The sequence below is a fragment of the Squalius cephalus genome (assembly GCF_949319135.1).
Source record: "Squalius cephalus genome assembly, chromosome: 3".
In the NCBI taxonomy this organism is placed as follows: domain Eukaryota; kingdom Metazoa; phylum Chordata; class Actinopteri; order Cypriniformes; family Leuciscidae; genus Squalius; species Squalius cephalus.
Genome location: NC_137124.1, coordinates 12,862,092 through 12,934,180, shown reverse-complemented (window position 1 = coordinate 12,934,180; position 72,089 = coordinate 12,862,092). Strand labels below are relative to the sequence as shown.

The 72,089-nt window shown below is 36.7% G+C and overlaps 1 protein-coding gene across 2 annotated transcripts; it reads left to right on the top strand.

The window, feature by feature from the left end:
- Nucleotides 1–11,595: 11,595 nt before the first annotated feature.
- mpped2a (metallophosphoesterase domain containing 2a) lies at nucleotides 11,596–69,791 on the top strand. Of its 2 annotated transcripts, none has more exons than XM_079867822.1 (7): nucleotides 11,596–11,909; nucleotides 14,237–14,497; nucleotides 25,424–25,605; nucleotides 35,166–35,391; nucleotides 64,388–64,503; nucleotides 65,555–65,668; nucleotides 68,531–69,791. In XM_079867822.1, exons 2-7 carry the CDS (start codon nucleotides 14,370–14,372, stop codon nucleotides 68,647–68,649), a joined length of 885 nt encoding a protein of 294 aa, XP_079723948.1. In that variant the 5' UTR covers nucleotides 11,596–11,909; nucleotides 14,237–14,369; the 3' UTR covers nucleotides 68,650–69,791. The 2 variants fall into 2 exon arrangements, with proteins under 2 accessions (XP_079723948.1, XP_079723949.1); XM_079867823.1 differs by lacking the exon at nucleotides 11,596–11,909 and adding an exon at nucleotides 12,362–12,383.
- The last annotated feature ends 2,298 nt before the right edge of the window (nucleotides 69,792–72,089 follow it).

Here is a 72,089-nt window from a genome sequence, read left to right as displayed (position 1 = left end):
CTGCTGAAATTTTAGCTTTGCTATCACAGGAATAAAATACATTTTAAAATACATTAGGTCAGTTCTTTTAATAATAGTTCACAATATTGCTGTTTTTACAGTCTCTTGGTCAAATGAATGCAGCCTTCTTTTAAAAACATTAAAGGGGTGGTATAATGCCCTTTTCACAAGATGTAAAATAAGTCTTTGATGTCCCCAGAGTGTGTATGTGAAGTTTTAGCTCAAAAACCCCCACAGGTATGTTTATATAGCATGTTAAAATTGTCAATTTTTGACGGTGAGAAAAAAACGCACCGTTTTGTGTCTGTTCCTTTAAATGCAAATGAGCTGCTGCTCCCGGCACAGAGGGCGGAGCTTCAAGAGCTTGTGTCCTTTTACCTCACACAGACGTGCACTGAAAATTTCAAAAACTTTTAGCCTTTTATGTTCTAACCGGATTCAGACAATGATGGAGAGACTCAAGAAGAAGTGACAACATGTAAAAGCAACAGGACATTTCTGAATGGTTAGTTGATGATTTATGTAGCTTATGTGTAGTTATCTTTTAGTCATTGATTAGCATATTCTGTCTTGATAATCTATAAATCGTGTTCAGGGGGTGGGGTTTATGTAAATTCTAGGGTTGGTGATGTCACTAACCCGGGAGGAATGTCATGTAGTCCCTACCAACCGTTTGTTGTAGTCCTTAAAAAGCAATTTATTTAAAAGAAAATATCTCCCTTTGTTTTGAACTTTGAGCATTGTAACTTTGCAGATGTTGTTTATGCTCAAACAACATTACACACTAACTAAAGTTAAAAAAGTGAAATCAAATCTTGCTGGCCTGTGTATACAAACACACACACACACACAAACACATATGTGTTGTGTTTTCATGTTTTATGGGGACTTTCCATAGACATAATTTACATTATCGCTTTTATCCAAAGCGACTTACATTGCATTTCAAGGTACACATTTACATTCTTATCAGTTCTTGCTTTCCCTGGGAAATGAACCCATGACCAATGCTCTATACTGTTTGAGCTACAGGAAATAATGATTTTTATTCTGCACAAACTGTATATTCTATCCCCTTATACACTGACCCTAACCCCAAACCTACCCATCACAGAAAACCTTCTGCATTTTTACATTTTCAAAAAACATCTCGTAGTATATGATTTATGAGCTGTTTTCCTCATGGGGACCAAAAAAAGGACAAGGATTTCAGATATTGCCATCCTTGATTTTGTCTCCATAACGGGTTTACCCCCCCCCCCCCCCCCCCCCCCCCCCCCACACACACACACACACTATACGTATAAAGCATATAAATGTATTCATGTATCTCAGCTCCAGCAGCAGCTATTGCATGTGTTTCATTCCCTCTGAACAAAAACTCTTAAAAATATATGGATTTCCAGCAAATCCGTAAGAAAAACTACAGCCTCCCACATCAAGGTGAAAATTATACTATTGTAAGAGCCGCTGCTGAGTGAGTGATTGGAAACATGAGCTGCAGCTACATTACAAGGTAAATACTATTGTAAACTATACACACATGCATGTTGTTCTTTGCTTGTCTTTGTGATTCTTTTATGTCATCTGTATTTACTGTGGCTGTTTGAACTGACAGCATGCGAGTGTTTGTGTGTGTGAGAAAGCAAGGCAGAGCAGCGCTATAAGTCCAGATGTAACACATCAGTGAGCGGCAGAATTTGATTGTGTGCGATGGCCCTGAGGTTTTGAGACGCTACAGAGGCGTGTGCCACAGATACATGAGGTCATCAATTTAACAGACAGACTTTATTTGTCTGCTTCTCTCCCTTCCCGCTCTCAGTTTTTGCCCACGCACATAAACACATCTCCAGCAACTCATCAGCGCTCTCTCTCTTTTGCATTCATCTTTTTGTGCATGCGAGATATATGTTTTGTACTGTAAATCATAAACAGGCTTTTCATGTATTTCAGTAATCTGCTTCTCGGGTCCAGGAGAAGATCTGATTGGACCGAAGCACTGAGGAGGGTCATTCTCACTATAGGAGGTGCGTTTTCATATCTTCAGTAAATTTGTCTTAATAGATGAGATAAAATATCCACAATAATTGAAGATGAGACTCATATCGTTTAATTTATTTTCAATATGCCGAGTCGTCTTGCATAAAATGTTTCTTGAGCGGCAAATCAGCTTATTATAATGATTTCTGGAGGATCATGTGACACTGAAGACTGGAGTAATGATGCTGAAAATTCAGCTTTGCATCACAGCAATAAATTACTGCAGCACAGAAGAGACGTCTTTCAAAATCCTTTAAAAAATCGTACTGATCCTAAACTTTTGAACAGTAGTGCATTTAAAGATTTTGCAATAAACTTATATTAAACAATACTTTTGTATCGTACTGTTTCTGATTTGATTATGCCATGCTTCGTGGGACGAGGAGTTCATTCCATTATAATTTTTGATACATTAAATGCAGTATAATTCTTCTTTGGATAAAAACGAGTGCCAAATGCATAAAAAATGTAAAAATGTTGCCATTTTGTTTTCAGATGCTATGTATGGAAGGTAAGTGTGACTTTATATATTACAAGGTAACTTTATTTCTCACAATTGCAACTTTTTCTCATAATTGTGACTTTCTTATCTCACAATGTAACTATTCATTATTTATTTTAAGCTTTATCTTACCGTTAAACAAGATTCTATATACATTAACTAATAAAATGATTATTTTTTAAAGTAATAATTTAATTGGTTTGTCCTATTATTTATCCCATTATTTAACAGTGCCGTAGTGACATCATCCTCCATGAAGTGACATCATTTTGGTGTGAAAACAACACAAACGTCAGTCCTAGCAATTTTTTTATGAATTTCTTTCGCATTAGTTGGTATTTCACATTCCATCCAGCTAGGTAACATTACAGAAATCTGTATGATATCAACATTTCAAAAGAATATTACTGTCATGATTGACATTGTAATGAGCAGTGTTAATTTATTTGGTCTTGGCGGAATAAATCTGCTGCTCTATAGCAAGTACATTGACTTGCTTCTGCCGATACATTCACAGACATGAGCTGTGAGCATAAAAAACATGACATAACATAACATACATGAAATAACCCCCGTAGCAGATCAATACAGGTGGAGCTGGGGAAGGTAGAGGGTTTCTGAAAGCGCAACAGCAACCAATCAGCTGCCCTATGTAGATGTGATTGCTAACTAATTGAGTTAAGGACCTATCAGCCTGCGCTATCTAGATTTTCATGACAGAACTATGTATTTAAAAGATAGCACAATCAAGTCAACATATTTGTAAAACAATCCCTAATTTGTCAAAGGCTAATAACTTCAGCTCTTTATTTCCATCCTGTTATGCATTCAATCATTTTCTTGCCTTTATGTAAATAATCAATTTATTTAAAATGTTTCTGAAGTAAAAGAAAAACTAAATACAATATACATTTTTTTTTAGAGTTCAAATAGCAGGAATGACCCAGGAATGCTTTTACGAAAGCGCTATGAATAGCTCTCTAGCTCCAAAATATGACAGACAGAGTGGGAAAAGAAATAGAGATGAATTGGAAGCAGGCGAAGAGGGGCGGGAAATAGCTCTGCAGTGAGGAGTTGGCTAAAACATGGTAAATCATGGCCACGGGACAGCAACTAGGAATGCCATTGACAGGATATAAAACATTGCATGTACTCGACTGGCTCTCACTCATTCCACACACACACAATCACGCTGTCTGTGTTCCACATAATGAAGAGACCATCTACCATCTCCTCTCGAGATGGAATAGAGAGTTAAATGGAAGTGGGAAGAGAGGAAGGATGGGGGAAGGGAAGGAGATAGAGACAGATGCTGTGTAGTGATGGAGCAATTGGTAAATGGAAGCAGAGATATATATGACACACAGGAAGTAGTTCTGTTTCGAATTCAACACTGAATGACAACCATGACAAAATTAAATCCACATAAAGTGTAAAACTAAAGTGAAAGAGGTGTGAATCCCTTTTAGTATCATTCTGTGTGTGCAAAAGGAGTCATTCCTGAACTTGTGATTGTGATGTCCATAGTTTTTTTGGTATCTCCCAACTCTAGATGTTAACAGTGTTACCCATAATCCTGAAGAAAGCTCAAATATCAAAGGCACTGTCAGCGTGCAAAATATTATAAATATTGTAATATTGTGAAATGTTATTGTAAATTAAAATAACTTTTTTCTATTTGAATATATTTTAAAATGTAATTTATTCTTGTGATCAAAGCTGAATTTTCAGCATCATTACTCCAGTCTTCAGTGTCACATTCAGAAATCATTCTAATATGCTGATTTGCTGCTCAAGAAACATTTCATATTATTCTCAATGTTGAAAACAGTTCTGCTGCTTCATATTTTTGTGGAAACCGTGATACTTTTTTGTCAGGGTTATAGAATAGAAAGTTCAAAAGAACAGTGTTTTTTGAAATAGCAATATTTTGTAAAACTACAAATGTCTTTATTGTAATGCATCCTTGCTGAATAAAGTATTAATTACTTTTTTTATTTTTTTATTTAATGCCCCCCCAATTTTTTAACGGTTGTATATTTCAAGATTTTATTTCAAGTTTTTAAAATAGATTTTATACTGATAATTGATGACTATAAGTCATTTATATTGTACTGTTTCTATTAGATTATGCCATTCTTCATGAGATAAGTAGTTGCTGATTGATGAATTATGGTTTGGCACACTGAAAAGTGCTGTGATATAACCTTCGGAGTGAGTAGGGCACAGGGATGCTCTTCCGATTGGAATTTGCCATTTATACATTTATATTAACATTAATAATAGATGGAAAAAAAATTCCTTGAATAAAATCAGATCATTTAGATGTTTCTACACAAAGCACATTGTTTTAGGTTACCTGACAAATCATTTATAATTTAGGGGATTCACTCCGGTCGTCTCTGCCAAACCTTAGTCACCGCAGCGTTCATGTGGCCAAATAGCTCTAACGTTCATCCAAACAACTGAGAGCTCTGAGCTTTCAAGAAATTAAACAGTGCGGTTTGTTTGCTTTCATTCCAAATGAGTCTGAAATTTCATTAGAACCGAGAGCCCGAGAACATCGAGCCTCTCAATAGGCTTAACGGCACCCATGATTTCTCTTTTCTCGTTGAATATGGGGAGACTGTTAAAATATAATTAATGCGTTCTAAATCAAATTGGTTTTCATATTTGTTCCTTTCAAAATATAATGTGCAATCATAGAGTGCATGGGCCTGCAGTCTGATTTATTTGATTATTGGGAACAAATAAGACGTCAGCCTCGTGTGTTTCATTGCAGGCCTGTTGAGTGATTGAGAGGGATGAGAATGAATGTTTGACAAAGAGTGAAATAAAGACGCTACAGAGACAAACATCGCATGCCGCACACACACAATTCTCAGAGCAAAACACCATCAACAACCACAGCAGGGTGGAAAGCAATGAAACTGTGCTGCTAAAGCAAAGACTTCATGGTCCAGATATATCACACACTTCTATCTAAAGCTAAAAAATATATACATATATTCATGATTCACATGCATTATTCACATCAGAGACCATTTCATGTGGTATATCTGAGGCCATAAAGTCTAAATGCATTAGATTGCACGTGTATATATATATGGCCATCATGTAGTAAAAACACGGTTGGTTCACCACTGACTAAAATGAATGTTTCATCAGATGCCAGCATGATTACACATACTCTTTTGTCCAGATTGTCAAAGACACAGTTATATTTCAAGCCAAAATAAAAAGGAATTATATTTTGCATGAAGAAAATGAAGTCTATTGTAGGAATATTAAGATATTTTAATGTCAATTAAGTTGTTTCTTATATTTTATTTTAGTATTATATATTATATGAATGTGTTTTATCATCGCAATTAAGCAGATTCTGTTACATGTATGATCTGTGTTTCCCCCCTTCATTGTGTTTTTGGTTCAGTCCTGTGACCTCCATGATTGTTCTAATTAGTCATGTCTATCACCTGTGCATTGTCAATCACCTCATTACTTATCTCGTTAGTCTCTGTGTGTTTATACCTTGTGTTCTCCTTCAGTCTTTGCCAGTTATAGTCAATGTAAGCGTGCGTGTTTGGTGTTTTCCCTGAGAGTTTGGTTATTAAATGTTATTTCTACTTATTTCAACAGATTCTTGCCATACAAATCTATAAAAAATGTTTTATATGATTTTTTAAAAATTAAAATCAGCATAAATGCAACATGCTTCCATGATGTACTTAGCATTTAAATAGGCTACTTTTATTTAAACCAGGGTTCACCAATCTCGGTCCTGGAGGGCCGCTGTCCTGCAGAGTTTAGCTCCAACCAGCTCCAACACACCTGTTTGAAAGTTTCTAGTATGCCTAGTGAGACCTTGATTAGCTGGTTCAGGTGTGTTTAATTGGGGTTGGAGCTAAACTCTGCAGGACAGCGGCCCTCCAGGACCGAGATTGGTGAAACCCTGATTTAAACTGTATTTTTTTATATAAAGAAAATGTATTTTAGGGATTGAGGTAATATTATAAAAACATCTTTTTAAAATGCTTCTTTTTCTTTTTCTTTATGTATTTTCTGTGTTTTAAAAATGGGTACATTGGGTCAGACAGATTTTGTGAAATTCACCTCATTAGATTTTTCTCCTTGTTCTCTTTCAAAACCCAAACTTGGACTTTCTATGCCTTCAAACATGTCGAGCTGTCTTTGTTTCACATCGTAGTTGCTGTCAATATCCCATCTCTACAATAAACAACTTTTCTGTTCTTTCTTGTTTTGTCACACTTTCCGAGGCGATTGGGAGAGAGAGGGAAGATGGAGTGATTGATCCATCTCTGTGGTTTAGCATTAGCGCAGGGGAAAGATGGGACTGACAGTTCAGCATCTTTGAAGAGAATCAACTTTACTCTGGATTCAAAAAAATTTCGCACATCCATCCACTCTTGTGTGAAGAGGATAAGGTGTTTTGTTCGAATGCCACTTGCACCTTAGTGAAAGAGCAACTTCAATATCATGAGAGCTGTCTTTATAAGATGTTGGCCTACTGTTACAGAACAACAGACTTTTGAAAACCCTGTCAAAACATGACAAGGCCAATCCACGTATTGTAGAAGCAGCATTGTGATGCTGTTAGTTCTCACCCTGATCAGTGCTCCAGTTCTCCATGACTTAGGAAAGGTAATACTTGTAGCCTCCACCTTTGGACCCACAGGCGCAGAGCTGTCAAAGCCACAATGAACGAAAGACCTGGGTTAAACTTTTCAAATGGAACCTGATATTTTACAAATATAGGGCCTACACTACAGTACAAAAGTTTCGTTTTTTCAATGTTTTTGAAAGAAGTTTCTTATACTCACCAACAAGGCTGCATTTATTTGATCAAAAATATACAAAAAGCATTTTTCAGCATCATCTTCAATGTCACATGATCCTGTAGAAAAGAAACACTTATCATCAATGTTAAAAACAGCCGTGCTGCTTAATATTTTTTTAAAAACAATGATATACATATTTTTTCAGGATTATTTAATGAAAATTCAAAAGAACAGCATTTGAAGTCTTTACTGCCACTTTAGATCGATTTTATGTCGTTTCTGAATAAAAGTATTAATTTATTTTTGGTAACCTTTGGAATGGTAGTGTTAATGTACTAAAATGTTGAAAATATATCAACATGTAAATAATGTTTCATTGTTTACATGAAAGTCAAGATTATAATAATATTTATTTATGTTTAAAAAAGAAACTTTTATAATTTATACTTTTAACTTGGCATTGTGTACTATGAAGATGTAGATGTTACCCATTTGTAAAGGCTGCACTATACAATATTTTCCCAGATTGTTGCACATATTTGCAGTCTGGACAAGACAACGCTAGTTGCCGGAAGTCAGAGCCAGTCTCTGATGGATATGAAGCATGTACACAGTTCAGTGTTTGGCTGCTTACAGTCGGGCAGTCAGCCCCTGCTGGTACATAATGTAATGACACCATATTGGTTCTCTACTGATGGCCATTCAAAATTAGCTGTGTATTCTAAAGAAGTCTTTTTTTGCAGGCAACAATGCAAATATTTCATTATGGAAAAAGATAGGAAATTATAGGGAAAATGGTTCTTTAGATTATTAAATAGTTCTTCACACTAAGAAAAATTGTTCTTTTATGAACTGATCACTGAAAGGTTCTTTGGGGAACCAAAAAATGGTTCTTCTATGGCGAAACCCTCCTTTGGAACCTTTATTTTTTAAGAGTGCTGTCACTATTGAAGGGTTTTGTGTGCATTCAGACATCAGTCAATCAGTGCCATCATGATGTCATTTTGGCTCCAGAATGATTAGACATGTGACCTTTTGTGGCTCAGGTGACTGGCTCAAAAAAAAAAAAAAAATTAGGCTGCGTCCATAATCGCATACTCTCTTCAGGTACTTCATGATCGCTAAAAAAGTATGTTCTCTATAGTATGAAAGTAATATGGACGTACATTCATCATGCTGTCGTTATCATGTTACCTATACCAGCTTCAGTTGTGTCGCTTCATTGCCATTCACAAACCTTCTCCCTTGGCCTCATGGGTTAGTACAGTGTCCATTGAATGCATGCATTGCTGGAAGCAGTAGGTCATCCGGGTCATTTTTGCCTACTCTTTTATGAGTACTGTGAATTCTGGCATACTTCTTTTATCACATACTGTTTTTCGCCTACAATATAGTAGGGAAGTATGCGATTTCGGATTAACAAAGATGCAAGTTATGTGCTTCCTTGAATAGGTGAATAGGAATGTTCTCAGATAGTTTTTTTTCCCATGTATTACAGAATTGTTTAAAATTTCATGTTTTAACTTAGATTTAAAAAATGAATTCATTTGACTGAAATGAATTCAGCCAGTCATGCAGTGAAATATCATATGAAATTCAATTGTTTTATTTTTCTCTTCGTTTTTAGTTCCCTATTGTTCTGATTTCCTATTCCAAAGAGTGATATGTGTGATCGACAAAAAGCTGTGTGCCTGTTTGTCCAGGGATAGCAACTTGATAGCAATCTATCCGAGAGCCCCTTGTGCCCCTGCTGCTAGATTTGGGTTAAGTGAAAATCACCCACCTCTCGTCACACAGAATCTATCCCATGCACCCTCCCGGTTAATATGGCTTTTATTCCATTATCATTTTCATGGAGTCATTTTGCCCCTCTTTTATAGAAGGTCATAAAATATATAGTGAATTTTTTAAGCATTCTGCATAACATTTACATTTTCTATTGTATAGATGTGATCAGGGGAAGGAGACTGAATAAAACATTCATGTCAGAGGCCATTTCTTCATTGACATTTGAAGCTGTATCTATCATCTCTCTCTCTCTCTCTCTCTCCTCTCTCTCTCTCTCTCTCTCTCTCTCTCTCTCTCTCTCTCTCTCTCTCTCTCTCTCTCTCTCTCTCTCGCTCTCTCTCTCTCTCTCTCTCTCTCTCTCGTGCAGGCAGGGGAAAAAATGATGGTGCAGTGTTTAACGGCGCTCTCCGCAAATAAAATTCCCACCCTGCCTTCACATTATTGCCCGCTGGCTAGTCGATGAAAACACATTTTCCAGAGATTAGAGAAAAGTCAAATAGAAATGTTGCTTATTGTGAAAGGTTTGTCTGTATGAGTGTGTGGGTTTGTGAAAATTGAAACAATGTCAGTGAAAAATCCACATTTCAAAGATCCACCTTCTTGCAGGACACAAGTAACGGTGACGCACAGTGTCCAATGCCATCATTTCACTTAGCAATGGATTAAGTGTGATTTCGACACTGAAAGCACACAAAACTAAATTCAAAATTAAGGGCTTTCATTCTGAGTAATTACTATTTTTTAATTAACCTTGCCATGAATATTCTTTGGGGCTTAGAGACAATAAGGACCTTCTTTTGGATATGGCATTCAGATCTGAATATAGGCTGCCAGGTAAGATTGGAGTCTTATTTTCTTTTAAAATTTAATATTCAATCACTGCAAATGATTTTGCCACAATAATATTTGACATGTGTGAACTGATTTGATTGGTTTGAGTTTTCCAAGGTAGCAAGGGCAAATGATTTTCTGATGTTGAATGGGAAAAGCTTAAGATCAAGCCGACATGCTTATTGCAACAAATTATAAGGTTTATATTTACAAAGCACTAACTGAACATCTAATATATAATCTACACATTTAAAGTTTCTAAATCAAATTTTAAATAAATTGTGCCACAAAGTTTATGACCAACGGTAAGATTAAAATCCTTTATTAAAACTCTAATCCAATTTCAATGCTCTGGCATGCTAACTAAAACTAATTTTCAAATTAAATGGTCCTATGTACAGACCACTTCTAAAAAGCATCTTCATTTGACTGTCTCAACTAGAACATTTTTCAAAACAATTCCATATAAAGTTGCTAAATCAAATGTCAGATGAAATGTTCATTTATGACCTGATTTTTTATATATACATGTTTTGATTTCTTTAATTAAAACATTAAAAGTTTTTGAGAAATTCTATATGCAGTTGTTCTTTAGAGCTCTACACTAATATCTCTCTCACACACATCTAGGCCTACACACTTATTGAGTTTTAGCAGAAGTTTTTTTTTTTAATTCTATATATTATTCTTATTCTGACACCCACAAGTCCAACAAACTGAACCTGCCACTCACTAACACCTTTAATTGATATGTCATAATGCATGTCCTATAATGGTGTTATAAATTAAAGTCACCATGAAATCAAAATTGACTATTATTATTTTTATGGAATATTGCAGTGATTATCAAAAATCATTTATCCGTGCATATCATTTTATGTATTTTACATTCATGTGCCCTCATAATCTTTAATCAAAATAACTTGCAGTGACATCTCTTCTCTGATTACACGTTTACTGGCGTGGGTGCGGAACAACCTGTAACTCACATGAGTTCGACCAATAGCAAACCACAACCATCTAATCAATTCCCCATGAAAAAAAATCAAGTCCCGCCAAACATTTTTTCTTGTTCGAAATGCCATTTCACTAGATATATCACAATAGGAAGAAAAGACTCCTATGGCAATTTCCATTTCATCCTGACTTCAGATCAGAAACAATTGTATCCAATGAAAAGAGGGTTTAATTCTCTGTTCACATTTTACCATTAACACAGAGTGTTGGGATAAGAATGGACCTGACATTACACACAAAGAGCAGTATGGAAAATGTGGCTGTAGATAATTCATCAAAAAAGTAGCCCTTTTTACCTGACTTCACCCTACAAAATAAATTAAATTAAGACCCTTTTCAGTCAGTCATAGGCTAAAAACTTTGCAAACATCACTTGATTTTGACAGAAACAAAGACCCCGACCCCACGGCTCTACCACACAGTGTAAAGCAAATCATAGTGTCTTCTTTAAAATGAAAACTAAATTAGCACTTCCTCAAGGTCCTCTCAGGTTTGCTTAAAACACTGCAATAAAATGTAACCCTCAAAACAAAGGACGCTGCAGAAAGACGCGAAAATAAGCAGCAGAAGAGGGTCTCTCCTCTCCACGTGTGAACGCATATCATGGCAGACTCTTTTGAGGGAGGGGAGGAGTAACCACACACACATACATACTCGCTCCGCCATGCTAGTACGGAGGCTATGCTCTCGTCGCTGCTCTCTGACCCCAGTGGCAGTCCTTTCTTCCTCCACTGCGGTCTAGACTCACTCCCCCTCTCCGCCTGTCAGAGCGAGGCTCGCCGCCTGCCTGCGCTGCTTTTCCCGCGTGTCTCCGTCAGCTCGCCGGAGGGTCTCCAAGGGTCGAGGGTCCTGCCCCTGCCCGGCTCCGAGTGCCACCTCTTCGGCTACCGACATCTGCATTCCCCGGCGTGCATGGAGCAACATCTTTAGAGGTGGGCGAGAGAGAAAGAGACGCTTTCAGCCTCTTCTTGTGTGTTATGCAGCTTGTAAATGTACGCTTAGACAGGGAGCGAGAAAAAAAAAAAAAGACACAAAAGGGTTAGAGGTGGCTTGTCATTGAGCGGCGGTGTCAGCGCGGCCACTCACCCGGGGAACGATCACCCTCCGCGGCGAGTGTGTTAGACACATTTACACACGAGTTTGCGTGTTTTTACTCGAAATGTCGGAGATATTGTAGTCGGGGTGATGTAGGTTCAACTTGATCTCTTTTGCTCTCTCTCTCTAAAGAGTGTAGCCTGCACTTGAGACATGATTTCCAACCTTTATTTTGATCGTTCCCTCGCATTGTTCAGCCGGAAGCAGTAGAGTTGAGCGCAAATAAATATCACGCGCGTATGTAGACGTTATTTATTAAACGCAACGGCAGGTTTTTACGCAGCTAAGCTAGTGGTTGCTAGCTAGCTGAGGTGAGGAAAGCGATTTTTTTTGCATAATATGTGGAGTAATGAGGATGATTATAGTTTTTTGCAAAATTGGGCATTTTCAAAAACCTTTTTTTTTTTTTTTACATGAAACAAATTGGTATATTACCCGTGGAGTTATTTGTAAATTAGTGTAAATAGTTTGACGTAAAATATTAAAATAACTTAATTACATATGTACGTGACAGGGAAATACTGTATTCCATACTAATTTTGTTTTTAAAAACTGAAGTTTACAGCATACCGTATAATGTAGCCTATATGATAGTAGCCTACTTATTATGAACTTATTTCTAATTATTTTGTCATTTGTACTATGTCATTTGTACAGTACTGTAGATTTAATTACAGTAAACACAATTAACTACAGTCTGTTACAGTTGAATGAAAAAGTGAAATATTTTGGCTTTTTGCAAAATAATAGGTAATAATAATATGTAGTAAAGCTACAGAAATATTGAACAGAGGACAGGAAAACAAGACTCATAAATTATACAAGACGCATAAATAATTCATAAATTAAAAAAAAGAACAAAATACATCATTCAGAATTCATTTGCATCACATATTAACAGTTAAATGCCTTCAGTCCTTTACATATTTAAAAATTTTATATTTAGTAGAATAATGTGAATGTGATTTTTGCACTTGCCTTGCTGGTACAGATAACACGGAGAGACCAGCATCACTTTTAACTCATTTCTTTAGGATGTGAGATAATGGGTTGCCTCATTAAGAGTAAGGTGTCAAAGCTAATCGTGTGCAGTAAACCAGTAGGCTATTTCATAAGAAAACTCAAAAACATTCTCTGTGGCAGGTGTTACTTAGCAAATTCAGTGATTATTACTGCTTTTAAGTATGCAGTAAAATAATGAATCTCTGTATTTTCCTATATATATATACAGTATATAAATAGGCTAAGGCTATATTTTTTTCAAAGAATAAAATACAAACTGACAGCAATGTACTACAGTTTTTTAAAGTAAACATGTTTACACATCATTTTGAGTTAGTGAATGAAAGTAGTTTTGAGAGGGTTGGATGGAGTAGTTCAGGGGTTGGTCATGGTTAACTGGCCCTCAATATGGCTAAAGAGCTGGAGATGTGAACTGCTCACCTTTCTGTTTCTCAGCGTTTTCTTTTGTTTTGGTCTCAACACTTTTGCTCTATTTAATTTATTTTTTTTTGGATCGTAAACACTGTAAGATTCATCTGTCATTAGACATTATGTTTAGGTTTTGGTCAAGTTTGTAACTGCACACATGTTGAGTTTGGATGAGTTCAACTTGATGAGTGATCATGAATTTTTCATTTGTGTGTTTGTTTTTAATAATAAGAGTGACATCATTACAGCATAACGTTCTTTCAGTTGTTTTATCATAAGTTTATAGTGGAAATATTATGAAAAATATCATAAACTATAATTAGAAATGAGATGTTTCCCTGAAAACAGATATTTAAGCAGATGTATTCTAGAAAATAGAATTGATATCCACTGTTATGAAATGTTTTCTTGTGTAACCTAAATGTGTGTTACATGTGTAAAAATATATGTCAAAAATATGACCCGACAACACCAACAAAAGTGATTTTTCAGGTAGAAAAAGCTGTTTAATGTAACAAATGCACAGTGAAGGTATTATAACATTTATTTGAAAAGTAAGTAATCCACATGTAAAGAATATAAAACACTTAAATAATAAGACAAAAGCAAATCTTTCACATAATTAAAATTTTTGTAGTTATTTGCTCTTTTCCATGTTGGTCCTTGTTTTAAAATCTTTTTTTTCTTCTGTATTGCTCATACAGCATCTTTTTCTGTCGCTTTTTCTTTACAGATAGTATCTTGTCCTCCTCATCGGCACTATCAAGGGTTCTTTTCCGTGTTTAAGTGGTGGTTCTGAAGGATGCTGACTGTGTGGGTCGCTCCAGGGTCCTGGTGAAGTGTCTCATGTGTGACGTGGAGAAAGAATGGCCCACGGAATGCCGTCACAAGGCAAAGTGACCATCTCGGTGGACGAGTACAGCTCCAACCCCACGCAGGCCTTCACCCACTACAACATTAACCAGAGCCGCTTTCAACCGCCACACGTGCATATGTGAGTAACAAGGGACAATGGCGCAGAAATGCAAATTTTCTTTATACATTCTCTTCATGTTTTTGATTCAATTTAGTTTTGTGCTCACTTTGAAGTGAAAAAAACTGTTTTCCTAATCTGTCAGGCTCGCAGTATCGCACTAGCCTTATATGTCTAACATGGTGTTTGGTCCTGAATAAGCAAACTTTGTAATCGGTTTGGACTGCATCAGACACAAGATATCTTTAATAGCATAATGGTCTACTAGGGTCAGACAGAAATAGATAGTTACTATTACAATTTTCAGGCTCTTGGTTTTAATATTGACTTCAGCTGTGGCACAGTATTACATATTTCAGGTGAAACGTACACCGAATGCTTTGTCAAATGCATTTTCATGCGCTGCATTATGTGCAATTTAAAACCAGATTGTTCACTCCACGTGTAGTGGTTTGTGGTTTGGAGGAAAAAGTCTGACATGCTGTTCGAGCATTATTCACATTCATGGTAGCATATTCATTCATCTCGGTTTTGGCTAACTCTTCTAGACTATTGAATATGGTGTTATTTGCAAAGCTTTTACATTACTCCAGTTCTCATTGTCTGTTTGATGGGACAATAACTTGGCACAATCCATTCAGCCAAAGTATAACCGAGCCGTTTTAATACAGCAAGTGTTTTTGAGCTGTAACATGATGAAGATTAAAAAGGCTGCATCATTATTTAAAGCCATTGGTGTTTGCATCACCCATAGTGTAATGTCCTCAATGCAGGCTGTGACTCCTTTCTAGTAGCAGTCCTCTCGTCCACTGCTTTCTCCTTAATCACCTCATTGCTTATAGAGCAGTGTGTTCTGGGAAAGCAAAGGCTTGTTTAGATTGGGGAGATAATGATCGTGTTTACCAGAGGCTTGCGTTGCTGAACATAAACACACAACTGCACATTCGCTTGAAGAAACGGGGGGCGATTAGAAAAGGCCCTTTTTCATCATGTTTTGGGTTTCTAGTCAACATGCACTTTGACTTGCTTTGCTTTAAAGTCCGGAAGTTGCAACCGACTTCACTTCAGTGTTGTTGTGGCGTATTTCCAAGTGAAGCGGAATATTGAATAGAGGGCAGGGTTTTACTTTAGCGCACCTCCTCTTCATCCCTCGCTCATAGCAGACTGATGGTTGGAGGGGAGTGGTTAAGGGTATTCAAGCCAAGCCGTCAAACTGACATCATCAGAGAAGGAACGCCATTGAAGAGCGGAAGCAAATTTTCAGATTTTGATTCAAGATTACCACGACACATTTTTCTGTGTGTTAACTTGCACGGATTAATTGTTCACCACAAGACTGGTAATGTGCGCTAACAAAGTAAATAGGGTCAATTTTGATTTCATGACGACTTTAAAGAGCTTCTTCAACCTGATCTTGCCCTTAATGTCTGCATGAAATGGAAATGTACCCTCGTTGTTTATTAAATGCCTGTTATAGATCTTGTTGTGAACAATTTATCAACGTGTTTTTTTTTGTTTTGGGGGGCTTTTAATGAATAATCAAAATATAATAACTGGACCTTCCAGTGAAATTGACTGGTTTTTCTCTGGTTACGTATGCCAAACTTCTTCAGTGATTTAGTCCAGTCTAGTCTCGTCTAGTTAATTTAAGTGTTGCGAGACCTGAAGTAAATGGTTATAATTTTTTTTTTTTTAACAATGTGAAATGGCATTTCGCGACCTATACCTTCTGTAACATGAAATATTTCTTAGTAAAAGGATATTAAATGTAGGACGGGATTTGGCTTTATCCATTGGGAGTTTTTTGTGGCTATAGTTTGCTGTAAATTTTAGAAGACTAGCTAGTTGGTTGAAACTTAAGCGGACTTGCTGGCGTCAGCTTAAAAGGAAAGCTGCTTCAGAGAAAGATTACAAAGTCAAATTTTTTGTTTCCTGTGGAATGTATAGATGAATCAGACCAAAAACATGTTTTAAGAAATAGGCTCAGTTTTGATTTCATGTTGACTTCATTCATGCAGCCCTTGAGTAGGTGGTTTAGCAGGGAATTTCGTGACGTACACATTAGACGGTGTGTGTTCAGATGATCGTGGCCATGACCCAGTTCTGTTCATGGCCCCTGCACATCGACAGCAATTACCCTCGTTAAGGACTCACAGAGGGACTTCAGAAGAGACGTTTTTCCTCTGTGCAGTATTCCGGCTGAGAACGAGCACGTTCGTCTGTTTTGCTTCCCTCCTCGTTCTTCTGCGCGCCCTTTTTTCCCCCTTACGTGGAGCAAATTCATAGCACCAGAAAGCATATGCTCCGGTGCTAATCATGTCACGTCGACTAGTGGAGCTTGTGTCATCTCGGGTGACTTAATTGAAAGGAAAGAAAAGGAAATGCAGTGCAATGTCTAAAGCTGACTTGGTTTCTGTTGATTTTTGTACAATATATTTTTTGAAAGGCAGCAACTCCTCTTCCTCTAATCCTTCTAGTTTTGCTTGAACTGCTTATTAAGCTAATATTACATTTTTGTGTAGATAATTTCAGCCTGTTATTTAGTTTAGAAACTTTATACTTAAGCCATTTAAGATTTGAAGATTGAATACTTTAACACAGTGTTTAGCGTTGAAATTTAAAATACTGAATAGGGATTTGATCTTATTTCTTGTGTTTATTTGCATATTTAACCACATAGCACTGAAAAGTTGCGTCACGTTTATTCACAATTACAAATATCGGATGCAGCATTTGCGCAAAACCAAATATTAAATCCTAAACTTACCTGACTAGTTTTTAGCTGCCTTTGTAAGCATTGCTGTTTCCATCTGGGAATGTAAATCCAGTTATACATTTGTCTTCATTGTCTTCCCTTTGTTCTTTTTTACTTGTTCCCTTTCTTTCTTGTTCTCTTCCTCTCTTCTTTGTGATTGAAATTGGTTGTTCACCTGCTCCGTCATTACCCCTCCTCCCCACATCCACCTTCCACCTGAAATTGGTTGTTGCTTTTTTTCTGTTTAACCCGATCTAACAGAAATAACCGAGCGCAAGCCGGCAGCTCCTGTGCCTTTATTACCCCGGCCCTCTTTAATAGGAGTGTAATTGATCTTTGGCTCCGTTGCCCTGCTCTTTAATGTGCACATGTTCAGGCCTGAACGGATGCCAGCTTAAAAATACTTGGCTGTTCAATACAGAGTAGATTGATGATGAAATAACAAAGAGAAGATGTGAAAATACAATAGTCCTGTTTTCGATAGATTCATCAGTGGGATATTGCTTAGTTCACCTGAGCTGTGAATGGGAACGTACAGTTTGAATTGAATGTGATATTAAAAAGTTTTTCCATCCAGCATGTCCAATGTCTGATTCACAAGCAAATGATTCTTTTTAGTGAAAAAAGTATAATGCAAACCAGTGTTTTGTGATTCACGAGCAAATGACTTGTGTGCTGACTCTTTTAATAAATCGTTCAAACAGTTACCGTTTGGAATCAGTGTGTCAGACTGTTTGGAATTAATTGCTTGCTGAACTAAAACTTATGATTACTTTAAATAATGTCTGTCTTAATGCAAATTTAGTGTACTTGAGGTTTGTGAATTAAATCACTGTCATTACTTGATTGTTTATATGGAAATGTGTTTATATGGAAATGTGTAGTTAAAGATAAACATTTGCTACAGTTTAAAAAAAAATCAATTTTTATTAATCTGGAGGAATTCTGGAGGAAAAAATGCAATGTTGTGAAGTTTGTTTGATACTTTAAGTCAGCAAGAGCAAAATATCCCTATCTTTTCCCCTCTTTTTCATTGTGCCGCTGATCGGTTTCCCTTAGCCTTGTAAATTCGTCAACCTATGAATAATTAAAATGCTCATAAAAGTGCGAAGCGTTTAAGATTTTCAACTCGACGTTCATTTCATCCCAGCCACAGGGAAGAAGAAGAGGGGATTCATATCGTGTTAAATGAATGCTGCACGCTTTCCTCGTTTTGTATCCGCTTTGAATTCAGTGTTGTTTGAATTACATCATTTATTTTTCTTAATGTTGGATGTTGCTTTATGATGTCTGTTTCTCTTTTCATTTGAGAAAGTCTGTCTTTGCTTTTTTCTCGTTGAAGAAAGGCATGCAGTGAATTCCTCTCTTTTTTCGAGGATATGGTGACTAGGCGTGTGAATGCACCGACATGCTGCGTGCAAGCAGTTTTTACCGCACCTGTCTTTATAGATTTATGTTAGGGACGTTTACGTTCTCTTCCTGAAGCACATGAGTGACAAACGACAGGAATCGAGTGCAGTCCGTACGCTCGTGTGCGCATCCGTGTGTGGAGCGTGTAATGGAAGTGCACGGGATTGAAAATATCGGAACTAGCGGGGCTTTGTGTGGACTGTAATTGCAGTAAGCACTCTGGCAGGCCTCCGTAATGCAGATGTCCCGCAGAATTAAATCAGAGCTCTCTCTCTCTCGTTCCATCGGTTTCTTTGAAAAAGGCCTGAACTCTTTCTGTCAGGGGGATCTGTTTTAGCTTGTGTGTGTGTGTGTGTGTGGGAGGGTCACTCAGGACTTCTCCAGGCCCTTGAAATAAGAGAACCCTTGATTAAACCCACAGCTTCTGTCCGCTGAGGCAGCCACTGCACAAGGTCATGGGGGTCAAGTGACAATTGACATTGGGCAGGTCTGGGACCTGTACGTTTTAAGTTTTTTTTTTTCTGTGTGTGTAATTTCAGCACAGGCGACCGTGCATTTCCCTTTCAGACATACAACGCTGGGGTCGGTACAGAGACAGAGAGGCTCCCGTTTATTTTTGCTAAATCGTTGGGCTGAAATGTCCCGCTCCTGTCGCAGATAAACAACGCTCCACTTGCTAGTTCGGCGTAGATGATTCATTAAGATGGTAACACTTTACAATAAGGTTCATTAGTTTTCATGTATTAACTAACATGGACTAACAATGAGCAATACATTTGTTACTTATTAGTTCATCTTTGTTTATGTGAGTTAATAAAAATCCAGCTGTTCATTGTTTGTTCATGTTAGTTCACTGTGCATTAACTAATGTTAACAAATACAACTTTTGATTTTAATAATGTATTAGTAAATGTTGAAATGAATATTAACCAAGATTAATAAATGCTGATGAAGTATTGTTCATTCTTAGTTCATGTTAACTAAGGTAGTTACCTAATGTTAACTAATGAACCGTATTGTAAAGTGTTACCGTTAAGATTAGACTCTGCTTTAGATGTCACGGTGGACTTTTGGACTTTTCCTTCAATTGGTTCCTATAAGATTGAAGGTTTTTGTTTTATAAAAGCCAGTTCAGGATTCACATTTCAGCTCTAAAGTGTAGTCTTAAGATCTAGTTTTATTCAAGTCAGAAATATTTAAAATGACTCAATCAATTGCATTAGATTGCACCAACAAGTTTACAGCTTTGATTATATAGAAATGGCTATTAACTAAACATTTTCACTTTTTACAGTGGGAATTGATGTGCCATGTTTGAAATGATCAACTCAATATTACTCTATTAGCTTTATAACTGTAAACAGACCATCAGTCTGATTATTTATTTATTGTCATTTACACTACAGTTTCAAAAGTTTGCGGTTGATTTATTTAGATGTTTTTGAAAGAATTCTCTAATGCTCACCAAGCCTGCATTTATTTGATAAAAATAGAAAAAATAAAAACAGTTATATTGTAAAATATTTTTACAATTTAAAACAACTGTTTTATTTTAATATATTGGAAAATTTAATTTATTCTGCTGATGGTAAAGCTGATTTTCAGCATCATTACTCCAGTCTTTGTCACATGATCCTTCAGAAATTATGCTAATATGCAGATTTGAAGAAACATTTTTCAGTGTTGAAAAGATTGCTTGTAATAATATTTTTATGGAAACCGTGATCAATAAAAAGTTAATAAGAACAACATTCGGAATATCTTTTGTAATATTATAGCCTAAATGTTTTTTGATTTATTGCATCATTGCTGAATAAAAGTATTAATATCTTAAAATATAATCATAATTTGAACAGTAGTGTATTGTTGTTATTAGGCTACTTATTAGGTTTAATCAAATAATATTTAAATAAGTTTAATAATATTAATAGTAAATTTTATCATACATCATGCTATTGCTAAGTTTTTATAGAAGCAATAATGGAATCTATGCATTACAGTGTTTTTTATTTATTTTGATTTTTTTCCACACTTTATGTAATGCCTAATAACATCACTTGGCTCATTGCTTTATTTTACACCTTTTTAAAAATCCATGTCAGTTGTGAATCTAAATACATTTTTTTGACAAAAGTCTGCAGATGATATCAGACTGAAAAATAAGAAACGTTGTCTTTATAGAGTAGAGGTTTGAGGGAATATGAAATGAAACTATTTTTTTTTTATATAGATTTTCAATTGGAAATGCACAGTGGTTTCTGAAAGGACTGCAAACTGTCATCTTCTAATTGAAATGTTTGTTCATGAAGGGTTTCCTCATTTATCCTCATCCTCCATCCTGTTTTTCCAGCTTCCGTCTCTCTCTTTCTCATTTTTGTGCTCTGTGTGTTACTCTGAAGTTTATTGAATTAGCGCCGACAGCTGAGAAGCACAAGATAAGATAGAACCGCTGTGTCTCTCCGTTTGAAATGGATTGCATTGCTATGTATGAGTGAAGGTGGTGGACTGCAAGTACGGTTTGATGTTTCTTCACCAATAGCAGTACAAGCCGAGCCGCACGAGCGGAAAAGCCAGTAAATATTTGGCTCCTCTTGATGATTATCATAATAATTTTTATTCTTTGGCGCTGGTTCACGGAGCTTCCTGCCCTGCTTGTCTTACACACACACACACACACACACACACACACACACACACACACACACACACACACACACACACACACACACACACACGTGGCCCTGAGTGAGGCAGATAAGCCTAAAAGTCCATTTCCTGCCACAGATCAGTGCAGTGGCGGTGCTATCCGCATCAAAGGCTTGACTGCAGGGCACTCTTTTCACAGCCCTGTGCCCCACATCTACAAAACACGGCCCTCTGAAATATTCATACTGTACACAGAGGTTTCAATCTCTCACTCCGACTCTCTCTCTCTCAGTCACTCTCTCATCAAATTCCAACATTAAAGAAGGAATCTTTCCATGGCGGGAGAGAAATGCGAAATATTTCCTTGTAGTCTGTGCAGAGCCCTGATTTACCCTTCTATGAAGAAATAGCATGTCTTCTTTTAATGGCTATCTATCTATCTATCTATCTATCTATCTATCTATCTATCTATCTATCTATCTATCTATCTATCTATCTATCTATCTATCTATCTATCTATCTGTCTGTCTGTCTGTCTGTCTGTCTGTCTGTCTGTCTGTCTGTCTGTCTGTCTGTCTGTCTGTCTGTCTGTCTGTGGCTCTATCTGTTCGTTCTACTAGGGTATTTTATTTTCAATTAGTATTTTGGCTTCCAACAAATCCGTCCGATAGATAGACGTCACTCTTTTCCCAAATTTGCGTTTTTGTTGTTTACACAGTCAAGTCAAATCAAGTCACCTTTATTTATATAGCCCTTTTTACAATACAGATTGTTTCAAAGCAGCTTTACGGTGATAACAGGAAAATAATGCAACAAAGTTTGGTTTCAGAAGAAAATAGCGTCACAGTCAAGCTTAAGTAAGTTCTGTGATGTTTCATTTTTGTTGTAAAAAAGTTATTAATTTAGTTAATTTATATATATATAGCCGCTCTGAGTAAACCGAGATGTCATCGTCCAGCTCAGTTCAGTTCTCATATAATGGTGTCAATGCAGGCAGATCAATAATATTGTTGAAAATTAAATTAAATGTTAAATGTAATGTCCCCAACTAAGCAAGCCAAAAGCCAATGGCAACAAAGGTGAAAAGAGACAGAGACGATAACGTTGTCGCTTTCAAAAACGTGCACTTTGAAACCCGTTTTCAGGCCCGCAAAACGCTGTTGTCGTGTAAATGACAAAAAGTTTTCAGTTTTTATTTAAAACGTTGTTGTGTAAACGGCCCCTGAGTTTTACATGGAAGTTGTCATCAGTTGTCACATTATTGCATCACATGAGGACTGAGGGCACGATGTTAACCGTGCTATAGAGGGAACATTTCATAACAGAAACCAGCTACTTGTTCCCTATACCTCAGTCTTGACCTGACAAACAATTGTGTCTGCTATTTGCAAATTTTAGATTATTTGTTGTAAGACAAGTCAAAGGAAGGAAGAGAGATCCACAAATAGCACGCTCATGTTCGCCCTCTGAAATAGATGAACTGTGGCTGTTTGTGAAGCTTTGATACAGTTCTATCGTTCGTTGTTCCTGAAGGTTAAAGAATCAAGTGAGCGCTGTCAAACTAAGTATCTTTGAACAGAAATCAAAACGCTTTCCTGCGCAATATGACACATGTATCCAATAAAAGAGCCGCGGTGTATCCGAAGTCTAAATGTGTGTGTTTTTTTTTCCAGCATAAGGAATTGTGTGCTTCACACATCTAAGTGTTGTTTTCACCGTACTTTTTTTGTGGATTTGAATGACAGTGTGTTTATTCGCTTCGTTTTTCTTTCAAGGTCTGTCTTGGCTTTTTCAGTGTCACACACTCGTATATTTTCTCTCACACGCACACACACATTCCAGTTCAGCTCTAATGCAATTTCAGAGGCACAGTAAGCCCCTGGTCCGAATAATCCTTTCTTTTCTCTCCCCGCCTAATGAATATTTAAACGACTGAGTGAATATTTAAAACAATGAGCAAATATTCAAAAGGCTCTGTCCGGTCATGTTTATATTTGTGGCTGTGGTGATTTTGGTTTTCATTTTAGAAAGCTAAGCACCTTGAGCAAATCTTTTGTCAGGTAACCTAAAAAAATGTTGTAACATCTAAATAAATTGGTTTATTATTTTAAAACAGTGAATCAACCCAACTACATTCGTTTTTAACAATCAGCGATGTAGTTCCACTGGTTTCATGCTGCCAAAATCAAAGTTGTGGGTTTGATTTCCAAGTAAAAGGCAGTTTTTCAATGTGCTTCAATGAATCATTCATGATTAGACTTGGAAAGTGTATTAAGGAAGTAAATGGTGTCAATTTGAATTCTATGTTTGGCGTTAAAAAGTTGATTTGCTCATGAAACAAATCCTGTGAGTCGCGTGTTCAGGTGACAGAGGACCAAAAGATACGCAGCTCTGCTTCCATTTGGAAAAGCCTTGTTGACTCTAATAGATTCATATGACCGTGTGTGTGTGTGTGTGTGTGTGTGTGTGTGTGTGTGTGTGGGCCACAGAGTTCAGCACACCAGCCGCTTCCATAACTAGATCTGTCGAGTCTTTTATATCTCTGTTGCTGGCCTGAACACCACAGACCACATTTAATCAATACGTGTGTGTGTGTGTGTGTGTGTGTGTGTGTGTGTGTGTGTGTGTGTGCAGCTGTGCGCGCGCTTGTTTTTATTTACTGCATTGTGATCAATAGCAAATATTATTTTCTGTCCGCCTGTTTCTCCCTCTCCTTTTTAAAGTGTCATGATTTTCTGTGCAGGTGGTTCATTTCAGATATGACTCGGTCAAATTTAATCACAATTCATACAGATGCACAAGCCATTGACATTGGAAAATGGGTGGTTTCTTTCTTTCTTTCTTTCTTTCTTTCTTTCTTTCTTTCTATCTATCTATCTATCTATCTATCTATCTATCTATCTATCTATCTATCTATCTATCTATCTATCTATCTATCTATCTATCTATCATAAATATATATGTATACGTGTCTGTGTGTACTTCTTTTTTTTGTCTGTTCCCTCCTTTTTTGGATGACGTGCCATTTCTCATCATGTGCTATTTTCTTTTCTTTCATTCGAGTAGATGCTCTTTTATGTGTAACATATTTGTTTTCCTTAATGGAAGTGTGTGTGTGTGTGCGTGTGTGTGTGTGTGTGTGTGTGTGTGTGTGTGTGTGTGTGTGTGTGTGTGTGTGTGTGTGTGTGTGTGTGTGTGTGTGTTGTTGCACTGGCCCACCTCCCTTCCTAAGGTTCCTTTATAGTTATATAGTCGGACAGGAGATGTAAGTGTTAATTAGAGAGCCGAGGGCTTTTTGTCGACTGACAAGCCTTTTAGTAATGAAATAATAGTGAGGGGAACAAGCGCGGCTTATTGCACGTTTCTGACTTCAATTACAGCCAAGATCCTTTTTTTTTTTTTCCATTCCTTTTGAGTTATAGAGGAGAATTTCTTCTACCCCCCACCCCCCTCATCCCCCAAAACTATCTTTGGGAAAATAAATAAAAGGATGTTCAGACAAGAGGAGAGTGATTCTCTTAAATAGACATCAAATGTGAGAATTTCTAAAGGCTGCTTCCATTTCCAGAGCTTTTGCAATAAAAGATTCTGCTCTAGTTTTAAATTTGACTACAAAAGCCGTGGATGCAAATAAGAAAATGTTTCTGAAACAGCATTCCAGTTTCAAAAATATCTGTCTGTCTGTCCGTCGATCTGTCCATCGTAGGGCTGGGCCATTAATCAAATTTTATTTTCAATTATATCTCAAAAATTATAAAAAAAAAAGAAGATTTTTTTTATATTTTTAGGGTTATACGCCATGTTTAGCAGAGTTTATCACATTGTACTTGACAATGACATTTGTCACATAAGTAAGATATATATTTATCTTCTGTGAAAGTCACACATAGATCTGTTGCAAATAACTATTTTGTCACTAAATAGATGGATTGAGTTTGGTCCTTCTCTTCAGTCACTACTTTTTTAGTATGTTCTGTCGTTTTTTAACTGCAATCACAGACTGATTTTAAGCATGTCGCTCAGCTCATGTACTTATAGCCGGCTAGCAGTTTTATACAGTTATTCGTGCTGATTTTCATGCTCATAGAATAACCTCCTTCTCTTTCTCTCTCTTTATCGCTCATTCTCTCTCTCAGGGTGGACCCCATCTCGTACGACACTCCCAAGCCGGGTGGCCACACGCGTTTTGTGTGCGTGTCAGACACACACTCCCGGACAGATGGCATCCAGATGCCTTACGGGGACGTTCTCCTGCACACAGGGGACTTCACCGAGCTGGGCCTGCCCTCAGAGGTCAAGAAGTTTAACGACTGGTTAGGTAAAGAGCTGCGATTAACCACCGTTTAACCCCCTTGCATCACATCCGACCCTCACACACGCAGGGTTTAGCGGCGTGTGAAGTGGTGGTGACAGGTTTTAGTGACTGAAGCTAATGGTCAGAAAAACTGAGTTTCTCCTTTCGCCATCTGTCAACATAACAGAAAGTGTTCAGTGAGCTGTTTGCACCATTACTGGATTTTTTTTTTCTTTCTGTTCAGTGAAGAGTTCTGGGTAATTTTGTGAGGTCTTTCTTCTGGTTTTTGTTTGTCAAATTAGGATTTTTAACTTTCAGTTTGGATTTCAATTTTTTTTTAAGCATTTCACCTGTAGTCATTGTTTACTCGTTCAAAAATTTGGTGTCAGTTTGCTCAAAAATAAATTAATACTTTTATTCAGCAAGGATGTATTAAATTGATCTAAAGTAACAGTAAATACTTTTTAAGCAAAATGCATCATGGTTTCCACCAAAATATTAAGCAGCACAACTGTTTTCAACATTGATAATAATAAGAAATGTTTCTTGAGCAGCAAATCAGCATGATTTCTGAAGGATCATGTGACACCGAAGACTGGGGTAATGTCTGCTGGAAACTTCGCTTTGCCATCACAGGAATAAATTAGGAATAAAAGTTTCGATGGCGTTTATAAACTGGTGTTTATAAGCGCAGCGCTGCTTTGTGTGTATTTAAAGAGACCGCTGCTGTTCCATAAACGCCACCTACTGCCAGAGAGTGAATCTGCATTTTTATTCAGTCCATCTGCGTTTTTTGTTTAATGCAGGTGTCTTATGCTAGCCTGGTAATCCAGACCCAAATCCGAAAGATTAAGGGTCTGGCATTGAGTAATGAAAATCGCCCAACTTGCGGGGCGGTATCAAGCGTGCATTTGAAAATCTCAATCACAACATTACATGTCATTCACATATGTCGCAGCGCTGTCTGTCATCTGTTTAGCTCGCTTCTGGCCCGCCTATATCAGATACACCGATGTGATTGGTGCAGCTCGGCTACAAGGGCATAGTTAATGAGCATCATTACTCAATGCCAGAGTGACTCGCTGAGCAAATTCGAATTGTGCTCTCGTGAGAACTCTGGATTTCCAGGGTAGTCTTATGCAGCATAATTTCACAAATCTAAAGTCAGACCATTTGGATCGTGTTTAAAATGTAGTGGTTGCATCTCATTTCAAATGGCTACAGATATTTTATTGTTTAAGGCCATTAAAAGAACGTTTCTTAAACAAAGAAAATGTTTTTAATGGTAGTGTACAGTGTACCATATACCAAATATTGGTAATCCAGAGTAATTTGATTATATATACATTTTATATATTTTATATACATTACGTATATATATATATATATATATATATATATATAGTAAAATGAAGTATATAAAAAATATATCGTAAAATGAAGACAAAATCCTTTGAAATAATTATGACTTTGAATGAGTTATGAAATATTTTGCACAAAATGGTAATATTTACAACACAACTGTATATACATTTGATTAGAAACCAAAATACATACATAAAATTCATAGCAGAAACATATATTTATATTTCATTAAAAATTCTTTAGTTGTTGTTTTTTCCCCCCAGACAGATTAGGACAGAAAGACAGCTCTGTTGATTATAATTGGTGCTCTTTTTTTTATTTATTTATTTTATTATTTTTTTATGTAGACGTGTGAGAATTTAGTATTTTCTACATGACATTCTAATTAAAGATTCATAGGAGAGCAATGGGTTCTTCATTAGCAACTAATTATGCTTATTTATGTAGGGTTAAATTCAACATGGTTTTATGTGTAGGGACAATCCTCTGAGAAAATGATGTAGAATACAGATGAAGAAATAACTGAAGATTATGAATATCACTATATAGAAAATAGTAAAGATTTTGCTATCTATAGAAAAGGTTTTTCTAACGTTTCACATTCTTATTCTACACAGATTGGTAAGAAATATGAAACATTTGGTTTTAGGAAACCTTAGCATAAGTTGCAATTTATAGGCAGTTGTATGTTAAAATAACCAGCTTGTCAATAGCAATTGCAAAAGTATGTTTCCAGTCAAAAACAAACCATGCTTTTCCATACAAATGTATGATTTGTTTTTGACAAAAAGCCTCAGATCGTAGCCAGCTTGCAGGACGTTGTGGTCACAGATGTTCTTACTGTGACACACTGCGAGACTGATAGATTTTTGATTGAAACATCAGTCCTGATCTCCATAACTCTTGTTAATATATCTGTTTGGAGGCCCTTGATGTGTGACGTGCTCTCATTATTTTGAGCTGTGGGACAGCGAGAGTATCACACACAAAAAATCTAGTAATGTAGTGTGTGTTAGCATGCATGGAGTTTGTAATTTGCATAAGTCTTGGTCTTTTTGTAGTGTACTCTATTTAAACCAAATCTTATTTTATTCTAGGAAATTTGTCTTTTAATGTGTTTTCATTTCAGTTAGAACGTCATAAAGTGGGTTGTTTGAGTTTATATTTAGCTTTAACGGAAGCTTCTTTTATATGGAATTTTGTTTACTGATGATGACTACAAGAACATTTTAAAGTGCCAAATATATAACTTTAATACTCTTTACAAGTACTGTGGTATCACCATTGTTTTTATAGACATTAGGCTATACTATGTTAAAACCATTTATTATGATTTGATGGTGAAACTATGGTATTTTATACTTATAATATATACACCAGGGTACTGAATGCTTTCTATATTTGTGTACAATTGGTGTTGTACAATGGTATACCATGGTTCATGTCCAAAAAACATGATAATATTGTGATGTTTCTTATTGACATTCGTTTGGTTCCTTGAAATGAAGTGTAGGAAGTTTCTGTGTTGTTTTGATCGTGTATGTAGTAAATCCTGCACCTCAAATCCTTTTTGATCCTGTGCTTTGGTTGAGGTGTAGATCAAAACCCATGTGATTAAATCAAACGTTTGCCGGCTCTGAAATCCAGAGCTCTATTGGCGCCAGGGAGTCCTGGGCCGAGGGTTTGGGATGTTGGCACTTGATGCAGCCATAAAGCGGTCACATTGACCCTGTGGGGCCGCTCACACCGCTGACCTTCAGACCAGCGTGCCTGGTGTATTGTCTTGTGTGTGTGTGTGTGTGTGTGTGTGTGTGTGTGTGTGTGTGTATACTGTGTATTATCCATTTGGCCTCTCGACATGAGACATGCGTCACAACTATCCAATGTTGAGAGCAACTAAATACAAGTAAAAAGTGCTACACTAAAATTGCACTTAAACTTTTAAACTTTTTTTTTTTTTACGTGATTGTACAGCTGTTTTTGCATCACATTGTATTGCGTATACTCAGACTTTTCCAGCTACACAAACCCAATTTCATACATAATTGCAATCCTGAAATGTGTCGGACAGCAAATACACTGTTGTATTCTAACAATAGGTTCAGCTCAGCTACTCTTCTGGTTAAGCAATGGTTTAAAGAGAATCTTGTTATAAAGGTAGTTAAAGTCAATATGTTTGCAACTTACATGATTTGAACGGTTTGATTCAGTGAATTGGTTCATTCAGAAATTAGATTCATAACTCATATGTGTTTGTAAAATGACGTCGTTGTACTACGTTTTTACTTAGCAATATATCTAGCAATATATTTGATCAGAAAACAATATATTTAGTTAAATACTGCATTTGCCATTGTTTTCAAAGCAATGTTTTTAGGTTTTATTAGCTACTATTTTGTATGTATTCAGATCCTCATTTTTGGGCCCCAAATCTGCTCTGCTTTTTCTATAATATAAGAATTTTGTTAAAATATGGGGAGAAATGTAGTTAGAAACTAGTAGCTTGTAGCATAGCTAACTACTTTTTACTATAGATATTTCATTAATTATAAGTAATCTTGGCAAGTTGCAATTTCAAAGTAGGTTCCCTGACACTGTATTTGTACTTGCAGAAGCTACATTTTTGGATGTCATAAGCTCTCAGTTTGTCCTTTGCTTCGTCATTCCATCCATGCATACTCTCTTGTCACACATGGTTGAAATAGTGCATCAGAAGGGATGAAACGGAGAGAGCTGTCAGCAGTCTTTCCATCCCTCCATCTATCAACGTTCTTGACGCCACTTTTTTCGTATCCGGCATGTGACACCAGTAACTTTTGAAGTGCCTGGTGGTCGGAGAATGCTCCGACTTTCTTATTATTCACGTTCCAAAGGAAACCTGACGATGAAATTATTTTTCACATCATCGCCTTTTGTTGTAAACACACATCTGGGCGCTGATAGATAATCTCATGATGGCTGAAAGCTGTCTTCTGTCAAAAACATGTTTGGATATAAGAGTTTAGTCAGTTTCAAACAAATCGTTCCCTCGAACATGACGTGATGATGGAATAGTTTATATAAGCCTTTTGACAAACTCAAAGAACGTCGCTCAGATGAGCCTGTAGTGGATCTTCGGGAAAACTAATCTTCGTGTTTTCATTATCCGAGCCAAAGCATTCCGGTTATATTTTCCGTAGTTTCGTAGTATAAATGCTTGCATTTCTTTCCAAGGTCGCTAACTTTGTTATTTAGCAGTGGGGGACAAATGATACAGTAGAGAAAAAACATAAAGGGCCTTTATAAATTAAACTTGCAAGGGGAAATTGGTGTTGTTTACATGAGACCTTTTAAGTACTGCCGGGTTTGTCATTCCTCTCTTTTTTTTCCTCTCTCTCTTTTGCATTTGCTTCATTTACCATGCATTTTCTTGAAGCGTAGCTCGCTTTTGTTTGTTTTTCTGGCAAGAAAGCCCAGCCGCTAATCGTTGTCATTGATCACGGTTTTTGTTGATAAGTGGGATCGATTCTCAGGGATCGTTCGGTGGGAATGAGGTTTCTTTGCTAAAGTTTAGTTCTGGTCAATATCTCGCCCGTGAGATCTGACCTGTGCTTCTCCGCACGGGATTCATGAATGCAAACATGGATCTCTGCTCCATAAATAAGGAGCTTTTCTAGGTCTTGACTTTGTTTGTCTGAGTTCACTGTTTTTTCTTTGATCAATGCAGGACAGCCAACAGATCCCATGTCCAATAGATCAGCTTTGTTCCTTTGTTTTGCAATGTTGTGAGGGCGGCCAAGAAAGTGTTTGCATGCTGGGATATAGGGGTAGTACACCTTATAATAACAATTCTGTTATTACTCATCCTCATGTCATTGCAAACCTTTATGACTTTTGTTGTATTGAACAGGAAAGGTTTATTTCTGAAGAATATCCTGCCCGCTCTTTATAGCAGGCTTTCCAAAGGGCACATAAGCATCATAAACATATTTTAAAGTAGTGGCCAAAATTCAAGCTGTTATTTGCTTTAAAAAAAATCTACCCCTCCAGCAGGGGTGGGAATCTTATATCACAAAATGTTTTTTTTATGATATTGATATAGTTATTTTTGCTTTAAATTTCATGAATCTCATCACCAATTTCACAAAAAGATAAGGGCCAGATTTACTAAACAGGGCAAATTAGCATGAGAGCACAACCCCCCCCCCCCCCCCCCCCCCCCAAAAAAAATAAAAACCATGGAAGAGGGAAGTTCTGTGAGTGATCTACTGACAAGGTGCAAATTAAAGAACACAGACGCAGCCGGATCATTTCCGTAATGACCAACGCAATCTACCAAGAGCAGCGCAAATTAGCATCTGGTTTAAGACATGCTTTTTTGGGGCGGTAATTAATGGCACAAATACCAGTAAATTTACCAGTGCAAACCTTAGTAAATCCCCTCCTATGATTCATTTTAATAATCTCCTCCCAAAAATCTGAAAGGGAAACTCCTACAAATGCATATGCAATAAAGTCAGCCGCGCAAATAACTGTCCATGCTTTTTCAGCACAAATGTTTGACTGCGTGTCATTGGTAAATCCTGGCCGTAGTTTTTTAAGCCAAAAGAGGGTTTGCACTGGTGCAAGCTGTTAGTAGATCTAGCCCTAATACTAGCCTAACATGAGTAAAAAATATATTTTTAAAAAAGCTCACTGAAGACAAGTAAACAGTCAGTGATAAAATGGGCTGCTGTCACTTTATGACCAATTTCACTGATCTAATATACTGATACTGATATTTTGAACCAAAATAACTGATTCAATAGAAATACTCAAAACTCAAAAGAACAATTTCTTCACAAATCAGACATTGTAAATAACAGCTTACATTTTTGCTCTGTTCATCACAAAAGTTAGCCTGGGTTTCCCCATGCTGCCTTGCGCGATTATATTCACGCTGCTAGGCAGCCTGGACACCATGGACCAGATTTTCCCCTCAAAAAGGGAACCAATCACAGAACGGGGAGGGAGCAGCAAGACGATGACGACGTCTATGTGACACACCGAAGCAGTTTGTTTATATCTATGGATCCAACATGGCATCAGGCGCGAAGTTACCTTTCGATGCAGCCTTAGATAATGTTGTAAGTAGTTTAGAAAGTTTATTTCGTCTTCTTCCTCGTCGAATTTCTGTCGCTCTACATACGTCATCTGGTATAATTGAAACGACTGGCTATGAGCTACGTACAGGCGCATTTGATAGACATTCATAGCGCCCAATAAACGGCTCTGGGCATTCGTAAACCACGCCTCAAATACGAGAAAATGAACATGTGGTTCCGAGGTCTGACGTTAGCCAGGCTACACAAAAGTAGCATATGGTTCCAGAAGACTTTTTTTATGATACTTTTATGATGCTTTTTGGAGCCTGATAGCCCCAACTCCCAGGAAATTCTTCAAAAATGTACATTTTGTGTTAAATGAAAGATGAAAAGAAGACATTCTAGTTTGGGGAAAACATGATGGCGAGGAAATCATGACAGAGTTTTCATTTTTGGGGTGTACTGTTCCTTTAATTTATGATTGATCTTTTTGTGATTTGTGCTGTTGGGCTTTCTGGTGCCATGTGCTCATTGTTTTTATTCTATTCATCAAGTCCCACATGTTTTGTTTTTATCAGCAGCAGCGAGTTTGAAAAACTTGACGAATGTGATTGCGCTTCTCCGTTTTCAACAAAATACACATGTTCCCTACCAGCCGTCGTTCAGTTTCAGATGTTTACGGTGTGCAGTTTATTTTCACTAATTTGATTTACATTCATTACGCACAGCGATTGCCAAACTGTGCCCCGCGCCGGTCCTCTGATGTAAATCAAATTCAAACATTGAGGCTAAACCCAAATCCCTTTGACTTTAAGCAGTTTCCCATACTCCACGTACCATCCCATATGTTCCTCCTCAGCTTCTTCAAAGTAATAAACAGAGTTTATACCCACAGTCCTCTTCGAAAAATACATTTTGATGGCAATAAAATGTTGTAAAAATCCCTGCGGGGACGCAGAAGATGCAGTCGGTGGGGAGGTAATTGCATTCTAGGCCTTTTTCTGCCGTAGAGAGGCTGGCACGAAGCTCGTCCGCCGGGGGTTTGTGATTCGGTTTTGTGCGACTGGAAAGCTCCATGTAAATGGATCCGTGATGGCGTTTGGCTGACTGCGGACCGCAGAGCTGAAAGATGGGCTCCTGCTATTAGATTAGACTGGGATTTATGATACATCCCAGTCTATATAGTGCTAGAGCGCATGGAAGGAGCAAGAAAGTAAATTAAACTGCTGGGAAAGTGTTTACTTTTAAATCAGTTTATCTTTTTATTTTCTTTATACTTCGGTCAAGTGTTTTGCTCCTTTCTGACGCCTCTACAGTTCCAAATTTAATTGGCTTTTATTGTTTCCCAGACACTTACAATTCAAACTGCTAGAAAGCATTTATTAAACTGTCTATTTCATAGTAGAAAGTAACATTTTAAAAAAAGGGAACAAATAATGGTCCGCAAAGAGCACCTTCAAACATATTATTTTATAGCGTTTCTGACTTTTATAATTGTTTTTGCTTTTGCATTTTCAGTCCCATTTTGCTTTGTGCTCTGTCTGAAAAGCGACTTGTTTCATCTGTATTTTGGTTGGTGAAATATTTGTTTTGTTCTTTTGAGGCATTCCATATGTGCTGTGCAATCCACTGAGAGACGGTCCATGTGTGTTTTCCTGAGTCCGAGGATTGACATATATTGAGAGCGCACTCTTTTTGTTCGAGTTTTGTACAGAACAACTTCCCCGTTTGTATTATCCTGATGTGGCTGCACAAAAGAGCTATGCTTTGAGGATGGAGGCTGAGGTGAGAAAGAGAAAGAGGAAAAGCCTTTTGAAAATGCAGCGGCCATGACTTTAATAAATGTTTAGTGCTTGCTTTTCAGGGTGGCTGTTGTGTCTGCACGCTTTTCCATAGAATGGAAAAAAAGGCCATAATGGCCTGGAAGACACATATTGGATCTGCATCTGTGATTTGAAGTATTTCTGAGATGTTTTAGCTGAAAGGTTTTTCTGAAAGTCAATATCCATTTTTTACATTTTACATTTTTATTCATTTAGCTGACGCTTTTATCCAAAGCGACTTACAATTGCTATATATGTCAGAGGTCGCACGCCTCTGGAGCAACTAGGGGTTAAGTGTCTTGCTCAGGGACACATTGGTGTCTCACAGTGGATTTGAACCCGGGTCTCTCACACCAAAGGCATGTGTCTTATCCATTGCGCCACACCACCCCGGTATATATCCAGACAAAGTTCCATTCTACAGACAGTAGCGTGAATAGAGAGGTAAAGAAAGATACTTTGGTTGTATGTTTTGTTGTAATGGCCTGTTTCCACTTGCAGAGTCCTGTTTTTCATTATCTGATTTTTCTTCAGGATCACAATTACCTAACATGAACTTCAGCGGAGCATGTTTTTTTAAATAAATTCACATCGTGTCCGAACTAGACATGAGTTTCATTGACAGGCAATCTGTCTATCAATGGTGAATGCAAACCAGTGTGCAACTTGATGCGATCTCAGCCAATAAGATGTTTAATGTAGTTATGGGGTGCAGGATTTTGGACCAATGAGATTCTCTGTGTCCATATTGTTAGCTTACACTACTATTGTTAAAATTTGAACATATATTGTATATTGTCACGGTTCTTCCAAACCAGTACTTGCAATGAATGTTATGTTAGGTCATATATAGAGCAATTCATTTTTTTTTTAATATATTCTCCCAATGTGATATTAAATGAGCATGATTTTTTTTTATATAACTTGGATAAATTAACATTAACAAACATTATAAATTTTTCTAAAATTGGTCAGATTTGCAATTACTGCAAAACATGCAAACTGCAAAAACATTACTGCACACTTCTATTACAAAATTTGATATTAATATTACTGGTGATTTGTTTACTGTGACTATTAATAATGATATATATAATCGATAAAATGAATTGATATTTGGGGAATGTGTTATATATATATATATATATATATATATATATATATATATATAATGTATATGTGTACTGTATATGTGTATATAAACATAATTGTGTAATTGCAAAAAATATATTTTTTTATTTTTTATTAATAGCAATAGTTTACTTAAAGTATGAGAATTGATTATGGGGAAAAAGAGTTACAGTTCTGATTATGACTTTTTCTGGTGTTGCAGGCAGCCTGCCATATGAGTTTAAAGTGGTGATCGCTGGGAATCATGAGCTGACCTTCGATAAGGATTTCATGACGGAGCTGGTCAAGCAGGATTACTATCGCTTTCCCTCCGTCTCCAAGTTGAAACCCGAGGACTTTGACAATGTTCAGTCTCTCCTGACAAACTGTGTTTACCTGCAGGACTCGGATGTCACTGTCAAGGGATTTCGAATATACGGCGCACCATGGTAAGCTCCTTTCTTGCATTTAAATCAAATGTAATTTTAAAATCAGAGTTGAATTTAACCAGAGTTGCAATACTGTTGGCAGTCATTTGACATTTGCTTTGTTTTCTGTATATATCATCATCATCTGATGGTTTATCATTGTTTGGCAACATATATATTTTACACATTTAGAGATTAACATAATTTGTATCAGTTATTCATTCTTTTTCCATTAGTGAGTAAATATTGTGAGTAAATTTGGAAGACTTTATGTCAGTTTTGTTTAAAAGAAAAAGTGAGGCAGTGACGACATTCACAACACATTAAACCTCTATAATATGACCTAGAATATTAGATTTAAAATATTCGATTTTTGGGGTTGGACATTATTAGTCAATATTAGTTATTGGTTAATATTATTTTTCCCGTCCATCAGCAGAAAAGATGTGCGATTTCAGGTGGTGAAAATTCTTAGATTTTGATGAAAGATTATTTATGTATATATGTGTACTTTATATTGCTAAATAAGAAGTCTCTTATACTCACCAAGGCTGAATTTTTTTTAATAAAAAATACAGTAAAAACAGTCATATTGTGAAATACTATTACAATTTAAAATGTATAGTTTAATGTGTTTTAAAAAGTATTCCTGTGAGGTAAAGCTGATTCCTTACTCCAGTCATCAGTGTCACATGATCCTTCAGAAATCATTCTAATATGCTGATTTGTTGCTTTTTTAAAGCTTTACATTTTTTTATGATTGTAAATTAATATTAAAAACAGTTGTGCTGTTTAATAGACCAGTTCTGCAGTCTATGGAAGCCACAGAATAAATGAATAAACAAAAAGGTAATTTCGAGTTTATATAATCTCAGTTATAAGCTTGAGATTCTGCCTTTTTCCCTCAGAATTGCGAGTTTATATCCCACAATTCTGACTTCTTTTTCTTATTAGAATTGTGATATAAACTTGAAATTGCAAGAAAAAAGTCAGAATTGTGAGAGAAAAATGTTACAGGTTTAAATGTTTTCTATGTATGCTTTAACTGTAGGGTTAATACATTATACCCCCCATGAACTGCATATGTGAATATTATGTAGAAGAACTATTGTTTACATCAAATTTATGCTTTAATAGTAATCGTCGCCGGTTTCATTAGTCCAGTCTGTCCGTTTAACGGCTTGCAACCATAAACGTCTGCGTTTCGCTTCAAGGGGCGTCTTCGATGACGGTATTCTGTAAAAACGAAGGCCATCGTTTTTTTTGCATTCTGATTCTGACATCCATAGGCACAACGAGACACTTTGTCCTCTTATTCAGTGGATGTCACCCGTTTTCCCCCACTTGTTACCACTGTTTTTCTGCCACCACCACAATGCGTGCAACTACAGTGGCGTGTCTATATTTTGGTTGAAACCGAGATCCATTTTTTTTTTTTTTCAGTATTCTTTGATGAATAGAAAGTTCAAAAGAACTGCATTTATTTGAAATAGAAACCTTTTGCAGCATTATAAATATCTTTACTGTCACTTTTGGTCAATTTGACGCACTCTTGCTGAATAAAACTTTCCTTCTTTTTCAAATCTTACTGAATTTCTTTTGAATGCACACAGGAACGTGTTTTAAGAAAGTAAATAAAGTAATGTAAATCTGACATTTTGAATTCATATTAACTTCAAAAGCTCTTGTGATGTCGTTTCTGTGATACTAGTAAACAAGACGGCCTGAGAAAGCACCTCTGCGTCATTCCCATACTCCATCCCTGTGTGTTTGAATTTCCTCGAATGCTCTGATCCTCTTGGAACCTGTGTGTTTTTCTAGCGCTGCTCTGGGAATTCACTATAGCTATAGCTGCACCTCTGCCCTACTTCCTGTTTCCTTCGCCTCCATCTAAAAAGATAAAATGACCCTGAACTATAATTATCCCACACAACATCTTTAATGCTTCCTGGCATTTTCTATTTTTGTGTCTTGCCCCTTACTCTTTGTTTTCCTCTGTGTTTTTCCCCCTCTTAAGAGCCATTGTAAGATTCACCTCTTGTGCGGGCTTGTTTTTGTCTATAATTAGCTGTGAAATGGAGTTAAAGAGGGCGTTATAGAGGGCATCCCGCAAAATGTAGCGAAGCGGACAGTGGGGAAGCGGAAAACAGAGGGAGGAAGTGGAGAAGGAAGGAAGGAAGCCCCCTGTGGCCCTTTAGCGTGAAAGCTGCTAAATGTCTGTTGTGACAGCGTGGGGTCTTGTGGGAAACAGGGGGGAAGGGGGCCGGCGGGTGGATACTGTGAAAACTCAGCACACACACACACATATGGCCATGAGGAGGTCAGTCTGACCGCTAGCGTGAGGTCTCACTATGAAAGCTTTGGGTGGCCCCGGTGCGGCGTGCGGCTCATCTGGCCGAGAAATTTGAGGAGCCTGCTAATTTGTATTACCATATTGTCACACCATTGAATCTGTAACATAAGTCGCTGAAGAATTTTGTGACTGCAGACCAGCCGTTCGCCCCAAGCGCTGCTGACTCATTCCCGAGAGTGAAAACGGAGAGAAAGAGGTCTAAAAGAAAAGAATGATATCTATAAAGCTAGCTTGATGGACAGATGGAGACAGTAATGACATACTTTGAAACGGTGACAGAGGAAGGGCTGGGAGAGAGCATGAGGACAGGTGTCAGAAAAGGGGGAAATGCATAGAAATCAGAAAGCACTGATGCAGGTAGACATAGCAGTGGCTGTATTGATGGGAACACATCATGTGCAGACATGCTTTGGGAATTAAATACATCTTCACACCAGGATCTTGTTCTTGAAATTGTCAGAGACGTAAAAAAAGAAGATTTTATTTTGTAGTATTGCATGAACCTAGTCTGTTAAATGTAAAGTGAAAATCAGAATGGTTTCAGTACCTTTTCCTCTCGTTTAGTTTATAGAAATACATTGTCTGCATGCTTTTACATGCTAATCACTTTCTTAAATATCCACATTACACTTTAGCATTATAATTTGAAGAAATAGTTCACAGAAATGAAAATGATGTCTGGTTTTATTTGTGAATTAGTGCCACTTTTGTTATATTTACATACCACTGTAGTATTTATCAGTATTTTTTAGGGCTGTGAAACGATTAATTGCGATTAATCGCATCCAAAATAAAAGTTTGTATTTACATAATATATGTGTGTGTGTACTGTGCATAATTATTTTGTATATATAAATACACACATGTGCATGTATATATTTAAGAAAAATTTGTTATTTATATAAAAAATATTTATATTCATTTATAATACAAATTATATATATATATATATATATATATATATATATATATATATATATATATATATATATCAGTATATATAAGCAACTATTTCTTGTGTATATTTATATATACAAAATAATTATGCACAGTACACACACATATATTATGTAAATACAAACTTTTATTTGGAAAGCAATTAATCGCATTTAATCGTTTCACAGCCCTAATATTTTTGAATATGCATTTAGCTTTATATATTTTAAGTTTTAATTTTAATTTAATTTTAGTAATTTTGTTGTGCGTGTTTGTAATTTTTATTAGTTTCAATCACCAAAAATTATTTTTTAAATGTGAATAACTTAAATGTCAGTCTGTTCGTCACACCAATCTATCATAAGGCTTCAGAAGACTTGGAATATATATTTTCCTACTATGGAAGTCAATGACTATCGTCAACTGTTTGATTACCAACATTCTTTAAAACATCTTCTTTGTGTTCAACAGAACACTGTTTTTATTTTGGTCTGTGTGGTTCCGCTCACTGCCAAATTACCCAATAGTATTTCAACACACCTAGTTTCTAGTGGGCAGAAAACGCAGCATATTGCCACCATGGAAGCCAGCAAACAAACTAGGTCAGAGATTGCAGATTATACCCGACCTAAAAAGCCTCCGCATCCATCTAAAAAGCTCTATGACCAGAGGCATATTAAAACTCATCATCTCAGCATAAGGCTCGTTGCCTTCCATTTATCAATTGCGCTCGCTCCTGTTGCTTGTTCTCAAACTGGCAACCACAACTCTCTCCAATATTTAGAATTTGGACTGCAGTACCTATTTCAACCACTAACTGTCAATATTACATACTGCACCTTTAAACAAAAGTGTACTTAGTTTTTTACGCATGGGCTGGCATATGCGTACAGTCAAATGTGTAGCCTTTTAATGAAGTATACACCATTTTGATAGCATGTGTGAACGCAGGCAGTCGACATGCTATAGAAAGTTTCTTCTTTGTTCAGTGTCTGCACTATTTTTCTCCAGAAGTTATGACCGCTAAAAATGTATCCTTTTAAACCAAAGTTGCGGCTATCTCATAACCCCCTCACACAAGCGCTTGTCAACGCGAGCCTCTGTTGTTGGTCCGTCTCTTTAGTTTAGTTTTCTTCTGTGAAACAGTGACCCGGGGCAGTGTTGCCACCTTGTGGAACAACTTATTAGTGCAAAACAATTTCAAAGCGCATGTGCGACCTGCGTGTACAAAGTATGTGCTTTTACAAAAATATAAAATTGCCACACATCCACAGGCCAGGGGCCTCATTTATAAAACTTTGCGTAGGATTTGCAACAGAAGTGGGGTACGGATGAAACATAGGACGTGCGTACGCACAGAAATATTCGGATTTATAAAACCGTGCGCACGCACGTCCTACGCAGTTTTCCCTTAATAAATCACAATCAATTCTAAATGGTGCGCAGCTTTTGCGGCTTCATGTCACGCCCATAGTTGCCCATAAATAGTCCGTGAAACGCCCAGAATTAATATTCATCGATTGCGAAATCATGGCAAACACAGAGAGGAAAACCAAGAAACGTAACTTCACTCACATCATTACGCATTGTGATGGCATCATGGCATTTTATTACCATCCATTTGATTGCATCTGACAAGCTACAGATGTGTTATGAGGATGAATTGCATAACATGCCAATATTATTGCAGAACATATTTCACTTTTCTTTTTGCAAATATGTGTTAATTTGAATTTCTGTTGTAATCTTCGTTTGATTTTGTTTGTTTTACACTGCAGATCGATCAAACGGGTATTCGCGTAGGCTGTTAATTGTAAGACTTGCTTTGTGAAGTCTTCATGTTATTATGAGAGGCAGTATTGCCATTTCTTTTACACAACGGTCTACAGTTTCACACACTTTCACGTGTTTCTTTCTCATTTCACCCGTTTTTGTGCGTACGCCTGGGTCAGACCTTGCGTGAAGGACCGCACATTTTCCCGTCAAGTTTGCTTTTTATAAATACCAATTATTGCCTAGAGAGCGGCGTACGCCTTCTTTTGTGCGTACGCAACGTTTATAAATGAGGCCCCAGAACATGCACGACCCAGTCTAATTCTTCTATCTTCAATCAGATACTTCAAAATATCTGTTTGGCATGTACCACTGTGAAACACACCTGTCTTCAGTCCAGAAAGATGTGCGTTGAGAAGTTAAAGTTAGCAGCGGTGAATGCTCTAACATTTACAACCTATGGTTTAGAGCAGGGGTGCCCAATCCTGCTCCTGCCGATCGACTGTCCTGCACAGTTCATCTCCAACCCTAATCAAACACACCTGCCTTTAATTTTCTAGTGATCCTGAAGACGTTAATTGGTTGCTTCAGGTGTGTTTGATTAGGGTTGGAGATGAACTGTGCAGGACAGTCGATCGGCAGGAGCAGGATTGGGCACCCCTGGTTTAGAGTCTTAAAAGCTGAAGCTTTTAAAGACAAAAAACTTCTGGCTTTGTCATCTTCATTTTTGAAAGTTCATGCTTCCGAAAATGTTAACGTACACTACTGTTTAAAAACGTGGCATCAGTAAGATTTGTCTTTGAAAGAAGTCTCTAATGCTTACCCAGGCTGCATTTATTTGATTAAAAATACAGTAAAAACAGTAATATAGTGAAATATTATTACAATTTAAAATAACTGGTTTCTATTTGAATATGTTTTAAAAATGTAATTTATTTTTTTGAGAGAGAATGAAAAGTATGGAAAAGTAAAAATTAAGTTACTTTTGGCTAACTAAGGACCGAATATAGATGTAATGATAAAGGTTCAAAGACTGTAAATGTGTATTCTGGCAAGCTCCTGTGTACACAGCGACTGGGAACCCAGACATCTTTCAGGAAGTGGCCTTTTGTTCAGGAACATCCTGATGCTTTTGTCTGCTCCCCGAGATCAAACCCTGGCCTGACCCCAGAGAACCACTTCCACAAACAAACCCACACAACGCGATATAACCTTTGAAATTAAAGGACTAGAAAATATGAATTGAGATAAATAGACTCAATTATAGGCATGCACATCCACTTTCATAGACCAAGGTTCTTATGTTTAGATACTGGCAACTTTGGCATGCAATTACAAACCTAAGAAATTCAAAATTCATTCAAAAGCTTTTCAGGTAGAATTGACAATTGAGTTTAATTTTTCATAAAAACTTTCGTATGTCAATAGACTACTTTCGTGATCCTTGTTGTCCTGGACTTGTAAGTTGTGAGAGTGTTAAGATGAATGTGAAGTTGGTAAGTTTTATTCATTTCCGTGAATCAGATCAAACTGTCCGATTCAATAAATCGATTGACCTTTTACACTGGTGTCCTTTTGGATATTTTTGGGTTGATGAATGCCTTTAGATGGGGCACAATGAGTGAAAGCCATATTGAGGGGTCATGGTACTCAGGTTTTAAGGAGAAGGGTGGGGGTGTCTGTCTGGCTTTTTAAAGCTTCATGCTAGCAGTAATCCCCCTCAAGGCCTGACCCGTCTGCCAGTGTTGTTGCCGAAATGGTCACGTGATACAGTTCAGATGGGGTGAGTCCTTCTGGTAGTCAATCTGGGCGCAAGACCAACGCCACTCCCCAGGGGTTTTGACATACCCTAATATTCTCTTATGTGATTCAATCCCTTCAGACTTCAGAAGAATATTTCTGGAATGTTTTTGTTGTGGGCACAATAAGTAATTGCCTGAAAGATGCAATAAAAACAGTATTTAGAACAATGTTAGTGGCTTTTACAACGTTCCTACTAATGTAACTTAAAAAATGTAATGAAATTGGCAAGTATATATATATATATATATATATATATATATATATATATATATATATATATATATATATATATATATATATATATAAATTTATTATTATTATATATTATTATATATTATTATATTATATATCATCTTTTGGCTAGTGCAGTTCAAAAGAGTAATGGTAATTAGCAAGTTGACATCCTAATTGTTTTGTTTAATAAAATTCTATAAATATTATACATTTATTTATAATATAAGTACACACACACACACACACACACACACACATACATACATACATACATACATACATACATACATATATATAATTGTATTATATATATAATAATATTATAATACAACACAAATTTATATAATTATAAATATTATATATGTGTATGTATATATATATATATATATATATATATATATATGTGTGTATGTATATATATATATATATATATATATATATATATATATATATATATTCACACATATATATAATATACTGTATATACATATATATATAGGCTATATATATTATTATATTAAAATTGTATTTTATAATACAATTATATATATAAATGTATAATTTATAATATGACACAATTTTAATATAATAAAAATGATATATTATAAATAATATTATAATATATTAAAAATGTTTAATAATTATATAATTATTTAATTGATATAGCAAGTTTACCTAAATGTATGTTTATTAATTAAATATATCAAATGTGTTCCTATATTTTAAAGGTTTTTTTTTTTCCAGTATTTAGTTTATTTATGATTTTAGTTAATACGACAGTAACCTAATATGACAAAATTGTAAAAAATACTAAAACATCATTGATCTTATGAAGCCAATTTAGTAGAAGTACTGCGACACCAAGTTTCAAAGATTGACAAAAATAGCTTAATAGAAAATCATCCAGATCTTTAATGATTTCGCTCGATCCTAACTTTACTCAAGTGTATTCAACTCTAGTCTGGACCCTGTGAGAGTTGGGCTGTGTTGGGTAAATATTTCTCTGTGGCTCAAACGGGGCTGGTGGTGCAGGCGCCAGGCTCTTCTCTCGTTTGTGTTGGCCCAGCGCCCTTAGCCCACGTCCAGTTCTGTACGATAATGTGAAAATCCCCCTCCATCCACAGGCACTTGCTCCGGCGCTCGCACGTACTCGCACACGAACACACTTATCCTCTTCCACTGTTCTTATATGCAGTGAGAGTAATCCTGAGCCGTTCATAATATCTGTCTCTCTCACCCCTTATCTGAGCATGGAGTGATTGATAGTGTGTGGAAAAAGACCTCACAGACCCAGAGAAAGAAATGATCGCTTCTCTCTACCACTTCCAGATTATTGCGTACGTTTGATAACTGCTGTAAAATATTGAATTCGAGACATCCGAAACCGTTATTTTAAGCGCACCGACATTCCTTACATATTGTAGCTTCATCGTCATTTGACAAACTGACAGCAGAGCAGGCCCTTAACCCTTGCAAGAATTTATCGTTTTGCAAACTAAATTTGCAAAACTCACCGCCAAGATGCTAGGGTGTTCTGGGTGGTTGTTTTCAGCCAAAATAAAAGCTCAGTGGTTTAAGAAACTAAGACAGCCATTAATATTATTATTGTAATTTTACAGTTGTACTGTAAAATAAAAATCAAGTCAAGATCCCACCGCTAAGTGTCTAAAACACACTGGCCCCTAGATATGACTCTGAATGCTTGTGTTATGACCTGTTTTGTCTTTCATCAGATAAAAGTCTTGAAGACTTTTATTAAAGAAAAGATTTGAGGCATACTTCATGTCCATAGCGTGAACGGTTCAGGATGAGCTACGCGTCAAGGTTCAATAGTACGGTAGCTTCTTATTCTGCCGTTCACAATTAGTGACTAGAGCAGGTTAACTGGCTTTTTGTTCAGATTTTGGACTCATTCTGAAACCTGTTCAAGTGAGAAGGTGTGAGTGTTATGTGTCCCTGGTGAACTTTGAAATGGTGGCACCAGGTGTTGGATTTAGAGCCCAAGCGCTCTACGGTTCCCCGACTGAGCCGTGGGCTTAAAGCGGGGCTCTTAATGTAGTCAGGTTACTGATACTGGGGGATTTAGGCAGTCGGACTTCATACAGACTTTATGGAGCCTACAGGCTGAGGGGGAGGGTTTCTATATGTGTGTGTGTGTGTGTGTGTGTGTGTATGGCTTTCCCAGGCCGAGTCGCTCGGTTGACTGAGTGAGTTTTAAATGGCGCATTTGTCTTCACCTTTGCCCCACGGAGTGTGACGGGACGCAGAGCTCCCCCTCAAAAACCTCCCGCAGCCCTTCTCACATATACACTCACACACTCCATTCTTCCATCATTGGCTCATCATCCGACCCCCCCTGCTCTCCACGGTTACTCCTCCGTCACATTCTCTCTTTCAGGCGAAGGGTCAGTGACAGCCGCTACTGTTCCAGATCCTCCCGACACACACACACACACACACACACACACACAGATGTTTAGACTTCTATAGTTTAATAGAAAGCTAATTGTATTTACTATTTTTTTTTAGTTTTTATTAAAAAAAGTAATACAAGTTTTATTATTTACTTTGTTGGATTCATTTCGAACTTTCAGGGAGTCCACAAAGGGAGGTTTTACAATTTTGTCCTCCAAGTACAGCTAAGTAAATATCCACACACATTTATCCTTCAGCGTATGGTCAGACATGACTGGGAAACCACAAACGACTGGGAAAGTTTAAGGAAATGACTATTTCAGAATAAAACTCTTATTTGGTATTTGTTTGTTTGTTTTCCCCCATGCATTAATTATTTATTCTTTAATAAATGGGTCTTAGTGTTTGGTTTTCTTCAGGGCTAATTAGGATTTACTGGAAAGGTTTTTTTTTTATGTTGTGCCAAATTATAATCTTTATTAATACTCTGTGTTGGTTGGTTGTTTTCCATTAGTTCTCCGGCTCTCTCACTCACTTTACACATTTCTAGAAACCAAAGAGCATGTAACGTAATACAATTGTTCTTTATCATATTCTTTATTAATTTCTTCTTTCGTAAATTCACATGTAGTTTTCACATGTATTTTTGGTCACAACAAGCCTGTTTCAAGATTAAGATTAATAATCTAAGGCCACTTTCACACAGCAGCAGAACATGGTTGTCAGTCCGAACACTATTTTAGTCCTTAATACGGTTACGTCCACACACAGTTCGGTTATTAACAGGAATGACAACCGCTTTCTCAACTCACTCCTGTAAAACTTCAGGACTCACAACCGCATTCTCGGAAAGCCCGTGCTGTGTGAATGCGACTGGACAACTAGTTGGCTTGACTCCCGTGTGAACATAGCCTACGATTAATAATTGTGTTTGTGTGTATTATTAATATATTTTAACAGGTAACACTTCATTTCGATGGTCCACTTTAGACATTCTACTAACTATAAGTAACTTTGCAACTACATGTCAACTAACAGTCATTAGAGTATTAGTAGACTGTCTGCTTAATATCTGCTAACACTTTATTGGTCTTTTATTTTTACAACTACGTCACTTATACTAACCCGAACCCTAATCTAACAGTCTACTAACACTGTACTACAGTCTACTAATACTCAACTGAGAGTTAGTTGACATGTAGTTGCAAAATTACTTTTTACTTTTACTGCAGAGGTGGACAGTAGTGAAGTATTTTTACTTTATCAGTGTTTTTCTTTGGAAAACTTTTACTACATTCCAAAGCATAATGTCGTACTTTTTACTGCACTACGTTGCATAAATAAAAGTCCATGGTCCAATTTTTTATTTTTTTTTACCTTTGATACTTAAGTACATTTAGAAAAGTAGTACTTTCTTGTACTTAAGTAAAACTCTGAATTACTTTTACTCCAATGTAATTAAGTAGTAAATGAAATTCAGTATAAAACGTAGTGCAGTAAAAAGTTACATTATGCTTTGGAATGTTGTGAAGTAAAAGTTTCCCAAAGAAAAACACTCTGATAAAGTACAGACACTCGAAAAATGTCTTGCAGTAAAAATTCTTCTCTACTGTCCACCTCTGAAATATTGTGATATAATGTAATATAAAATATGATTTGATTTATTATAATATTTAATGTTTATTTATTGATTATATCTATTTAGAGCAAGTGTGAAAAATATTTGTATATAATATGTAAAATTACACTATTTAATAAAAAAATCATGCGTGTGTGTGTGCGCACATGTTCGTTTGTGTGTGTGTGTGTTTCTTTAAATTAAAGAAACTCTTTCCTCCCTTTTTTCTTTATGTCAATCTTTTTTTGTACTTCCTCCTTTCATTGAGTGCATGAATGGGTTGAAGTCTGCTTTGCGTGTTTAAGATGCACAGTGGAAGGAGGAAAAAAAAACACTTTGCCCTCTGTTCAAGGAGGAGGTGGGGGCGGTTATGGGGGTAGAAATCACTGCGAGTACTAAAGTAGGGGGGAGGAGCGGCCCAACAGGAGAGGGAGGGTCGGAGGAGGTCGTCTGGGAAGCTTTGTGTCGTCTTTCCAGGGGCAGACACTACCTGCACTTGTCAGTGATTGCAAGGTGACCCTTGACCGGGGGGAGTGGCGTCTTGTCAACATTAATTAGCGGGCGATGTCTGGGTACGCTGCACAGACCCTCGGCCATGACCGTCAGACAGACAGACCCAGAGCGGCGGGGCGGGGTGACGGAGGGGTAACGGCCCCCTCTCGGCTTTCAATGACTCTTTTCTCCTTTCGTGTCAGAGGTCATCGTGTAGCCGCGCTCTGCTAATTGTGCCCCAAAACGTGTTTCTATGTCTCCTGCCTTCTTTCTTCAGATTTAAACCGCATAGACGTAGGAAAAAAACTGCTTGGCATCAATCTGAAAAGGTGAAGGGAAACATATGGTGAACATCGATGATCTGTGATTAGAAAGGCAGAGGTCTGTGCTGACAGGACGTCAAACGGAGCCGGTGTTTGTTTACGTGTACGCACATATGTTAAGCGCTAACCTTCCCTGCAACGGGCCACGACTTACATACCACACCGCAGCCCCCCTCAATCCATCAGTCTTGGGACCAAGCAGCCAGAGAGAGAGAGAGAGAGAGAGAGAGAATTAGCTATAATGAGAACTAGGACAGTTCATGAATCTAATTACCCGTGAAACGAGCAACATAGTTCTTCTGCTGTTGTCCAGGCCGTCGTTCGTCATACACACCAGGGATTTTACATGCACAATGCAAACACAAGATGCCATGCACTATTGGACCTCACGTGACTCTCCCGTTCATTTAGTTTATTAGATTTCAATGTTGTTTATTTTAGTATCAGAGATCCTGAGATTATTGCATGGATTTATGTTGGTGGATGTTATAATATTTTTGCAGACATATATTTATTTTTATATATTTTCTAGTTAAGGTGAAAACATGCAAAATAAAAACCCAAATGATCTCTTATGGAATCATGAATCTTACGTGTTAAATTACATTCTCATGTGAATAAACCAGATTGTCACAAATTAAAACACACGGAAATGAATTAGAGATTATATATGAAGATGAATTTGTCATTATATAAAATATTAAAATCTGATTTAAAATAAAGTGTATATATATGTATGTGTATATATACAGTATATAAACAGTATATATATATATTAGGGCTGTCAAACGATTAATCGCGATTAATCGCATCCAAAATAAAAGTTTGTGTTTACATAATATATGTGTGTGTATGGAGTATAATTATTTTCTATATATAAATACACACACATGCATATATATTTAAGAAAAATGTGTTATTTATATATAAAATATTTATATATAATATAAATTATATATAATATAAATATATATACACAGTATATACATGCAAATATTTCTTAATTATATGCATGCATGTGTGTGTATTTATATATAGAAAATAATTATACACCGTACACACACATATATTATGTAAAAACAAACTTTTATTTTGGATGCGATTAATCGCGATTAATCGTTTGACAGCCCTAATATATATATGTATGTGTATGAAGAGTTCAGATGCAAAAGCCTCTAAGTGCCATCTGAAATTTTCTTCTAGAATGATCATTTTTATAAAGCTTGTATATTTAACTTAAACTTAAATAGGTAATTTGCATTGCCATTTAAGTGAAATTATCGAACTTAAATATTCGAGCTTGATAAAAATGATCATTCTAGAAGAAAATTTCAGATGGCACTTAGAGGCTTTTGCATCTGAACTCTTCATATATATATTAATATTAATTTACTCCCTTAGTTTTTTTATATATATAATGTTTTTCGAGGATTTTTTATAATTATTCATCACAATAAGTTTTTTTTTTATCTGAATGATGTATAAGTGCAGAGCTGTTATTTTGTTGATAGCAAAATACTTTTTATATAAGACTTTTAGCAAATTATATAGACTAATGATAACATAAAAGTGTTTACAAATTAAAATTGTATATATGATTATAAGCAGATGTTTTCCAGCCTTTCGACTGTGTGAAGAAAATGTAATATTAAATCATAGAAGTTTTTAAAATTCTGAAATCTTTCTGCTTGTGTTTCACTTTGTTGTTCCTCGTGTTCATATCCACAAGACTCAGATGGGAAGAAAAAAACCTGCCAGTTTATATGACATCCTGTCCATTGTAAGTGCCTATTCTCTCTGACCCTGCCAACACCCAATATAGAAAGGTTAAGACAATAGCCTTTATCACCGTGGCTCTCTTTCTCACTCACATGGGCATTTATTCACTTACCCCCTTTTCCTGTTGATCACTAAAACCTTTGCCATAGACCCCCTTACAAGTGTGCATAAGGTGCACGGCCCAGTGGACTGTATTGTATTGTCTCCTCCCTCCCAACAGCCACTACTTCTGGCAGACTGAATGGAGATCTGTGTGAATAATGCTGCCTTCCTTCAAGTTCCTACTTATGAGTTTAGAAGCGTGATGTTAAAGTGGTTTTGGTTGGAATAAAATGTGATTTCCATATTCTTTCTTTCTTTCTCTTTTTCACTTCCTGATAAAGACTGGAAGCTTTTAGCTCTAGCTTTTAGTGGTAGTGCTAATACAGCAACATGAAGAGGGAAATATGCTCATTAGTCATTTAACTGATGCAATCTATTGTTGTGTTCAAGTCACAATCTGTACATTAGTGTTGACGTGAAGTTATTAGCAGTGGAAACTTTCTTTAAGCCAAACTTTTCCGAAGAGGATGCGTGTCATTTAAAGAATTTCGATTGAAGCAGATTGTTATTAATCAGTAAGTAGTTGTGAATGTTGAGTATTTAGCGTTTTAAAAGTATAATGATAAAGCATGTCAGAAAATATGATTCATTTAGCTGGATGTTTTATTATGAGACTTGTGCAACCAAACTACGTTTCCCATCACTCTTTGTGGCAGCACAAGAATCATTTTGCACACAGTTATGGCATCAATTGAACAACTAATGCACATCCTACGTCTATTTTACTCCAAAAACATCATAATTATGACCAGTATATTTCAAGCATGATTTCTTTATCGTCATGAAAGTCTAGATTTTCCTCTGGTATTTACGACACTCATGCATATAAATGATTGAAGACAACATGATTCTTTCTCTGGATGAACACAGTATGCAAGATAAATAATTATTAAAATCATAATGCATTGCAAATTGTATGTCATGAAGAATATACACACGTTTTAGGCAAATTTTATCTACAAAATTCATGAATGCATGAATTGTATGCTACCATTCAAGTTTGTGGTCGGCAAGATTTTTTAAAATGTTTTTGGAAAAAATGTCTCTTATGCTCATATGCTTTATTTGTTTGATCACAATACAGTAAAACAGTAATATTGTGTGAAATATTATTACAATTTAAAATAAGTTTTTTAATATATTTAAAAATGTAATTTATTCTTTCGATGGTAAAGCTGCTGATTTGGTGCTCAAGACACATTTCTTGTTATCAATGTTGAAAACAGTTGTATGGCTTTTGTATGGATTTTTGATGAAACCATGATAAAAAAAATATTCAGGATACTTTGATCAATATAAATCTTTTGTAGCATTGTAATGTCTTTACTGTGACTTCTGTTCAATTTAATGCATTCTTGCTGGAAAAAAGTATGTTTCTAAAAAAAACTAACACAAAACTTCTAAACAAGTATGTTTCTAAAAAAAAACTAACACAAAACGGTACGTACATAGTTTTTGCAGCTGATATAACTATGTGGTCGCTCTGTTTGTCTCTTTGAGAATTTAAAAATGCACTTTGTTGGTGTTATAAATAATGCTCCATTTATATTACAAAAGCACTTGCAATTAAGCTAGTAGGACGAACATGGTCTCTTTTGTCTCTTGTCTTGTTCTCTCAGTCTTTGATTTGACTCTCAGCCCTGTGAACGTCCTCAGAAAAAATATTCTAGGCTGTTCTTCAATAGTGTAGGTTTGTTCGCTTTTCATTTGTGGGTTTTTGAATCAGCTCTAAACTGTAACTCACATTGGTATGTGTAAGTATGTACAGTACACAAGCTCAAGTTGATAAAGAGAAGCAGATGCCAAGACGCTAATTGGTACAGCCTGTGAGCCGCTCTCTTTCTCATCTTCCTCTGTAATCTTTTTTTCATCCACCTCTTTTTGATCTTTGGCTTACAGTAGGAGAATGAAAACAGGGATTTCTATTGGGCTCTTTCCAAGTCTTCCCGAAACATTTGAAACGGTACGTTCAGCCCATAGGAATGAGCAGGAGACCATGACATGCTTCTGAAGATTTATGTTTAGCTCAGATTTAAGTTCTTCATTAAAACATTAGACTTTATATCCAAACACAATCCTTTTAGGTGGATTCTGGTGTTGCACATCTTTGTTATATCTCTCTTCTCTTTGAAGGTCAGGTGAATGTTTTTCTTTTGAATATTTGAAATGGGTACATAGAAAAGCATCTCTGTGAAATGCATCACACTTGAGCTTCATTCTGGAGAGAATCAGAGAGTAGTTACTCTTCTTTAAGGTTATTTTATGTTGGTTTAACATCTACAGTCCATAAAGTAGTTTGGCCTGAGGTTGTAAGTTTCAACCCTGCAATGCATGAAACATCAATGTGCCATTGACCCATATGAGATTTAGTGGATGATTTGAAGTGGAAATCTTGACTGTATGAAGGACATCATGAATTCTTTGAAGTATCAAGCCATTTTGGCAAAGATGGTGATGCCTTCGGTGCAGAGACTTAACTGCAGGACAGCCATCCCAAAGTATTGATCCAAATCTACTTAAGTTTGGTTCAGGGATCAGTAGAATGTTTTTGAGTGGTCTGTACGGTCTTCAGATTTAAATCTTATAAAAAACATGGTGGAATTTGAAGAAAGCAATGGTAATGTGAAAACCAAAGATTATCAGTGATCTGGAGGCTTTTTCAAGTGAGGAATGGGCCAAGATTGCATTAGAGAGGTGACAGAAGCTTCTAAGCACTTACTGGCAGCGTTTATTGGAGGTTATAAAGAATGGAACATTCTGCACAAAATGTAACACTTAAGGGTTGAATCATTATGAACACGAAATTTTGAAGACGGTATGATTATTTTTTTTTTTTTTTCATTTCTCAACTTTTCTTTCTCAGAATCACTTAAATGTGTATTAATAGACTTTCTATATAATAGTTTACTGATGCCTTTGTTGAATTGTTTTCTTGATCCACATGATCTTTCTTGATTTCAAAATGTCTTGCAGGTCAAGGGGGTTAAATATAAAATAAATTTGATTGGAACAGACATCTGTTCGATGTGAAGGTGAAGCTAATATCGTTGATCATCTCCTAACAAGGCCATATATTAAGGCCTGGTTAGATTAGTAAGCGAAAAATTGCAGTTGGATGCAGGAGAAATGTACAGGAATAAAGATCTGAGCAACTTTGACAAGAGCCAAATTGTTATGGCAAGGCAACTGAGTCAGAGTATCTCTGAAAAGGCAAGGCTTGTGGGTTGCTCTCGGTCAGCAGTGGTGAGAATTTACCAACAGTGATCCGAGGAGAGACAAACCACAAACCGGCGACAGGGTGTTGGGCGCCCAAGGCTCATCGATGCACAAGAGCAACGAAGGCTATCCCATTTGGTCCGAGCCAACAGAAGATCTACTGTGGCACAAGTCACAAAAAAATGTTAATGATGGTTATGGAAGAAATGCGTCACAACACAGTGCATCACACTCTGATGCGTATGGGGCTGCATAGCCATTGACCAATCAGAGTGCCTGTGATGACCCCTGTCCATCGTTGAAAGCAGCTACAATTTGTACTCAAGCGTCGGAACTGGACCTTGAAGCAGTGGAAGAAGGACGTCTGGTCCGATGAGTCCATTTTTCTTTTACATCACACGGACGGCCGTGTACGTGTGCGACGTTTACCTGAGGAAGTGATGGCAGTGTGATGCTCTGGGCAATGTTCTGCTGGGAAACCCTGGATCCGGCCATTCATGTGGACGTATATTTGACACGTGCCACCTACCTAATCATTGTTGCAGAACAGGTACACCCCTTCATGACAATGGTGCTTCCTGGTGGCAGTGGCCTCTTCTTAAGCAAGATAATGCACCTGCCACACTGCACACATTGTTCAAGAACAGTATTTTATGGAATTTGTGTTCAAGGAGTTCAAGGTGTTGCCCTAGGTAGGATTGCACCAGCCGTTCGTAAGTTCTTTCTTAAATTGGAATGTAAAGTCCACACTAGAGGCTTAGTAACTACTAGCTAGTTTGTAACTAACTCTGTACTTTATTCAGTTGCACCATTTGTTCTTAAGACAGAACGTAGCTAGTAGGTCGTAAGCTCTCCATAAAGTAATGTGTAATCGCATAATATGACCCATCGATTGGTGTAGAAATGCCTTGAATTTCAGTTTATCCTTCATTCTAACTTCTTTTGCCTTACCCGCTAACGGTAAAAATAAATTCCCATTAAATAAAAAAAAAACATTGGAAATGACATTTATTGATTAGCCTATGACTGAGTTTATTTGACATGCACAATACGGACCAATGTACAGCGGCGCGCTGTAGGACGGATGTTCGTGTTGAAGAGCCACTAACAAAGTAATCTTTTCACATAACGTTCTCTCTCTTAATATGTAAGTGTGTGTAAATGTCAGCATGATCATATATGTCTAAAAAATGTAAGTCTGTCGGGTAAAACAAGAGCTTATTGATGCAGTTCAGACAGTCTGCTATTTTATTCCAACTGTTACTCCTGATCGAAGACTTCTGTAAATATTTAGTTTATACGTAGAGTTGCGCTTCAACTAAGTTTGATTGGGCAACGCAAAAATATTTAGTAGTGCTTAAGTTATAACTTAGTGCCCATTTACGTCAAAACTACGCTAAGTTGTAACTTATGCACTGCTGGTGCAACCGACCCCTGGCCTCCAAATTCCCCAGATCTCAAACCAATTGAGCATCTTTGGGATATGCTGCACCAACAAGTTCACAGCGGCTCCAGCTCGCAACCTACAGTAGTATCTGCTGCTAGCATCTTGGTGTCAGATACCACAGGACACCTTCAGGGGTCTAGTGGAGTCCATGTCTCAGCAGGACGGTGCTGTTTTGGCAGCACACGGAGTACCAACAGCATATTAGGCATAATGTTTTAGCTCATTGGTGTAAATAGCAAGCAATGGATTTCAGATTATGTGTCCTTTAACTGACTTCATGGCAATTTAAATGATTGCCATAAAACAAGAAGCAAGACACTTGACCCCAAGGTTGCTCCTGGGTGTTTGTCCTTGTAATGTAAGTATACTGTAAAATTTTCACATTGTAAACTAAGCATGACCAGCATCAAGTTTTTGAGAACCTCATGATCTCCACCCTACTCCTTCACCATTTATCTATGGATCATGTATGGTAGGTCAGGTAACCTTACCGCACCTCTGGCCCTCCTTTAGTTAAACAGAGCGCAGTCCGGGGTCTCTGTGGGTCTTTTGTGTGTATGAAAAGACTGTAGTGTGTGAATAGGGTTGAGGTGGGTGAATAGGGCTAACTGTGTCTTTCCATCTGTCTATCAGATCGGGCTCTTATTACTCTTTGGCTTCCTGAAATGATCCATATTTCAAAGTCACATCGTCCTGTGTTGATGTGTGAATGCGCAGGTCTTCATTTTCTTTTCCGCAAGGCTTTTTATACCTGCCAAGAGGGAAGAAAAGGAGCGAGAGGGAGGCATATGGGCTTGGAAAGAGCACACTTGCTCTTTGTTACGTGACCCGAAAAACATACAATCTGTGTATTCACACGCACACACACGTTCTCTCTGGCACGTCTAGACATTTATCTACCCCGTGTGCTCTTGAACTGTTCTTTATATTCCGCAGCACAATATGTTTTCCCTCCTGGATGAACATTAATTACTCCAATAATTCTGCTCTACATTGTAAATCTTTTGTGTCCTTGTGAATATTGACGTTAGCTTCACTTAACACACTAAACCTGTCAAGAACAGGTCTGGATCATGTTTTACCCCAAAATCAAAAATAACATATTATATATTATAAAGAGCTATTAAGATTTTTTGCATTGTGACATTGTTTTTCTTGACAGTCAATCATATTTTCCTCTCAAATTCTCATTACCGTAATTTACCATAGTATTTGCTGACCTGCCTCTAATTTATGCTGATAAAAAAAGAGAATAATAATAATAATAAGTGCAGATTAATAATGTTAATGAGAGATTTTTGTTATTTATTTAGTATATGTATGTATGTATATATGTATGTATATATATATATATTTGTTTGTTTAATTATTTATTTATTTAATTATATATATATATATATATATATATATATATATATATATATATATATATATATATGTATGTATAAATGTTTGTTTATTATTATTTATGGTAATAAGAATTGAGGTATAAAATGTGCTTAATTTTTATGAAAATATTGTCAATGCAAAAAAATTCATTAAAATAAGCCTTGTTTTCTTTATACAAAATAAAAATAGTTGTTTTCTGTAAATAAACTGGGGGGGGGGTAGTTCTGACCTGTTGTAGTTTCAAAACTTTATTAAATCTATATTAAAATATTTGTAAAATGCTTTAGAAAATGTATAACTTTAAATATTAATATTATTGTATTAATATTGGAAAAATAAGTATTTTTTGCTACCTATGGCAGCATGGATAACTTTTTAAAAAGATTTGTGAAATTACACATTTTATGAGGCTCACTGAGATATGATTTCCCGTTTGTGCTCTTGATTGGTTTTATATATTTTACACAGCACAAAATGGTTTCCCTGCTTAAAGATCGTTAATTACTTCAATAATTCTGCAGTAGTTCGTAGACCTTTTTATCTCCTCTTGAGCTTTTTTCTTTTTTGGCATCTCTCACCTCAGCTGTGGAGCTCATATGCATAGTGTGAAGTCATTTCCAGCCCTGTTGAGCTGGTTAAATATTTAATATGTGTCTGACACTTTCTCTGTACAGGTTTCAGGTACTGAATCCCTCGGCTTTGACTTTTCTGTGCGTGTGCAAGACACACATGCACCGGAGCTCCCGGTTCCCGCAGAGACTGCTGAATATTTCACTGGTGCTCCGTGCCCTTTGATGCCTGCTTTAATCCTTCATGGCGCTCTGCAGGATGAGCTCCCGGGGGACGCGTGTGTGTGTGTGTGTGTGTTGTGTTGTGTGTGCGCGCCTGTTCCCGCACACACGTGTGTATGTGTCGGATGTGTTTTAATGAGCTGTGTTTTTTTGTGAAAACTACAGTTGGGTCATGTCTGATGCTGTTTTTTCTTTTTCTTTCACCTCTCCCGCAACCGGTATTTTGCGAGTCAAAAATGAGGGCTTGTTTTCTTGCTCAGTTCCATTTCATTCCCCCCATAACCATGATTGTACCTTTCTTCCCTCAGTTTCCAAAGTGTTGAGACATGTAGTCGACACTGTTATGCAAAACACGCTGAATTTGGAGATCATATTACAAAGACTGGGATTGCACCTGGTATTTACACAGTCTTGGGTGATCCGATCACAAGTGGGCAGAACCAAAATACAATGGGACCCAATGTGTCTTGAATTCAATCAGAGTTTGTAAATGGCCACATTTTTATATGCAAATTTTATTTATATAATCGGGGCAAAACTAACTTTTTTTGCCACACCTGCCAGTGGCCAGTGACTTAAGAAAATGTACTGGCCATAAATATTTTTTACCGGCCGTTAAACTGATTTAGCAAAAACAGACACCATTTTAGATACCAGTGAAAATTCACAATTCTATATTCCAATTTTGATATCACAGCTAAAACTAGTAGCCTAAATAATATAAGCTCAAAACATTGTCAAAGACAAGTAACAGTAGTTTTCGAGTAGCGACATTTAATAAGTAATCGATATAAAATTACACTGGATACTGTATAAATGAAACATATGTTAATACTTAATAAAGTTAATCAGTCAAGAGCAGTGAGTGATTTATTTTCATTGTACTTTTTTGATTGATTGACATTGAAGACAGACACCAGCAGAAATATATTATACTGCACGGATCTGATATACTGATACTGTAGTGTACACTATGTGTAATTATACTACACATGCGTTTTCTTTCTCAACTGTTTACATTCACTCAAGACATAACCGACTGTGTTTACTAGGACACTTTCCGAGATAGCATTTTTGTTCATAATTTTGTGTGAATATGTCTGTAAGAAGACGTGAAACAGAGCTCAGGATGTGTGTGCATCGACACAGCACGCGAGTTCCCTTTTTACGTCTTTTGCGCTTGAATATTTAAATGGGCAAGGCTTAAACTTTCATGACAACGCTGCACTGGCCCGTCAACTTTCCAGAGCATCGTTCACGTTTGTTCACATTCATGTTCTCACAGCATTGCATTGTTATAATTCATAAAAATGTTACCGTTTCATATACTCGCCAATGCCAATTTTCACTCGCATTTGTGCTTGGCGAGTGTTCATTTTAGGCCCTTATATACATATATATTAGGAGTGTAACGTCAGATGTGTGTGATTTAATGCGTTCAAGTTCTGTTTTCCTTAGCACACAAATTGATTGTATACTTGCCTGCAAATGTTACAAATTCACGCTAGTATTTATAAACTAATAAACGGTATTTATTGTTTGAATTTTGTGATAAAATGGACAGAATTTGAAAGCTGAGACTTTGCTTCATATCAAAAGTAACAAAGCTTATAGCGATTTATTGGACAAACATTCATGATGAAACCTGAAAAGTGAGGCAAGGTCTGTGTTCAACTTTTTCTTCATAAATAAATAAATGCTTAATCTTGCCTATATGCTTGTCCTGTAAGTTCGTGAATAAAAATGAAAATGTGAACAAAAACAGAGCCTATTAAATGGCTTGTTATCATTAAAATGTGAAAATTTAATTGACAGGTAACAGTAGATTATGACGGAATTTAAACTATGTCAGAATGACGGACAGTATGGAAGTCTAACGAGACCTCTGGCAAGCAAGTCTACTTTTATCTTCACGGACTTGAACGAGTGCTTCCGCGCGCACGTGTGCGTCAAATAGACGGAGGCGATTAGAATGGGACCGGAATAATTCTAAATTTAATCTAAATCTAAGTCTAAAATATTTTTTTGCATCCAAAAGTGTAAGAACTTGAAATCTCTTGCTCGAATTACAACTGCACCATAAACAAGTGTATGTTGCTGCCAGTTGCAGCAGTATTGACAGATTTTTTTTCAAAGACAGACCGTGTTAAATATTTAACAATATAAATATTGTTAAATAAAAATATTTAAAATTTAATATTTGGAGGTTTACTTTTTAGTACTTTATAATCCAGTGGCTGGCTAGCTCTCTTTCTCTCTCTCTCTCTCTCTCTCTCTCTCTCTTTCTCTCTCTCACACTAGCTCTCTCTCTCTCTCTCTCTCTCTCTCTCTCTTTCTCTCTCTCTCTCTCTCTCTCTCTCTCTCTCTCTCTCTCTCTCTCTCTCTCTCTCTGAGGACCACACCACATTCCTGCCCTACGGTTATGCATCTATTTCACTCCTGTTGTCCTCCAGGACCTCTGTAAACTCGCTCGTTCCCTCGCCCTTTACTCGCAACCATTCGTTACAGTCCAGCACAGGTCATTATCAGTGTCCCAAACAGAGACAAACCCCCATATAACCGCCCCCATCTCCTCCCCTAAGTTAACCTGCGAGTGGCCTTGGACCGAGAGGTCATTAATCAGGGGTCGGGGCATTGGGTATGATTACGACGGGGACTGTGGGTGCTTGATAACCTAGAGATGAGCGCTCTGAAACAGGGCATTACACGTGTTTGGGGATAGATAAATATACTGTCCTGTGGCAGTCGGGTCGGCCCCCCTCGGGACAAATAAAACCCCTATTAACATCCAACCCTTCATTGCGTTTGACAGGCGAATCAATTAGGCCGGCGTTAGGGTGACCTGTGTGCTGCAGTGAGGGTGAGGTGAGGGAGCAGATGAATGGAGCGCTCACTGTAACTCTCTCCAGGGACTCCAGTGTGCTGGATCAATGTCACATGATGACCCGTCGTTCACTCCCTCACGCTGCCTACAGCTCTTACTGCTTTCTTCTGTTTCCTTCCTTCCCTTTCCTCTTACTCTTTTCCCTCCTTCCTTCCTTTTCTGCCTCTTTATTGATTCCGTCCCTAGTTTCACCGCTCTTGTCCACTTTCTTGTCTATCCTTCCTTCCTTTTTTTTTACTCTTCCTTACTTCATTTTTTCCTTCCTTTTCTTTTTTGTTCTTTCTCTTCTTCCTTCCATCCATCCTTACTTTCCTTCCTCCCTTCCTTCCTTTTTTCACTCATTCCTCCACTAAATCTGCTACCTTTTTCTGCCTTCTCTCCTTTCTCTCTCGTTCATCTTCTGTCCTTTCTTTCTGTTTCTTTCCTTCCTTACAACTCTTTTTTCTTTATTCTATTATTAAATGTATACTTTACTTCCTTTTTCCTTATACTTTACTTCCTTCTTTCCTTCCTTTATTTTTTCTTTGTTTCTCAATTCATTTCTCCACTGTTCCTGCCACTTCTTTCTTTCTTTCATTCATTTCTTTTCTTTCCCTCCTTCCCTGTTTCCTTCTTTTCTTCCTTTTCCTCTTCCTCTTTTCCCTCCGTCCTTCCTTTCCTGCTTCTTCAATGATTTCCGTCACCTTCCATCCTCTCCTTCCTTCCCTTCTTCCTTTCTTTTCTCATTCTTTTTGTTCTTTGTCTCTTCCTCCTTTCATTCCTCCTTATTTTCTCCTTACTTCCTACTTTCCTTCCTCTCTTCATATCTTCCTTATTTCTTTTTGTTTTACTTCCTATGTTCATCCTTCCTCCGACACTTCCTTCCTTTATTTTTTTCTTCCTTGTTCCTTCCTTTATTCATTCCTCCACTTTTCCTGCCACCTATTCCACCTTCTTTCAACTTTTCTTGTCCTTCCTTGCTTTTCCTCTATCTATCCTTTTTTCTACCTTTTCCCTAATGCTTTCAGCCTTCCTTCCATTCTTCCTACCTTCATTCTATCATTAATCTCTTTTTTCCTCATTCAGTTAATTCCTTCCTTTCCTTTTCTCCTCTTCCTTTAAGCCATTAAACTTTACTTCTCTCTCTCCTTCCTTTTCTCTACCTCCAATAGTTTTTCATCTCATTCTCTCTCACACATTCCTCTTTTTTTTTTTTCTCCCCCATCCAACACTACCACAATTCCCTTCTCGATACTCTTCCATTGTTTGTCATCCAGAGCAGATTAATGGTGTCTCAGATGTATATCACACTTAGGTTTCTGATCTTATCGCAACACTCAACGCGGCCGAACAAAAGGCAGGTTTACCTGCGTGCATCGTGTGAATACAAGCTCCCACATTCACCTCCAGGCCTATTAAATGTAGATCCTCTGAATAACATCAGATTCTCTTACCAGTGGAAGACTTCACCCCTCTACCTCAACTCTACCCTTCCATAATCCATAACACGAACGAGCAATTCAGCTTTCTCTCTTACTCAAAAGTCTAAACATTATGCCTGAGGCTCATGGATACACGGAGTTCACATCTCAGCATTGACAAAACCCTCAACTCTTTTTCATGTTCTGGCGGCAGACGGCGTTTAAACAGTGCTGTTGTTTAGGGCACGGTAGGGTCAGACCTCAAACCCTGGTGGGGTTTTTAATAGTGTAACCGGTTCAAGTGCAGAGCTCGTGCTGAGTGTGGGTGGAGTGTTTGTGTTCATAAGCTCTATGGACTTTCCTTTGTAATGGTGGAGGAGGTAAACATTCAGGAACACTGTGATTTTGCTCCGTAGTGCTGTGGCGTGGGTCATAGGAGCGCTGTGTATTGAGTTTAATGTTATCTCGCTCCCCCCTCTCTCTCTCTGTTTGTTTTGTCTATTATATTCACAGGCCTCTGACCTTTGCATTGCTCGGTGTGTAATGTCCTGCTGCCTGACAGCTGGAGCTAGTAATACTCCATCCGTTCCTCACACATGAAGAGAGAACAGAGGGGGCTGTGTGTGTGTGATGATCGTACAAACCCTGGTCAGCAAAGAAGGCCAACTGAGGCCAAATGTTGATAAAGTATGGTTGGTAAATGAATTGGCCTACAGTGTATTAATGCTAAATTTGTAATATTTATCTTTATATGTTGGTTAATTTTATAAAAATATCAATTTCAATAAGACTTTCCTTTATTATGGAAGTTATTCATTCTGATTGTATTCGCTTCTGTAAGGCGATTCAAGAGTCACACCTGTTTGAATATATGTGACCCTGGACCACAAAACCAGTCACATGTCGCACGGGTATATTTGTGGCAATAGCCAACAATACATTGTATGGGTCAAAATTATCGATTTTTCTTTTATGCCAAAAATCATTAGGATATTAAATAAAGATCATGTCCCATGAAGATATTTTGTAAATTTCTTACCGTAAATGTATAAAACATTTCTTTTTGTGAGTGAATGCAGCACAATCGCCAACATAAATGGACAACTTTTAAAGGCGATTTTCTCAATGTTTCGATTTTTTTGCACCCTCAGATTCCAGATTTTCAAATAGTTGTATCTCGGCCAAATATCGTCCTATCCTTAACAAACCATACATCAATGGAAATCTTATTTATTCAGCTTTCAGATGATGTATAAATCTCAATTTTAAAACAATTACCCATGTGACTGGTTTTGTGGTCCAGGATCACATATTTGTTGTCAGTCCTGAACAATAACTGTGTAAATGTAGCCTATTTCGCAAGTAATATCAAATACTACAGGACAGTTAGTGTAAGTGTTATTATCCGTTCTGAATGAAGTTTTCTTTTTGGGCACATACATTCATTTATTGCATTGGAAACTCATTCTACAGTATGCTAATGATTATGAGCACTTTATTTTACTCTGTACTGAAATTTCAATCAGTACAAAAAAAAAATTCAATCAGTTTCATGTGTCATGAATCTCAGATTTGCTTATAATTTGATACACTGCCATTATTAAATCTGCATTTGATATTCAAGTTCAAATCTTCAGGAAAACCTTCAGTGCACAAAACAATAGTCCCCGTTATGTTACATCTTCGTCTGCATGTGTCAAGACTGCCCACAAGTTTCTTTTGACATTGTGCAGATGGTGGACCAGCAAGAGTGTTATCTAATCTGGTGCGTCGGTGTGGCCGGATGACACCCCATCCTCAGATCTCCCCCTCAAAACAGACACACAAACGTACTCCTACCTCTGTACAGTATAATAAGACCTATGTGCTTGGGTCCACAGAGGAAACAAGCTTTCCTTTATATGACCAGGATGTCATTAATCTTTATGGAGGTTAACAAATGCACTCGCATGGAAGGTGTATTTCATTCACGGAGACTAACAATGGGGCCATTGTGCAGTCTGATCCTCCAGCTTCTGTACCTTAACATTCCTACCATATACTACACGGTATGAATGAACATTGTGTTTTCTGGACAAAATATTTATTTGAGAAGATTATGTGAAATATTCTCAGGTCACTGGAAACAGGGTAGATTTACGTTATACCCTATCTTTGTTTCTCACTCTGCTCTTATTGCTCATCCTTTTTCTCGTTTTTAAAAGACAATATTGCTGGATTTTTTTCACGAAAGCTCCATTTTGTGCAGCGTCTGTGACAAATTGCTGCCGCAGCGCAGAATGGCCTGGTTCGCTATGAGTTATGTCAAGTCAGAGCTGTTTAAGAGTTGTACTTCCCCCAAGACACATTTCTGCTTATCCTCACCATAGGGATGTAACGGAATACAGCCTTGTCAGCTTAACATGCTCATTTTCCTACACATTTTTTGACAATTTCATATAAATCTGTTCACCTCAGTGCAGAGTTCAGTTCCTTGTTATAGAAACAACATCTTAAGACCTCTGTAAATTCTCCCCCCTCCCCCCCCCCCTCCCTAATTTTTTTTCTTCTTCCTGCAGATCGAGATTGAACGACTGCAGGAACAGTTTTATATGTGTCAGGTCTCCCCTCTGGCCGACCACCGTTCGATAATCATTCGTCGCTGTCGCTGTGGCAGTCCCTGACTGTAACAAACCCTATTGACGTTTCTGGACCCTGATTTCCCCCCCCTGGTCAAATTCAATACAGAAAAGCTCTGTGGCTAAATGAGTCAAAAATAACCCTGTCTCACTCGCGCTCTCTGTTGCTGTTTTGGAAAAAAGTGTCCACCTGTTGGAGAACAACTCACTTTATTTTCTTAATATACATATAAAAATGGTTGGATTTACTTAAATTTACAGCGTGCATTTACATTTACAGCGTTTTTGCATTTACATTTACAGCGTGCATTGTAGATTTTGTATCTATATCAATGATAAATCTTTTTATATGATAGATTATTTTTATTTCTAGAAATCTACTTTGCGCATATATATATATATATATATATATATATATATATATATATATATATATATATATATATATATATATATATATATGTATATGTATGTATGTATGTGTATATATATATGTATATGTGTAATTATGTATTCAAAAATATATTTCAATTAAAAAAAGAAATAAAAACTACATATACATGAAGATTTGAAGATATATATACATAAAAATATATGTATGTATATTTATGTATATGTAGTTTTTATTTCTTTTTTTTTCTTTTTTTATTATATATTTTCATTGAATACATAGATTTTTTTGTTTAGATTACATAGATGTTTGTTTCATTGAAATATTTCTCTCATTGCTCCACATTTCTTTGTCGCTCTCACATGTAATTAACGTGAAACTGTCCTTCCCACTGGTACCTTTACAGATATATCTAATATGGTATAAAAATACCACAAAATCTCTTTACTGTATCCATCATAGCTGCCAGCCCAAAGACACAGCACTATTACTATTAGGCTTTGCTAAAAGCTTTTTATCATGAAATGTGCCTTGTGCTGTCTGTAATTGTCTATAAAGGGTGCTAGACTTCCACTTCTGGTGATTTCCACAGACAGTAATCAGTGTTTTTCACCAGACCTGGGACAAATGGATGCTCAATTTATCATCACTATCAGACCCTCAGCTTGACACACACATATAGATGTATAAATACGCACACGCGTGCTCATTTTTCACATTATTTCATTTGTGCATTACATTGTACATGCATCAACCCGGTGGCTTTATTTGAGCTATCAATCCATAGCAGTCATGGGAGAGGGGGCTGTTTGCTCTCCCGAAGCATTTGCATTTATTATGGCAGCCTGCAGTGAAGCCCTTCTCATTTCACACTTTGAAGCTTCCTCTAGGGATAGATGGGGGGTGAAAGAAGATCACTTTGACAGGTTGAGATTGTTTCTCCACATCTGCCGTCAGCTGTCATTTTAAACGGCGCGTGTACGTCTCTGTCCCGCCGCGTGGACGGATGCATGTGTGGTGCTTACGAATGTGTTTTTCTCTCTCTCCCCGCAGGACGCCGTGGTTTAATGGCTGGGGTTTTAACCTGCCCAGGGGACAGTCCCTGCTCGATAAGTGGAACCTCATCCCAGAGGGCATTGATATTCTCATGACCCATGGGCCGCCCCTCGGTGAGTTCAATTAACCAATCCTAATGGAGTTCCATCTAATTATTCAAATGCTCTCGAAATATCTTTTGTATGAAGCTTGTTGTCATGCTTGCCGAGAAACCCGTCCGTCATATGAAGTTATAGGAAAAGGAAAAAGTGACATTTTGTACATATATTAAGTCAAATCTATCCTCTATTATGGTTATTATGTTTAACTAAAACTAAAACCTTAAAAAAAAGATATATTACAAGTATATATTATACATATAGAAAATATATTTTTAATATTTGAAATAAAATATACATTACCTGAAATAAAACGAAATAAAAGTAAACAATTTAGTTTGAGCTAGTTGTCAAGCCAATATTTCTCATTTACATTTAAAGTCACCTTAAAAATCTAATTTGCCAATTGACTATTGCAGTGTTTGTTATAAATGATTTATTCGTGCACATTGTTATTTTAATTTTATTTGTGTGCCCTTGTAATATATAATCAAAATAAATTTCCCTTGCCTCTTACAGCAGCATCTCTTCTCTTCTCTGATGATGTGTTTACTAGTGTCAGGGCGGGACAACCTGTCACTCACATGAGATCGACCAATAGCAAACCACAACCATCCAATCAATTCCTGATGGACAAAATCAGGACAAAAGTCCTGCCCTGCATTTTTTCGTGATCGAGAAGTCATTTCATTCTGATATACGTCGAAATAGGGAAGAAATAAATATTACTTATATAAATAATAAATATAACTTATGTTTCATGACGAATTTAAGTTGAAGTACTAAAATAATAATAAAAAGAAAATGATAGACTTTTTTTTTTAACTAATAAAAATGCCAAAACCACACAAAATATTGACAAACGCTATAATGATATATCAATGGTAATAAAGTAAACCCCCTCAGAGATGTTTTCTAACTGATTGTCTTTTTTTTAAGCTTTAGGTTAAAAACCGCTAATGATTGGACATGAGTCACAATGTGAGCTGTTTTTCAGTGGAGATTAGAAACTGATTTATGGTGTGTGCGTCTGTGTGTGTGTGTGTGTGTGTGTGTGTGTTTGTAGGTTTTAGGGACTGGGTACCGAAGGAGCTGCAAAGAGTCGGGTGTGTTGAGCTGTTAAACACAGTCCAGAGGAGAGTCCGGCCCAAACTTCACGTCTTCGGAGGAATTCATGAAGGTGAGTGACCACAAAGACAAATTGGCACTGCCATAAAAAAACAAAAAAAGTGCTCTACAATGTTTTTAAACATCTTTTTTACAAGGCATGGAACGGAGGCAATAGCAATGTGATAAAGGACACCAAAGTTCAATCAATGATCAAAGTTATATTAAAGGTGCAGTAAGCAATTTCTGAGAAACGCTGTTTAGAGTACCACAACACACTTGTAGCCAATCAGCAGCAGGGGGCGTGTCCACTCATGATGGGCGAGGATAATCGCCTCTAATAATAATCACAATACAGAGTATAGAAAAGAGGCCAAAAACATTGCAAACTGGCTTTGATGTAGCAGTCAGAAGTTATTTGATGGCGTTTTCACTTTTAGTTTGATTTGAGCATTTTAACATGCTGCATTTTCTCCTATAGTTCGGTTTGTGTAGGAATAAATGAGCGCTCAGATCCACACTAAAACAATCTGGATGAATTGAGGATGATCTCAGGGATGGCTCAAAGAGCCAACCAGTATCCCTATATGATACCCACGAGCATGACCGATGGATCTTTGGAGGCAAAGTCTGAAAAAGGCCTAAATATACACTACTGGTATAAGGTTTGGGGTCGGTTTTTTAATGTTTTTGTAGAAGTCTCTTATCCTCACCAAGGGTGCATTTATTTGATCAAAAATACAATAAAAACAGTCATACTGAGAAATATTATTACAAAAACTTAAAAAAACTTTTTTACTTTAATAAATTGCTAAATGTAATTTATTCCTGTGAAGCAAAGCTGAATTTTCAGCATCATTACTCCAGTCTTTAGTGTCACATGATCCTTCAGAAATCACTCTAATATGATGATTTGCTGCTCAAGAAACATGTATTATTATTATCAATGTTGAAAACAGTTATGCTGCTTAACATTTTTGTGGATACATGTTTTTTCAGGATTCACAGAAAGTTCAAAAGAACAGCATTTATTTGAAAGAGAAATCTTTTGTTAACATTGTAAAAGCCTTTACTGTTTTGATTAATTTAATGCATCTCTGCTGAATACAATTTTAAGTTCTTTAAATTTTAAAGTTTTAATCTTAATCCCAAATTGTGAATAGCCTCATTTAATACCCAAAAGTCAAATAAGCTTTTATGCAATAATGACCGGTCAGCATATGTGAGAAATGCATTTTTCAACAGTTGAGAATACTATAGTATATCATGTTGTATTTGTAACTGAAATGGCTTGTTCCTTCCTTTAGTGAATCAGAACAGCATTAGCCGCGTCAGCACAAACATAAGCAGTCTAGGATATAAATATATGTGGATATGGGTTGCATTTTCCAGGGAAGAGGGATCAGAGAGATCTGCCTTTGGGTTAAACTTGAGACTCTGTTCACCAGATGTGCTACATCCCTTCTCTTCCTCCCTCAAGCTTTTGAGACTTTTTATTATTATTATTATTTGAATTAAACATGTTTAAAAGAGAGAAGGGTCTCTGAGCCCATGGGCTAATTTAGACAAGTGTTCCACTCGAGGAAAGGCCTTGTTCTGTTTATTGTGTTTACTCAATGTTTTTGTATGCGCACACACTCTTCAGTCAGTGGGCAAACTCATGATTCCCTTTTCTGAATATGGACTTTAGCCTTATCAGACTGTCAGTCCAAATCCGATTTTTGTGCTAATCCTATTGGAATCCAATCATATTTAGCAAGTGTGAACAGCAGAAAATGCAAGTGGAAACCCCTCCACGTTGTTGTTTTTGTCAGATACCTACAACATAAACACAACATCATTGCCATAGAATTCAATGCAGTTATTCCGGAAAACAAAAGAACGCCACGGAACACACAAATCGGATCTGAACAGTTGCGATACACAATGTGGACAGCCCAATAATTTAGATCAGATTTGTAGCCTTGGTGAGCAAGGCTTCTTTCAAATTTTTTTTTTACAAATCTTTATCAACCTCAAACTTTTAAACAGTAGTGTACATTATTTAGCAGATTCTTTTGTCCAATGTAACTTAAAGGGACTATGTAGAATTCAGAAACCCTTGTTACTAGTGACACCGGTGGCCGTTAAGTGAACTTATTGCTCATGCACACGTAACGTAGAAGAGACTGAATGTGATTCGGTGCACCGATATACTCCCAACGAAGTTCTTTTTCGTTCTTTGCTTAGAAGTGAAAATAACTTGGAAATGTCTTTGCAGAGATATACTGTTAACGAACGTCCAGATATCGTCCACGCTCCTGAGAGCAACATTTAGATGAATGTGTAAATAACAATAACAAAATAAACACACAACAAAAATGACAGCAGTGTGAAAACAGCAGTTAAGAAAGCATCTGATCATGCAATGTGGATGTTTGCACAAGCTCTGCAGTTCAGCGGCATAATGTCGACAGATGAGGTCATTAAAATTACACTTTTATGAGTATATTTGAGATTAGAGACATAGCTATGTGAGACTATAGTTTGAATTAATCCCATTTCTTTGCATGACATATTAACATTACAGTACAGAAATCTCTTTCGGCATTATCCTGGACATTGTATAAGCATTGGTTTCACGTGTCATTGAACGACATAGAATGTTGAATGTGTCACATCCTTTTGATTTTCCCGGCAAAAACGTAAAACACATGAAAATCAGTCTACAGGAATGCGGGGAAGGTCTCGTTTTTAAGTTTCGTAACAAGCTGTTCACACATTGCCAATAAAAAAAACGATTAATACATGAAAATCCTTACATATAGGTCCTTTAAAAATGAGGAAAAACACCAGCAATTTGTGTTCATTGTAAGAAAATTGCTCTTGTTTTGTTTAAGTTCCACAATTGTTCATTTAAGTTTGGCATTTGAATGTTGACTCTCCTTTTCTCTAGGTTACGGCATTATGACAGACGGGTACACGACATTCATCAACGCCTCTACCTGTACAGTCAGCTTTCAACCCACCAACCCTCCCATCGTGTTCGACCTCCCAAACCCCCCAAGCTCTTGAGGCGCCTGTGCGCTATGCCATATTCTCCTTTTCTTTCCTTATGTTTTCTAACAGTACTTTGAAAAAAAAAAAAATAGTTGAATGTTTCTTTGGAAATCGCCAGTCTTTTGCTAAAAGATTCAGTGGAAGTTTCTGATGACGGACGGGATCATGCGGGGTGTTTTGCGTACAGAAGTGGTGAACAATCTTATGAAAAGATCTGATTAAATCTGTAAGATAATAAGCTTTGTGAATTTGTAAAATTGTCTCTTTTTTTGTCAATATTCGAATTATGTTGGTATGCAATGCCATTGTTCATTTTGTATATTCTTTTTTCAGAATAATTAAGCTTTCTTTTAGCTGACAGGGATATAATGCCTTAAACTAGCTTTAAGTTCCCCCGGCTGGAGCCCCTTCTTTCTGCTAGCGAAGAGAAAGCGTCATATTTATTGTTTTTATCCAAAACTAAGGGGATGTGTTTTTTTTTTTGTTTTTTTGTTTTTTTGCATTCAAAGAACACTTTCTTACAAGCGCAGGGAAGACATGGATGCATTTTAATCATGTATATTCTGGAGCGCCTCATTCTGCATAGAAATTGGAAAATGTCTTAAAATATGAGTATATCTATATGTATGTGTGTAAACTGTAAAATCTCTAACTAAAATTGTGTTCGTTCTAAGCCTCTTGAAGAATATCATTTTGCCTGTAAGTGATGACTTAAATGTGCGTAAAGCGCACACATGCTCTTTTCTGTTTTCATGAAATGTTCCTACTTTACGGCGTATTGTTCCATACAATAAACGAGTACTCAAGTTGAAATTATGTACAATCTCAAAGGTTGTTTTGTTTTTTCCGAACCTGCCGAAGCCAGGTTTAGTTGTCCTTTGATATCTTGCTTATAATAGTTTGTTTTTCTCTTTTTCTTTTTGTAATTTTGCACTGTGTAAATGCAGTCTTGCTAGCACAAAAAAATTGTTGCCAATAGTTGTTTCATCTCTTGCCACTGTAAATGCCTTTCTGCTTTTCTTTCAGTTACAGTTACAGTCTCATTCCTGGAAAGGTTTAGATACATTTTTTTTCTTCTTTTTTTTTTTCTTCAGGTTTCATTGTGATATATTTAGCTGCCTTTATATGCAAATAAAATTGCAAGATTTTTACTTCTAAATGTTTTGTTTGGTTCATTCTAGCCTTACGTCTGGCTTTGTGCAATCGATGTCTACAGGTTTTTACTATTTCAACTGACAACAAAAATTGTGCTTTGTTTTTTTACGCAACAATGATGTACTAAAAACAGAAACGTTTTTACTTTGCATTTTTGCGTACAGGCGACAAAGTAGCCAAAAAGATCCCGGTTCACACGGATCCACGAAAACGACTAAAAACGCTGTATTTTTCATGCCAGGCCAGTAGTTGGCAATGTCACTTTGTAAGCAAACACTATGCGCCTACAACTAAACATCACGGTTTTCACAAATTCGCATTTTTGTAGTTTACACGGAGACAATAACGGTATCGTTTTCAAAAACTTTGCACTTTGAAACCTATTTTCAAAAGTTTGGGTTTTTAGGCTCCCAAACAGCAGTTTTTGTGTAAATAATTAGCCAAAATGCATAAAAAGTTTTCTGGTTTTAGTTGAAAACAGTGTTGTGTAAACGGCTCCTTTGTGACATAAAATCTTTGTTTAAGTCATTTAAATCTAAATAAATGCAATTCAAAGAATTTAATTTTATTCTCTTATTCTAGTCGCTTTTTTCCTGTCACCTACGAACTGCCCACTACATCCTGTATCAAATTGTTGAAGTTTTCAACCACTTTCCTCAATAACGAAGCCTCAAAAGATTTTTTCCTCCATGCAGTTGTCTTCCAAAAAAGACCTCCAGTGAATGTAAGTTTTCACGCTGACAGAAACATCATTCACATTTATCTCTTTGTAATCCAATTTGAGATACACATGAGCCAGTGGAATGTTAGGAGACAGAAATCCAGCAGCGCTCTGGCCTTGGAGTCAAAGTGGGATCTCTTTTCGTCAATTTGAATCCCTCCAAGGCCAAAAAAAACGGAGAATACACACTTTTCCACACTCTTAATATAACCCTCCCCCATCCGGCTTACCAGCAGTCACATCAAAGGCTCCAAACCAATTAACACTTCCCCCAAACGAGAGCATGAAATATAGCCCCGGACCAGCTCGTTGGCATAATCCACATAATCATATTAGTGTAACCCTGTGAGCTGGCAACCTGGCACTGACACTTTGTTTTCTCAAACCCATTTATAGAAGCACCTACAGTATCTGTGCTTTAGCCTAAATGGACAATGCTGATATACTACTTTTTTAAGTTTTCTTTAGAAATTACAGTACTACCCATGCAAAACTCGCCACCACAATGCCAGTGTGTTTTTATCAGGTTATGAATAAATTCTAGCATTTTGCTATGTTGTTGCTAACGTGTTCTGTGAGGATTTTAGCATATGCAGTTGCTTAGACACCTGATTCAAAATATATTTCTGTAGAATTGTTGCTGGAAGTAAAAATCCTCAAACAAACACCCTCAAAAATAGTGGAGGATAACTAGCTGAAAGTAACGGTGTTAGCATTTAGCTGCATTAGCTTAGCTGCAATCAAAATAGTGTATTTTATTCAGTAACAATGCTATTGGTGTTTTTTGTCTAATTATGTTTCTCACACAACAATCTAATCGCAATCTAAATGCGATGAGCTCTAAAACATTTCTCTTCTGTGTTCATCAGAGGTTTTGTCCTAGCCATGATAGCAACAAGCAATGATTAGCATTACATTTTGTTGGTTGTTTAGTTTCTGTAGAGTGCAACAGTCAATTCCATACATCTTCTCTAAAGGTTAATTGATTTTTAATGATAACTTACGAACCTTAAAGACAGGCCTGTGAGCTATGAGGTTGTAAATCGATGGTATATGCTTTTAAGCCGTCAGTCACATTATCATGTTTAACAGTGGAATTCCTGGTCTAAATCTACATTACCCATGATTCTGCAAAGAAATCTCCACCAATCTAACAATCAAATGAACTGCAACGGTTGTGTTCTGTAAGTAAAAATCCCATTAAATTTCTCCAAAGGGAAATTGAATTTAACAATAACTTATGAACATTTAAAGACAGACCTATAAGCTCTGAGGTCGTTGGTATATGCTTTTCTTAAAGCCATCATCTTTAAGCCGTATTTTTTAAATAATTGTGTTTAACAGTGGAATTCAAAAACTACATTACCCATGATTCTGCAAAGAAATCACCAATCGAAACAAGGGATGCATTTAAGTCACTTTTTTTTCCCTTTTTTGCTTCAAATCAAAGTTATAATGTTGTGATTCACCTCATAGCTGGTTGATTTGGTTCAAGAGATGTAACTATTTAACAAAGACTTTTTAAAAATCCCTATGGGAATAATACTTCTGGAACCAAGGCCACGGAAAAAGGAGGGCA

Coding starts and splice junctions, on each gene's coding strand:
- mpped2a (XM_079867822.1), top strand. CDS start 14,370: ATGGCCCACGGAATGCCGTCACAAGGCAAAGTGACCATCTCGGTGGAC. Junction 25,606..35,165: donor GAAGTTTAACGACTGGTTAG/GTAAAGAGCTGC, acceptor CTGGTGTTGCAG/GCAGCCTGCCATATGAGTTT. Junction 65,669..68,530: donor CTTCGGAGGAATTCATGAAG/GTGAGTGACCAC, acceptor CCTTTTCTCTAG/GTTACGGCATTATGACAGAC.